The sequence below is a fragment of the Ziziphus jujuba genome, chromosome 7, assembly GCF_031755915.1.
Source record: "Ziziphus jujuba cultivar Dongzao chromosome 7, ASM3175591v1".
Taxonomy (NCBI): domain Eukaryota; kingdom Viridiplantae; phylum Streptophyta; class Magnoliopsida; order Rosales; family Rhamnaceae; genus Ziziphus; species Ziziphus jujuba.
In genome coordinates, this window is record NC_083385.1 from 4,589,535 (window position 1) to 4,659,563 (window position 70,029).

The 70,029-nt window shown below is 32.8% G+C and overlaps 8 protein-coding genes across 22 annotated transcripts; 3 read left to right on the forward strand and 5 right to left on the reverse strand.

Moving 5' to 3' along the window:
- Positions 1-283: 283 nt before the first annotated feature.
- On the reverse strand, positions 284-1,616 carry LOC107424211 (GATA transcription factor 4). The gene is made up of 2 exons (XM_016033947.4): positions 1,098-1,616; positions 284-1,019 (listed from the first exon to the last, which is right to left on the reverse strand). The coding sequence occupies exons 1-2, from the start codon at positions 1,323-1,325 to the stop codon at positions 444-446; spliced, it is 804 nt and encodes a 267-aa protein (XP_015889433.2). The 5' UTR covers positions 1,326-1,616; the 3' UTR covers positions 284-443.
- A 5,517-nt stretch (positions 1,617-7,133) lies between these two features.
- Positions 7,134-13,293, reverse strand: LOC107424224 (T-complex protein 1 subunit alpha). Its single transcript, XM_016033964.4, has 17 exons — positions 12,964-13,293; positions 12,812-12,876; positions 12,173-12,262; positions 11,996-12,082; positions 11,833-11,892; positions 11,687-11,737; positions 11,159-11,254; positions 10,938-11,003; positions 10,575-10,792; positions 9,920-10,016; positions 9,481-9,567; positions 9,096-9,230; positions 8,636-8,740; positions 8,184-8,312; positions 7,992-8,095; positions 7,592-7,682; positions 7,134-7,501 (listed from the first exon to the last, which is right to left on the reverse strand). The coding sequence occupies exons 1-17, from the start codon at positions 13,034-13,036 to the stop codon at positions 7,418-7,420; spliced, it is 1,638 nt and encodes a 545-aa protein (XP_015889450.2). The 5' UTR covers positions 13,037-13,293; the 3' UTR covers positions 7,134-7,417.
- A 995-nt stretch (positions 13,294-14,288) lies between these two features.
- Positions 14,289-17,141, forward strand: LOC107424198 (probable plastid-lipid-associated protein 11, chloroplastic). 11 transcript variants are annotated; one of them, XR_003057056.3, is made up of 6 exons: positions 14,290-14,878; positions 15,218-15,283; positions 15,620-15,762; positions 16,179-16,236; positions 16,333-16,403; positions 16,494-17,141. XR_003057056.3 is itself a non-coding variant. In XM_048479844.2 (4 exons), exons 1-3 carry the CDS (start codon positions 14,355-14,357, stop codon positions 16,591-16,593), a joined length of 690 nt encoding a protein of 229 aa, XP_048335801.1. In that variant the 5' UTR covers positions 14,289-14,354; the 3' UTR covers positions 16,594-16,606; positions 16,773-17,141. The 11 variants fall into 11 exon arrangements, 4 of the variants coding, with proteins under 4 accessions (XP_048335801.1, XP_015889422.3, XP_048335802.1 ...); XR_003057054.3 differs by having other exon boundaries at positions 16,179-16,403; XR_009639771.1 differs by lacking the exons at positions 16,179-16,236; positions 16,333-16,403 and having other exon boundaries at positions 14,291-14,878; positions 15,620-15,820; positions 16,494-16,589; positions 16,773-16,836.
- A 10,717-nt stretch (positions 17,142-27,858) lies between these two features.
- LOC107424199 (protein PARALOG OF AIPP2) lies at positions 27,859-32,951 on the forward strand. Of its 3 annotated transcripts, none has more exons than XM_048479460.2 (3): positions 27,859-28,213; positions 28,635-28,877; positions 30,352-32,409. In XM_048479460.2, exons 1-3 carry the CDS (start codon positions 28,116-28,118, stop codon positions 30,428-30,430), a joined length of 420 nt encoding a protein of 139 aa, XP_048335417.1. In that variant the 5' UTR covers positions 27,859-28,115; the 3' UTR covers positions 30,431-32,409. The 3 variants fall into 3 exon arrangements, with proteins under 3 accessions (XP_048335417.1, XP_048335418.1, XP_015889423.2); XM_048479461.2 differs by lacking the exon at positions 30,352-32,409 and adding an exon at positions 32,546-32,951 and having other exon boundaries at positions 27,860-28,213; XM_016033937.3 differs by lacking the exon at positions 30,352-32,409 and having other exon boundaries at positions 27,861-28,213; positions 28,635-29,157.
- Positions 32,952-34,637: 1,686 nt separating this feature from the next.
- Positions 34,638-36,134, reverse strand: LOC107424215 (metalloendoproteinase 4-MMP). Its single transcript, XM_016033954.4, has one exon. The coding sequence runs from the start codon at positions 35,895-35,897 to the stop codon at positions 34,815-34,817; it is 1,083 nt and encodes a 360-aa protein (XP_015889440.2). The 5' UTR covers positions 35,898-36,134; the 3' UTR covers positions 34,638-34,814.
- Positions 36,135-45,833: 9,699 nt separating this feature from the next.
- LOC125423676 (squamosa promoter-binding-like protein 7) lies at positions 45,834-50,631 on the forward strand. Its single transcript, XM_048478517.2, has 3 exons — positions 45,834-47,462; positions 47,855-47,973; positions 49,917-50,631. The coding sequence occupies exons 1-3, from the start codon at positions 46,768-46,770 to the stop codon at positions 50,390-50,392; spliced, it is 1,290 nt and encodes a 429-aa protein (XP_048334474.2). The 5' UTR covers positions 45,834-46,767; the 3' UTR covers positions 50,393-50,631.
- A 6,189-nt stretch (positions 50,632-56,820) lies between these two features.
- LOC107424208 (squamosa promoter-binding-like protein 8) lies at positions 56,821-59,724 on the reverse strand. Of its 3 annotated transcripts, none has more exons than XM_048479251.2 (4): positions 59,229-59,724; positions 58,354-59,083; positions 57,396-57,553; positions 56,821-57,134 (listed from the first exon to the last, which is right to left on the reverse strand). In XM_048479251.2, the coding sequence occupies exons 2-4, from the start codon at positions 59,043-59,045 to the stop codon at positions 56,980-56,982; spliced, it is 1,005 nt and encodes a 334-aa protein (XP_048335208.2). In that variant the 5' UTR covers positions 59,046-59,083; positions 59,229-59,724; the 3' UTR covers positions 56,821-56,979. The 3 variants fall into 3 exon arrangements, with proteins under 3 accessions (XP_048335208.2, XP_048335207.2, XP_060675050.1); XM_048479250.2 differs by having other exon boundaries at positions 58,354-59,088; XM_060819067.1 differs by having other exon boundaries at positions 58,354-59,724.
- Positions 59,725-63,472: 3,748 nt separating this feature from the next.
- LOC107424226 (uncharacterized) lies at positions 63,473-66,617 on the reverse strand. Its single transcript, XM_016033965.4, has 4 exons — positions 66,434-66,617; positions 66,142-66,254; positions 65,400-65,667; positions 63,473-63,883 (listed from the first exon to the last, which is right to left on the reverse strand). The coding sequence occupies exons 2-4, from the start codon at positions 66,223-66,225 to the stop codon at positions 63,735-63,737; spliced, it is 501 nt and encodes a 166-aa protein (XP_015889451.2). The 5' UTR covers positions 66,226-66,254; positions 66,434-66,617; the 3' UTR covers positions 63,473-63,734.
- Positions 66,618-70,029: the final 3,412 nt, after the last annotated feature.

Sequence of the window (70,029 nt, forward strand, 5' to 3'; positions counted from 1 at the left end):
GATTTTGATATGATGTGATCGGATCTAATCCTCACCCTTCAACCGTCACCAGAAGAGAGAATATTTTTAGTGAGAGAAAGAGGAAGAATATTCGTTGGGCCTCATCTCATATGCCAGTGTATCACGTGGAACCCACCCCCGAGGTTCTCTCTCTCTCTCTCTCTGACCCTCCCTCGTCTCATTCAAACCCAGTATTTTTTATTTTATTTTTTTCTAGATTAGCAAATTGGTAGTTGAAAACATTTAAAAGCGAAAATTAAAATATTCCAAAACGCTTTCTTACTAAAGATCAGAAAATCATTTTTCTATGTATGGCCAAGAAAGCAAAAGGGAAAATCACACTTCGATAAAATGAAGCAGAAGTGGAAATAGTGTAGCCAGTCCAGTCCTATCCCATTCATATTTATGACATCTCATCGGTGCGACACGTAATTGACACGTCATCAGTAAACTTGAAACCCATGGTGCTGGGGGTGTGCGTAGAACTGCTCTTGCTCTTCCGCTTCTCCTTGACGTCGCTGTTGGTGCTGTTGCCGCATCTCCTCCTTCTTCCGACGGAGCTCCATAACCTTCCGGTGCGAGTTCGAATGCTGAGTCAGCACGAATGTCGGGCTCGCTGCCGGTCGGTATTCGGGTACAAGCCGACCCGACTTGTACCTCACGCCACACGCGTTGCAAAGCGTTTTGGGTCCCAGTGGTCCCGTGCGCCACTGCGGCGTTTTCTCCGATGCGCAGTGCGAGCACCTCCGTAGCCCTCCCGTCTCCGACGCCGCCTTCGACGGCGATGAATCCCTCTTAGATTTGGGTTTTCCAGTAGTAGTACCGATCAAAGATTCGGGTTCCACCGGAGTAGATGCCCAGCTGGTGGTCGGTGCTCTCGAGCGCTTGCTACGGGCTCTCCCGGAAAACGATGCCTCATTCATATAGTTAGGAGCTCCGGCGAGCCCAGTCATCGGAAAATCGGAAAATGAGTCGTCTACGAACTGTGACAGCCACTCGAGCTCCGCTACATCATCACCCTACCCCAAAAAAAAAAAAAATTTAAGAAAAAATTTTCAAAACAAAATTAAGATGGGTTTTGGCTCAGAGGGACATACTGGGACGCATAGATCGTTGGTGAAGTCGGTAGAGGATAAATGGGCCGTGTTGTTGATGAGAATGGAGGGATCCTGAGGCTGCGGAGGGTGGTGGTGGTAGTGGTTGGTTTCGGAGTCGGTGGAGGAAGAAGTGGTGGTAGTGGAAGAGGAAAAGATGTCGTCGTTGGAGAAATCAAGAAGGTCGTCGATGCGAAAGCAGTCAGTAGCTGACAGTCCGTACACGTCCATTTCGAGGTGGGAAAAGAGAGAGAGAGAGAGAGAAACAGTGATCAGAAAGGGGAAGAAAGAGGGATTGAGTTGGTCTGGTCTCTCTATCTCTCAGCTCTCAACCTAAGCCGGTAATGGGGAGAGAGAGAGAGAGAGGGAGAGAGAGAGAGAGAGTAAAGAGAGGGGGCAAAGGAGGGATTGATATAATTGCTGGGAACGGGGGGCAGAAGAACGTGCAGGAAGTGACCATGCTGTAAGACAGAGACTAAAGAGAGTCTCAGTCTGAGCTAAGCTTTTTCCTTTTTCTTTTTTTTCTTTTTTTTTTCCCAACCAAAACACATATAACACATCCACAACCCTCCAAAGTCCAATTCCCAAATGGTGATGCATGAATTTTAATATTTTTTTTATTCACATTAAAATGGAAAAAGAAAAAAAATCAATGGAATTGATGCTTTAATGGACAGATGGCAACACATGCATGCTACAATACAATCTCACTTTGCATTTACAATTTGCTTCTTTTTTAAATTAAAAACTATTTTTCCTCCATATTATCTGTAATTACTTTATCTTTTTTCATTTCAATTATTATAGCATATTATTTCACTCTTTTACTTTAGTTTTTTCTTCCATTTTTGTTTTTATTTTCGATTATCTGGATTTTATTAAACATCAATTTGTTCATACTGCATAATAATTTGCAAGAATTACTATTTTTCTTTTAAGTTTTTTTATTTTAATGTTTTCACTATTGCATTATTTGAGGTTCAAATAATCACAAGTGAAAATTAGTCTTGGAAGAGTAGGGAATTAATACCATAACAATATATAACTGAACGTTTTTAATACATTCACTTTATGTGACTTCACTTCATGATAACTTGTCATTAATACAACATTATGATATGAGTAATTTAAAGCCGCTTTCCTTGTTACTTTCTTTTTGTTACATATTTAATTAATTTAGATTTATGAACCTACGAGTGCCTAGGAACTATAAATTGATGGAACAGTCAAAAGGACGAAAATCCAGTATTTGCTTATTTAATGTAATGTGTATTATATATAAATCTTATAATGGATGCATAGACTTTACATACACTTTTCCCATAACACATTATATATGCAATAAAAACTTGAAAGGTCATTTCCCAGAGTACAATCACCAATTGCTTGTAGTTATAAATGTGTAGTAAGCAACTTCGGTGGCAATGGATCTTCCAGTAATGAAAGAAATCCATAACTTTGAAAAATATAAAGTAAATACCAAAAGTACCCAAAAAAACAAAAAACATAAAAAGAAAAAAAAAAGAAAAAAGAAAAAAAGAAGAAGAAGAAGAAGAAGAGGAAGCAAATGAGAGCACAGCTAGTAGATTCTTTAGTTACTTACCATAAATTCAAAAGGCCAAAACCATGCAAAGTCCACATTAAATATGCAATGAATAGAATCTTTAACTTGATATGGTAACATGCTAAGGTCAACTTTTTCTTTTTTACTTTTTTTTCCCAAGTTCATTTTACAACTATTGTTTACTTAACGGGATTTTTTTTTTTTTTGTAATATTACTTTTTTTTTCTTTTTGAAAATAGTAATATTACTTACTGAGGGGACGTGTGTATACGCTTGTTTTTTACTTTATATTTCCTTTTTTCTTCTTTTCTTATTTATTATATTTGGATAAATGTTACAAAATCTCATAATATTCCTAATTTACTTAACTCTCAAAAATAACAAAAGCGATCCACATTAATCTTTTTGTAAAATGGGAATTTTTTTTATTTTTTATTTTTTGCAATTTTGCTGCAAATACATTTCAGATAAGAGACTTAAATTTTCTAGGACTTAAAAATTTTGATGAGACTAGTTATTCATAGAATATCGCCATATAATATATATTATTCTGAACAGATAATACCATAAATATTAATTGAGAATTATATATAATTTTGAACAAAAATGTTTAGCGGATTATACGCTCGAAATAATAAAATTAATCACTCGAAATAATAAAACTAATCACAGGTCCTACCCCAATTAACGTACAAGATACTCACAAGTCCCCACTTTTATATATTTGTTCAGAGAAATACTTTTGTTTTTAACTTTTGGGAAATGAAAAACAAATAGCTGGATTTTCCAAAAAAAGAAAAAGAAAAACAAGTAGCTGAAGAGTGGGGGCCACAACCCCAAACTAGGGTGCAGAGTTAGAGACCGTAACGGAAGAGGAAATAAAAAAGGAAAAGATGTGTCGAAAGAAAACGGTACTGTCGTTTCCGTTACGTTTGTTCAGTTTTTATGATCCCTATCCATGACGCCACCCCACCATCACCGACAACTTTTTCCAAGTAGTAAATTGTATATTTAAGATATTATCTGAGTAATATTTTCCATTCTAATTTATTTTTTTGTCTCTATCAAAAATATTATATTTTTCCCCTTCTGTCATTTATTTTTGCATAATAGCAAATCTAATTTCTTTCCCACATATCAAAATTACCATTCCTATAAACTATCCTTTAAAAATTGAAAGTGATGAATAATAAATATAATATGACATTGTTAATCACAATATAAATAAAATTTCAGGAAATTATCCCTTAAATAAATTGAAGCCATAAAAAATATATATACGGCCAACATTTTAATTTTTTATTTTCTTAAAGATCAGCAGTATTATTCTGCTTTAAATCACGATTACTATCTAACTTTTTCCTAATATCGCAATCTGGACTGATTTTAAATAAATATCAATTTTGAAATACAAAAACCATGGTATAATTTTCTAGACAAAAATTTGTAATTTTTTTTTTTTGTTGGAAAGATGATAATTATATACGAATGAGAGAAAAAGAAAAACGACTCAGAAAGGCACGTGTTGGAGGCAGAGGTTGGGGTGGGTGGTGGAGACGATAGTGGGACATGTGTAGAGAGTGTAAAGCCAACATTTTGCGGAAGAGGAAGTGTACCAGACCGTACGGTGCGCCACTTCTCTTTTATAATTTTAAAGTACGTTCCCCCTTCGTTTGCATGCCTTTGCTTTTTTTTGATTTTTTGATTGATTGATTGATGGATGGATGGATATCAGACGTCCTATCTTTTTTATGGGTCCCTCTTTGAGGCTTGCATGAGATCACTAAATATTAACTAAAAGGCTTTTCCTGCCACCCTGGAAATTTCCTCCACGTCAGCAAACAAATATTATAATTTCTACAAATGAAACTACAAATTCATCTGGTTAAAAAAATGCTCAAATGAATTGTACTTGATCTGTGGATAAAGTATTTTGAAAGCCAGTTAATATTTGCCTACCATGGAGAATAAAATTTAAATAAGAATTATCTTTTTTTTTTTTTTTTTATCTTTTATTTATTTTAATTTCAGTGCCATGAGGGATTGGAAATTTTTTACTCTAGAGTATGCTGTGAGAGATTGCTAGGTTTTGGCATAGGTGGGAGAGACCTCGAATCACGTGACATTACAGCGAAATTGTTGATCCCAAAGTATCAGCGAAGCACGTGCACAGTCATGTGCACATTAATCTTTTTGGTGGATTAAAAATGTGGATGATTGCTGGATTGGATTACTCCCTTATTTTTTTATTTGGGTTCGGAAATAGAGAGGCAATTTGATTCCCCTTTAAATCTAATACATCTAATATCTGCTGATATGCTTAAGCACCACCAACATAAGTAGATTATATCTATATATGCGTGTCAGCATAGGAGAATACGTGACTGAAATTTCTGGACCATTTCCTTTAACATAATTTTGACATATAAATTCTTAATTTGATTGTAATAACTTGGATAACAATAATCCTTGATGATAATTTTTATATCCCATTGGAAACAAATTTGATATTAAAATTTGTTTTCTAATTTATCAATTGTAACGGTATTTTTCAAAAACAATTCAAAGACAAAACTACATTTTTTTTTCTCTAAAAACAATAATTATGAATCAAATCTATATACCTTCATATATATTTAAAAAAAAAATATATCCTCAGCTATAACAAATCACTTCCATAATGAATACCTCCAATTAATGTAAACTTCCAAATATCATGATACAACCAAATATGTATATAATTTTACGCTGCAACCTCTCCTACCTTCCTATAAAGTCCGAAATAGCATTATCTTGGAAAAAGATCAACCCTCAAAACAACATTTTGTTTTTTAAAAAAAAAAGTCAAGGTCCAAATTGTTTAATTACCAATGTTTCCCTGGAAAAAATAAAAATGGTCAAAGCAATGAATCAGTTGCATTCCACCGACTCTGAATTAGGAGAATCGTTGCATGAAAACCACGGGAGTATATTAAATGGGCTGTGTCGGTGGATATGGGCCGTGGGCCCAACTGGCACGAGAAGATGAGTACTTGTCGTACCGTTGGCACATGCACTTCGTTGGAGATGGGAGACACCTTTAAAACCAGACTAAACCATGCATCCGAATGGACTTACATCTTTATACGTGTTGCCATTCTATTGGTTGCACTGCTTCCTTTTGAATTAATATTTGTTATTACTGTCTCCAAATTCACCAAAATTTCGAGCTCAAATTCCCAGTGGAATCCTTAATGAAAACATGCTCATCGGGAATCAATTTTAGTTTAAGCTGATTGAGACAAATTTTTTTTTTTTTTTTTTTTTAAATTATAAGCTATTAGCTTTATGGGCATCTATTACACTTCTTAACCATCGAATTGTTTTTTGGTCAATAACCATTGATATTGTTGATTAAAACATGATAAATTCTTTCAAGAGGGGGAAAATTATATAAACATAACAATGGCAAGACGCAAGGTGAAATTCTCTAAATAGAAAAAAGTCACCATCTTATTAAGCCTTTTTCTTGGTAATAATCTTATTAAGCGTTTTAATGGAAAGAGATAATATACCATGTTCCAGATATATGAAATTTTATTTATTTATTTATTTTTGTTTGGCATATGAATTGCAATTCCCTAGCAGAAGATATTATCACCATGAGTGAATGTTTATAGAGTGCAATTAACAAAATCTATACCCAAAACTTAAATCATATTAAAATGGGTAAAAACAATAATTAGCACATTGTTTTTTGTTCAGAGGGAGGGAAAAATATAATTGTTGGTTTAAAAAATCCGAACCCTTAATGCATATTTTATATATGGTACTCCTATGGATAGGATTTAAATTAGTTTTGACTCATGATTCCATGGATGTATTACAGTATTATTCTCATTATTATTATTTGTAACATATGATTCCATGGATGTATTACAGTATTATTCTCACCTATTATTATTATACATGTAACAGACGCCACCCCATAACCTTACCGGGAATCAAGCAGTATATAGCATTTCTTATTATTTTTATTATTTCAAGCAGGAATATACTGTTATATTTTAATCCAGCTATATAACAAATTCTAATTATCGGATTAATTAAAAAGCTGTGTAATTATTATTTACATTATCATCAAATCGGGGTGAGAGACCACGTGAGCCCGTACAATTATATGAGAGGCAAGGCACGTGTACTAATGCGAAACTCACATGCCTTTAAGAGTTTATAAAAGATCACAATCATGATCCCTTCATCGTGAAGCCATAAACGTCTCTTATTTTATTTCACAAGCGCTGGTCCAGCCCTGCATTTTATTGAGTATAAATTTCACTCATTTGGCAGAGCCGGATAAAACAAATTAGGTCAATATTATTCCACAATTTGTTTCCATTTTTAATAGATAAACCCATTTATACTTCAAGAATACATATTAATATGCCGCAATACAAAAAACTATAAAATTGAAGAAAAAAGATCGCTATCCCGAGTTACAGAAAACAAACATGTCTATTTGAGTGTTACAGGGGAAGTCCCATAAGCAAATAATTCAAGTTCTTTTCAATTCCACAACCATTCCCACTCTCCTAATTGCAAAACCATACAGTTCTAAAGAAGTGAACAATAACTTCAGTTTGCTAACATTGAGTAAGCCGTTTTTTATGTTTCCAAAATCATACAGCAAAACTCAACCATAAGACCTCCCTCTCGTGCACCCACAATTCCCACCCTATACTAGGAAAGAAAAACAAAGGGTTAAAATTCAGTTACAACCCTACTCCTCTCCCTGGCTTTCATCTTTGACAAGCTTGATCATGTCATCAATTCGAAGAATTGTTATAGCGGCTTCAGTTGCAAACTGTTTCACAGAAAAAGAAAACTATTCAGAAACAACGTTACAAATAGAATACCATATAAGGATAAATGCAGCTGCATAAACAATTTCTACCTGAATTATCTTCACTTTGCTCATTGCAGGCTCAATGACTCCTGCTTCTAAGTTGTTACGGACGGTTCCCTTCACAAGGTCCAATCCCATGCTGAAAAAAGATTTTAGAGGAAGCCAGATAATTCAGTTACAGAATAAATAATGACTTCAGTGCAAGAAAATCCGTGTCCAAACAAACATCCCTGTCCCTAAGGGGTAAAAGCCAATGTTTCGGACGATGACCCAAGTTCAAATCCTTCCACCCCCAATATACACACACACACACACACACACACACACACACACACACATATATAAATCCCTGATATCATATAAAATCACCTAGCAGTTCCCCCAAGATTGCCACTCAAGATTTTTTATTTAATAAATAAAAAAATCAACAATTAATAAAAGAGAATACCTAGATAAATGCTTCTTATCAGCCTTCATTTGTGCTGTGTGGTGGTATGCCCTCAATTTTGCAACCAGCTCAGTTGCATCCTTAGCTGCATTGACAGCTAGCACCTGCACCATAAAGAGTTCCAGTGATGTGCATATGATATTTCTTAAATCAGAATTAAGGGATGCATTTCGACTTCTACGAAAATTGAACCTTTGGTATTATTAACAATGATTCAGCGAACTCAGCAATTGCCAACTGCTCACGGGATCCTAAAGTTGTAGCAAGGTATTCCAAATACACAGATAATGCTGACTCAACTGCACCTCCACCTGCAACCACCTGTGCATCAAAGTAACATATAACATATATAGGTCAAGATACAATCAAATGGTCTCTACTCTGAACAAAGATGAAGTTAGGCAGCATTCAGCTAAAGAAGCAAATAAAGTTATCTTCTGTCTCCAATACAGAGATTTGATTTTCATCTGTAGTACATCAAAGACAACATTAAATGTGGAGGGGGAGAATTGGCAGAGAAATCACCAAAAAGCTTAACATATATTTATGTAAATGAAAAACTAAATTATTCCTTAATGTAAAGGCTGGTTCAGAAACTTATTATCATGCATCAGAACAAAGTAATTAGCAAGTACAAGATTTACCGTGTTTGATTCTAGGGTCCTCTTCACAATAGATAAAGCATCATGTAAAGCTCTGTCCATCTCATCAAGCATAAAATCATTTGCACCTCTCAGGATCAAGGAAACCTAGAAAATAATGTGTCAAGCAAAATCGTCCATCCTTACAATTTAACTTAGTAAAAAGTAATTACAAAACCATTAAAACTGACACACACACACACACATATATATATATATATATATATTTAGGATGTATAATCATCTTGTGTCAGTCAATACAGTAATACTTATCAAGATAAATTAATAATGCTGAAACATAGAAAACAGAGGTTCATTGTGCTTGAAAAGAAAAGCAAAAAGAAAAAGCTTTTCGATTTTAATGTCATGCTTATCGATATAGATAATTCAAACGGATCTGATGCAAACTGAACTCAAAAGTTGACTAGTGAGCGCATGCATCAAATTCAACTATATCACTTACAGCGCTTGTATTTTTGGTCCCTTTAATCATAACAACATCATCATCTGCAATGCGTTCTTCCACAACTTCATCTGCAACTCCAAGAAATGATGATTCAAATGTCTCCTCCCCTTCCATATCAGCAAAAGTTGAAACCTGCAACATCAGTAGAATAAAAATGTTACAGAATACAATAACATAAGACAGGTTATTGTAACATCAATGAAGATTGATGAAAAAACTACGATAATAGAAAATAATGGACATATTTTATAAATGATCTACAACCAGTGAGGCAACCATGCACTTAAATTGCTTAAATGGACAAGCAGACCATTCACAATTTTCATAAGCAAATTAAGATTGCAGAACAATATAAATTATGAAGAAACAGACAAGAAATTACCATAGTTGCACCAGTAGCCTTGGCAACATGTCGCATATCCTCTTTCCGGACTCGCCTTACAGCGATAGCCCCAGCCCCAACAAAGTACTGAAATAACAGTAAAGAAAAAGAAATGACAAATAAATCATACTTGTAAGTAAGAACTAAAAAAGAAATGACAAATAAAACATACTTGTAAGTAAGAACTAAAAAAGAGATGACAAATAAATCATAGTTGTAAGTAAGAACTAAATCATATCAAACAAATCTAACTAAGCAACAATGATAAATAAGCATACACGACCAAGAGTCAAAGTAACTATCTGAGGAAAAAAATGCAACTATACGGTCAAATTGTTGAATCCATTCAAGTTTGAGGATAATAATTAGTCGACCACTGGAAAATAAATACTAGGTATTGCTAAAGCAGATGATTAAATGAATCGCCCAAAAAGCTTGCCTTTAATGCCATGTCATCAATCCCTTTTGTAGTCAGAATAACATTGGCTCCAGCTTTTAGAATTTTCTCTATGCGTTCTTTTGTCATATCAGCTTCCCTGTTATGTTAGGACAAACAATTAGAGAATTCAAATAGTGACTAATTGTCCATAACAAGAATCACAAAGCATGGCAGATAACTTAGTTGCTCTTTACATGATATTAAAATCCTCACCTCAACCTTAAAAACTATAGCACAATCACTAAACTATAATAAAATCATTTTGTAAAGGCAGTTACAATTTATTTTATCATCATATTATTTTGCAGTTTTATTTGAGTCTCTGATCCACACACAAGCATCTGGTTTAGAAAAATTCTTTGGCAGCAAATGCAACAGTACATGATATAGACAACAATATCACTCATTCTACCTATGCTCTCAATATAAACAAACTCAAGAAACCTTAGCTACTTTCAAGTCCCTGGCCAGGCTTCTACTAATACTAGGAAAACAGACTAGACAACAGAATGCAGAAAAATAAACAGGTCATATTATAATGGGTTGACAGCAGGAAAAGTACTGTACAAACATTTAGGAGATCGAAAAGTCTGTTGACAACCACAGTATCAAAAATCTCAATCAAGAAAGAACTTAAGTACAACTAATTAATCACCTTTGACGAATTTTTTCAAGCTCCCTAGGATCAGAGACTAAGACTTGCACGCCCATTTGCATTTTTGTCTTCTGAAGATTAAAGTCAAGACAAGCAATCCTTGCAGGAGCAACTCTCACAGGCATTCCTTGTGCGGCACGGCCTGTATTTAGAGCATAACCATTCAACAGATAGCTTTCTCTTGCACTCTTTCCATGAGCTTTTAAAATATTAATACCCTGGAACAGGTAAAAGATTTGAGTTTTCCATAGAAACCATAAAAAGTTGATCAGGAGAAAAAAATCAAGCCATAACATCCTCCATACACATAGGCACACCATATAACCATCATGCACAACATATTGTGAATGTAAAATTACCAACCTTGATTGGATACCTAATTTCTCCCCTTGCATTGGTCATTTTTACAGCTTGAACTGCATCGACCACCTAGGAAAATAAGTCAAATCAGAAAAACATACAAGGCTAAAAAAAGGCTACTCAACAACAATAAAAAGAAAAAGAAAAGAGGGACCCAATCATGAACTAAAAGTTCATCCTAGGAAATATTACTCAAATTTCCTAGTCAACGAATAAGAGTATACCAAATTTGCAAAGAAGTCACTGTCCCCAGCTATCAATTTTGATGACATGCTTGTCTTGGCACAGTTTACTAGAGAATCTTTCCCAAGCTTCTCAACCTACAAGAAAATCAAGAAATAAGTACAATCAGACATCATATTCAAATTAATCATGTCATGACTGTACATGCACTAGTAGGAATGCACCTTGACCTACATCTTCAGGTTATAAGGCAATTCATCCAAAGTTTGAAAACTTCTATCAAGAACAACTACCTTAATTCCAAGAATTCAAGAAATCCACAATACTACAGAGCCACAATACTTTTAAAAATTGAAGTTCATTGTTGACAACAGTGATTGTGGACTTAGGCTCCCTAAAAACCCACAGTCGCAAGTATTTAGGCTTATCGTTTGTAAGCACAAAAGTTCACAGAATCCTTTTACTATAACCATATTTATACACTTGAGCATAATACATTTTAATTCCACATCTAACAATACAAGAGACACATGCACTTTTCAAAAACAGATTTACTGAAGGAGGCTTACCTTCACAGCTAACTTTTCCTCAACATATTTACATGCTTCCCTCATAGCAAGCTGTCCACGTTAAGATGTATGCAAGTATAAGTATTTAATGAATAATCCAAAAACTACATAACTACCATTTACCAACAAACAAAAGAGCTACCCACTCTGTAACCGCTGATTATAGATGTTGGATGAATCTTATTCCTCACTAAATCATTCGCTCTCTGCAGGAATTATAATCATATCGTAGATAAGTAAGAGATCATCCTTCAGAACACCAGACAGTTTCTACAAGACAACATGAGATCAAGAGTACATCGAGCTCACCTTAAGTAACTCTGCAGCTACAATGACCACTGAAGTAGTCCCATCCCCAACTTCTCGGTCTTGGAGCTCAGCCAATTCCACAAGCACCTGTACACCTCAAAAAGGTGTTGTTAAAATACAGCTCAGAAGTAGAAGGGTTTTTTTAGACATGAAGGGAATTTGCAACATCTTTTCCACCTTGGCAGCAGGGTGCTCAACTTCTAACATCTTGAGTATGGTTGCTCCATCGTTAGTAATAGTCACATCACCAATATCATCTACTAGCATCTAAAGTAGCAGCAGCAGCAGCAGCAGCAGCAGCAACAACAACAACAACAAATGTAGACAAGAAATGAGAACCTTGGTCGCAGTAAGAAAGCTGTGTACGTCATAAGTGCTTGTAGATCATGGTAACATAAAGAAATTAAAGTAAAAATATACCAAAGACCTCCATCATTCTGCATCCCAAATTATGACATAAAAATACGTTAAAAAACCAAACTCTATAAAATTTAGCATTTACACCCTTTGCAAAACTTCCATTACTTTTCCCTGCTCTACAAAAATTGCTCCCACACGTACACTCGCATGTATTATCAATGTCACAGAACTTGATTGTGTCTAAGCAGATGGCTCATTTTACCATTTTACAATAACTTGCATGTGCAAAACTTTACAAAATAATGACAAAATTAAAAATACATACTAGATAATTTTATAAATTACTACTAGAAATTTCATACTAAAGCAGAAGAAAAAATACCCAACATTAAAAGCAACGAAAGCAGAAGTAAAGGTGGAAAGGTGGTAACTACTTCAAAGAGTGAGCGAGGTTACCTTGTCGAGGCCAACGGGACCAAGTGAGGTTTTGACTATGTTAGCAACAGATTGACAGGCCACAACTATATTCAAACACATAAACAAGGAATCAACATTAACATCCAAACAACAACATAGAAAACCAGTGGTGAGAGAGTGAGAGAAAGTACCATTTTGAGTGCGAACGTCCTGACCGTATTGTCGCTCACCCAAAATATCAGGAGTTGATACTGAGAATGCCATTTTATTGTTCGCTTAAAAGCGAGCAAGAAGAAAAATAAAAATAAAAAGTAAAAAACCTAGATCGGATCTGTTGAAGAAGACGTAGGAGGAGAAAATGAAGAAGAAGAAGCAGATGCCGATTTACTGGAAACTGCCTCTGGAATCTTCACCTAGGAATGAAACAGCTTCGGCCGCTGAATATCTGGGGTTCCGCCATTTTGAGCGTGCTCGAAGGGTTTTAATGCCGCGACGTCGTTCAAATTTTTCTTCTTTTTTTTTTTTTTTTTTTTGGGTGGCTTTTTTAAGGTAATTTTATTTTGATAACCTTCAAGGACCTGCAAGCTTTTCAGGTAAACCACAAAAAGGCCCAGAAGTCTGTTGTGGGCTTACGTGCACAAGCCCAGAATTTATGCATTCTAATTTCAGTTTTAAAAACTTGTAAATTATAGATACAAAATAAAGGGTTGTGAAATACAAAATAATTTTTGTGTTTATTTTTAGAAAACATAAATCTTTTTTTTTTTTCTTGATGGAATGGTAACATAAAACTTGTTTGGTAAATGTTCTTTGACTTTCATTTTATCTTCATATATAAGAATAACATATAAATGCCATATGTTGGATTTTGTTGACTTGCAAAGGAATATAAATTCATTTTCCTATAAATTATGCAAAACTAGGGTATTTTATATATATATATATATATATATATAATATTTTTGAAATTTTTTTACTATTACATAAATAATATGGCAACAGGTTTTTTATAAAAACATACTTTTAGTTTGATGTTATACAAGATTATAAATCATTCAATTTATATTTCATATTATAATTAAAAATTATAAAAATGATATACGATAGCCATTGCAAAAATGATAAACATAAATTCTGTCTGGAAATGAAAAAGGGAAAACCTTTTTTCATGTCACATGTATATGGTCAGCTGTCATCTCTTTTCCGATTTAGTTCTTGATAGGTAAGTGAGTTTTAAAAATCAATTTTTATTTTTATTTTTATTTTTTTATAAATAAGGTCATCGAATGTATTTTTATTTTTTGATTTCAAGAAAAATAAAGTCTAAATTGAAAATTATGAAATTAAAACTAATTTAAAAGTTGTAAACATAACATGATTTTTTTTCTTCTATAAATGATATTATTTATCGGCCTAACGGCTTTATTTTGTTGAAAGACAACAAGAAGTAGCATGTAATATTACGTGAGAATTTATGAATTTATTTTAAATTTGTATTAAAAATTTATAGCCTTTGCTTTTTATCATTTTTGGATGGATTTTCAGCCGCTAAAATTTCAGTTCACAAAAAACCAGCAACAACATGAAACTCAAAAGCTTCCATAACTCCATGTCCTCAAACCTCCTACTTTCCAGTATTCAATTCCATTTCCACCCACAACACCACCACCATCTCAATTCTTGTTCTCCGAAAGCCCACCAGTATAACTCCTCTAAGGGCTCGTCCCTCACAGCTCAATCGAAACTTGCCAAGCACGAACTCCTCAACCTCATATCCGATCAAGATCGAGGCCTCAAAACCCAAAAGAACCCGGCCAAACGAGACTCCATTATCAATGCCATAGATGCTCTTGCTGATCTGGGCAGCGATACTGTTACTACCGGGACTTCGCTCTCGGCTACGTGGAGACTACTCTGGACCACCGAAAAAGAGCAGCTCTTCATCATAGAAAATGCCCACTTGTTTGGTACCCAAGTCGGTGAAGTTTTGCAGGTCATCGATGTCGAGCAGAAGCTCCTTAACAATGTCATCACTTTTCCTCCAGATGGCGTTTTCTTCGTTCGGTCCAATATCGAAATCGCTTCGCCACAGAGAGTGAATTTCAGGTGCATTTGATGTGTTTATTGAATTTAATTGAAATATTCCTTGGAAAGTTGGAGTTGCTAATTTTATCGTAAGGAACAGGTATTGTGCAATTGGAATTGGGATATCAATTAGAAAAATAACCTCTGAATTTAATGGAAACAAACAGTTCGATTAGTTGCATTTTGTTTCAATTTTTAAATATTGGAAAATATTTTTAGATGTAATGTGGAACACACAAATAGAGCCTTAAATTGTAATTTGTCTCTGCTTTCGCTATTAACCAGTTGTTTCTTTGCCCCTTGTTGTATATACTGTGAATGTGCGCTCATAGTGTGTGTTACAATGTTTGAATGTAATAGATTTACAAGCGCGGTTTTACGAGGGAAGAACTGGGAGATTCCGTTGCCCCCATTTGGTCAGGGTTGGTGAGTAATTTTTGTTTTTGTGATTAATGATGATTAATTGCTAGCTGCGAAATTGTGCATTACATATTTTACTTTCCTTGTTTTCGTTCGATACTTGGTTGAATGAATCAACATTCTTTCATAATTCACAGTTCTTTTGAACATGCATAATTCCTAGCATTTAGTCACTCATTATTCCTTCTTAATTCAAGCTTAAATCGTATAAAGTTACCATGAAGCCATGTTGTAACTGTTTTTTCTATCATTACATAGAGAGATATGGCAGGAACTGCTATAGTTTTTCTGCTATTGAATTTTGCGGAATCAGAAACAATGGCATCTTGTTGCTGTATATAGGTTTGAGTCGGTGTTCCTTGATGATGAAATTCGCGTTGTGAAGGACATCAGGGGAGACTACTTGGTTGTAGATCGTGCTCCCTATGCTTGGAAAGAATGAAGGGCAAAACCTATGGCTTGTAGGATAATTGGAACATAAAAAAGTGAGTTCGCTTGTTCAAAACCAGCTACTTTAATCGACTCACCTGAATATGTTTCTAGGTGATGTAATATCCCAGATCCCATATAAATGTCTCATTATGATAACGATTTCTTTTTCACATTCATTGGCAATTTGAGGATATTGCTCCTTGGATTCGATCATTTTTTCTTGAAACAGGATTCGATCATAATGTCTCATCTTTGGACACATATATTGATGTTTACTAGGTGCAGTAATTGCTTGTTTCTTCTCTGTTTAGGAGGAAGAGCAATAATGTTTATTCTTTCTTTGTAATTGAAATACACTAAGTTTGTGTTGGCATATGTAAAGTATGCAGAGGAAATATTTGACTGATGTGCTGATATTTCTTGTTTCCATCAACCCAAGTTCTTGGTTAGTGACTGCTCCTTGTATTAGGTCCCAACCATAAGTCCATTCTCTGTAAGATTTTCTGTGGTCTTCCTATTCCAGAGAAGTAAGCTTGAAGAATTAGACTCTCAATTACTTCAATTGCTGTACGCATTAATATTCTCGCATACCTTCTAACCTTCCCTCCTAACCAACAAAACAGTTATCCTCCTCAGCACCACTAATAGATAGAGTGGCTGTGCTGCTAATGTTGCCTCTGAAACTCTCTTTGAGGTAGTTCATTGATAGATATTCACAAGTTTACATGAACTTTTTGCAATGTCCAAACTCTATAAATGATTGACATATTTACAAAATCTGCAGGTTTGAATCTGTTTACCTGGATGATGATATTAGAGTTGCAAAGGATATTCGTGGAGACTACTTAGTTGTTGATCACGCTCCTTATAATTGGAAAGAGTAAGATGTATAACTCGGTAATCTGTCATTCTCTTGCATTGTCCTTTGCATAATATGTACTTACATTGTTTTTCTTAGTTACCTGACCATTTTAGTACACTCGGCCAAATTTGTTTTGTGCACGTAGTTTTTGAACTCGTTAACTTGTTCTCTGATCTTTGCTTCTTTCCCATATATTTTTAGCATTTTGAGGCTGCATGTAGGGAAATGAGATCCTTTCTTTACAGCCCCTAGATTTCATATATAATTTTGTCAAGCTCTTGCTTTGGGAAGATTTCAAGTCATGCTCCGACTTTCATTGAATGTTTCGTTTCCATAGCAGCTGGCCTATACTTCCTCACTCTCTTTCCTTGCAGAGTAAATGTATTCATATGTTACAGTGTATAGAAAAGTATATAGGCACTGTAAAAAAAACCCTCTACGATTAGGATTTAGCCATATTATAATTTAGACCGTGATGCTTAAAGCAGGCATATTGAAGATGGGCTGATGGGTTTGTATAATATATTTGTTACACCTTTATTAAACGACATAACTTACTTTTTGTTGATATGTGTCGTTGGCATCACACTTGCACCTTATTGGAGTTATGAAAATGATAAAATAAACAACATTATTTAACGTCACATCCATTCACCGACAACATCAGAAAGGGTATTCGGATTGGGAAAGCAGTTGGAAGTGCAAAGCGTGATATGATTAGGCACTAAGCAGGCGTGCAATTATGGATTAACAATGGGATTTAGAGCATCACGTGTGGGTGGGTAGTTGTGATTTATTCTCATCTTTAAGAATAAAATATTCAATCAGTTTACTCTACTTTATTACACTAAAAGTAAAACTAATGTAAATGACAATTAAATTTTATTAATAAACAAATTTCATCTTTTAAATGATAATATAATGATCAACAAATTGAAATTTTAATGTAATAAAATAAAGTGCAACTAATCGATAACATATTATTCTTTAAAAAGAAAAAAAGAAAAAAAAATTATTTTATTCTTATTACTTATTTCATGCTTAACTTTCCAATCTTACCAACTTTATGGCTTCTTTCCCTGTGCTTATTGCTTGCTGTCTTCATCTTTTTGCACTTGCACCCTTTTGTCAATATTTATGTTTTTTATACCTTTTCTTTTTCTCTTGTTTTTTTCCTTTCTGGTATGTCTATCCGATCCCCCATCCCTTCTCGTTTATATTCTTGATGTGGGGAGAAATACAATAGAATTAAGAATGAAAGAGTTGGAAAAAAAAAAAAAAAAAAAAAAAGGAGAGGCTCTCAAATGAATTGTTAACATATGAATGTACGCGGAGAGCAAGCTTTGGAATTTATTTATTTATTTTTTGGTGTTTGCATGTCTGGGCATAGAAACTTAACTTAGGCATGGAACGGGAGTACCATCTTCAGATTGAATTATTCCTACTTCATCTTTGGCAAGTTCATCCTCTATATGAACAAAGGATGGATGATAGGCTGTCCTTTGGTCAAATCTATTTTTCCTGTTTCTTTTGTTAAGTTTTGGTAATTGGTTGAGACTTACGGGTGAAATTTGACATCCAAATTAAGTGAGAGATTCACATTCGGTCAATGATTTAAGCGGAATGTAAATTTTTATGCTTCATTTAAATTTTTTTTGGGAACAAATTACTTAATTACAATTATTTAATTACAAATTATTTAAAATTATCCATACATTCCGTGTGATTTGAATTCATATTTTCGTAAATACAAATAGAGATGCGTAATTACTAAAATTAAATATGTTTTATTTAATATTTTGGTATTTAAAATATAAAGGACTTCAATCAATTCTTAGTTTGTATTGTCTAACTTGGATGAATTAAGGAGACCACAGGAAAAGTTTGGGCCAGGAGGATGGGTTTTTAATTTTTCAAAAACAAGAAAAGTACAAAAAGAAATCCAATTATTGGTTAGATTTTATTATACAAAATTAGGAAACGAAAATTACTTTTGCTTTTTCTGAAATGAAAAATCTTAGAAGAGAAATTTGTGTGGCAAATGGTATTGATTTTTGGCTTTTTAACCTTTTAAATAAGAGATGAAATAGAAATCATATAGAGCAGTTAAAGTGATGATAGATTTAACTAAAAAGAGAGATGTTAGAATGAGGATGAAATTATTTTAAAAAATAAAAGCTATAGACAAGTCTGTTCACAAAAATTGAAAATAAAAACGATTCTTAAACATATATATATTTTTAATTTTATGAAAATCGAAAACAAACAATTAAAAGTCAAATATTAAAACCGTAACGAGGATTTTATTATATATATGTGTATATATATATATATATAAATAAAATAAAATAAAATAAAATAAACCGTACTTAGGCAGGATCGCTGATTTTTATTTTTATTTTTAAAATATCCCTAGTGGAGCCCAAGCAATTAGCTAGCCCAATGAAAACTAGTGGACCCACATAGGGTGCGAATCACATGTAATGCGGGTTGTGGGCCCAACTGATGATGACATTGCATGGAAACGTTAGTAAGGTCAATTCTGATGGTGGGTAGGGCTGAGCCCACTATCAAGAGACTTTTATCACATTTTGTACTCCCCCCGGTCCCACTTAATTTGCCAGAAAACTGGTGCTGTCTGTACGGAATTAATTCCACGAAAATGCGTAAGCAAAAAGAATGGCTGTTGGGCTTGTGGGTACATCAATAAGAGTGAAGAAGAAAGAAAAAGTTGCCAGAATTTGGATGAGGCCGTAAGTATTAGTGGGTGGATGTGGGCCCTTCAGAAGGCCTAATGGGTCGCCAAGAATTTTCTGTGGGCCCATCTTGTCTCCAAGCCTTACATTATTGGGCCCGCCATCTGTGATAAGCAATATTTTTCAACCTGTTATGATGCTCAATGCTCATCCACATAAAAGAGTTTTTATTATTTTGCTGTAAGCCTACGTTTTCTACAAAAAAAAAAAAAAAAAATTTTTTAAGATGACATATAAAAAAGTGTTTTTATGTTACGCTATTATTAAGGTAATTTACCATATAATTGAAACTTTAACATATAGTTTCCTTCAAAATGTCTTTTTAATTGCATAATTTTACCACTTTTCTTAGTTCTAATTATTTCATCGCGACTTGTCAAAATTGATTAGCTATGCAGAAAATGACATAAAGCAAACTAATTTAATCTAATTGTCGTATTCCGGCGGCCGCAACTTTTTCTTCTTTATTATTTAAAGCAAACATCTATTAATCAAGGCACGAGATTTTAATAATTTTACATGTGTCTTTGTTTCATGTATGAATTCCAGCTTTTCAAACCTAAACTGAAAGAGAAAGTATATAGTTTTATAGTATGTAAAAAATTAAATAAATTTCTTGTGAGTGGCTATGGGTTAGTTTTCTTAGACCATGGTAGAGTAGTATATTATATATTAATTTTTTTTTTATCATTAGTTTATATTAATATTTGTAGGTATAAATTTTATATATGAAACATAATATATACATATTCTATATAGAATATATATAAAACGATAGGATTGCCTTTCCAGCCAAAAAAAAAAAAAAAAAAGGATTGCATTAGGTAGAAGAAAAGAAGCAGTGACTATAAAACTTTGGGTATGAAATTCCATGTTTAATAGTAACGTTTAAGTTAATGTAATCTCCATATCCTTTGTAAAACGACTCTACGACATTAATTAATTTGTATATATTAGTAACAATTGACAGATAATTTTAGTTTAGTACTTTTAAACCTTCAAAAGTTATATGATGGCACATTGACACGACTAGAGACGACTTTTGTTCATGTCTTTCTCTTTAGTGGAAGTGTTGGACGTCTATACTTTTTCTTTTAGATGGGGATCCGACTTTTCTTTTTTTAAATCAATAGGTTGCATGAATATATATATATATATATATATATATATGTTAGTCATGTACTGTTCTATCAGGAAAAATATTCATATATGATAAATAATTTGAAGTATTTTCATTGCAATATTTGAGAATTGGAGAATTTAAGCATTTTCTCCTTTATTTGGACATGTACTATAAAATAATGTTTTCTCTAAACAATAATAATTTGATGAAGAACGTAATACACGCATTATGTGTGATTAATGAACAATTTCATTTAAATTGTGCGGTTGCAGTTAAGAGATTAGATTGATTGGTTTAAATTCTAGTTAAAACCATAAATCTGATTTTGAATTAAAGCCTCTTTCTATTAAACATTAACATGCAAATGATCAAACCTAATATCTACGCTATCATAACAAAGAAACTAGCTAGTCAGGGTTTCCATGTGCATGTATTTTTATCAAATAGATGGACAAAAAGAGAAGTCTTGTTCTTCCGTCATTTTCTTGATGTAACATTTAGCAAGTTTATAAGAATTCAGGAAGCAAATAAAATAGGAAAATAACATGCAGATAAATGTATATAGCTGCAGTATGCAGATGAGACAGATTCCATGTTTGCATGTATGCATACTCATTTTTCGATTTATCGGAAACTATTAAAAATTTTATTAGTAAACTTTTTTTAAAAGATAAGATTTAAAAGAAGTATTTGAAATTTTTATAACTTTTATAAAAAAATTATATAAATTTAATATGTATTTTTAAATTTTAATATTTAAAATAATTTGTTAATTTATTAACTAATAAAGAAATATAAATATATATGATTTGATATGGATGATATTTCCTATGAATCTTTATATTACATATGATTACATATAGTTGTATTGATGATTACAAATAATTGCACGGATATCTGTTGCCCATCCCTTGATGGGGATCGTGGCCCATGCTAGAATAGCATTTATCAGGATCTTTTGCGGTCTTTTATATTTCTCACCCCTCCCTGTCCAATAGGATAAACTTCCACTTTTAATTCATCTTAAAAGGCAGTATTTCTTTCTCGTTTAGATTTATTTTATATTTATTAATGTTTTAAAATACAGTGACATCGTAGCATTGATAGGGATACAGATAGAATTGCAAGTCAGAAGCGTAGAACTGCCACCTAAGCTGTGGGTGCATGGCAACGTCAGTACATGTCAACAGAATGGCAGGGCCACGTGGACGGTGGAGACAATACAAGGCATTGGGAAAATTGTCTGAGCAATCAGAGAGAAGAAGAGCCCAAATATGGAATTTCTGGTGGCAGATCCATGGTGGTCCCGATGATCCACGGTCCTAGGGCTCTGTAAAAGGATTAAAAGTGGTGGTGGCAAAGTGCTGTTCTTTTGGGAAACACTTGCTTGTGGTTGACGTACAAACACATCAAAAACCAAAAATTGATACTTTTTATATCATAAAATATATATATATATAAATATATGTATATATAATTATCATAATATTTTCTTGATTTTTCTATACCTACAGTGTTCTTCATCAATTCGTACCACCACGATGCGTTTTGTTTGAGTTCATCTCTTTATCACTTCAACACGTCAATTTTTAAATATCTAGCTACCTAGCTAGCTATTCATGGCTACCTTGTTTTGGCTATATCCTAAGGCCTAAGCCTAGCTATTCCAAAACCAAACATTGAATTCTTTCTACTTGTTTCCGATCAATTCAACAGTTATTCCCAACACTTTTAATCGTTTATTATTATTATTATTATTATTATTTCTTTTTGGGCAAAGTTGGTGTTTTGGTTGTGGATTTAGTTTATCGCCAAATTCGATATTTGTATTATTGGATTGTTAGTATATACTTGAGTTAGCGGTCCTACAGGCACATATTCAGGTAATTGCGGGACTGTCTTTTCAGAGGCATGTTCCCGGATTTCTGATCATATCAACTAAAAAATAATTGAATTTAACCTAAGATTTGGATAATAATTTTGTATCTTTTTTATTTTTTTTATTTTTTTTATATAATAGTATGTATCCACGATAGTGCATGAAAAAGTTATATCAACTTAATTATTTGGCATCCAAAATTGACTGCTTAATAAATTGACTGGACTAGAAAACTAAACGATTTTAGGAATAAAACAAGGGCAAAAAGGCTGTTATATATTTGTTTTCTCTTCTTGTTTTAGTTTTTAAGTTAGTTGATCTAATTTGGTATTGGATCCCAAATGGCCAAATCAACATTTTTCTCATATGATCAATATGCATGATTCCCAATCATAACAAAAAAACTCTGGTAACTTAATTATGATCATCAATTAATTCCAGAACTTAAGAGGTTACATTACAATAACACAGACTAGCTAACTAATGAATAACTTGAAAGCAAAAAGGCGTTGATTTCAAAGCATAACATGTTACATATATCTTATTGATTTAAATACTAATTATAAGATCGAACTATGGGAAGTAACCGTTTTCACCAACATGATCCGGAGATATTTTTATAATTAATGTAGAAAAATCGGGATCTGATTTACTAGAAAAGGAATTGGAAGGAGTGCTTGTGGAGTGCAGTACGTCTATTTCATTTTTGTATATATCTTACAATTATCGATTATATAAGGGAAAAAAGTAAAACATGACAACTGTCTTTACAAATTAATGCGCGCCATTTATATATACTCTTTATAAGGCTTTAAAAGCTACCCTTTTGAGCAGCTCTATAAAAATTTTAATAAATCTCTAACAATTTATTTATTTTCTGAAAGAAAATATATACAATTTTTTTAAAGTCAGAATAAAACCATATTAAGAAACAAAACAAAATTTAATCAACATTCAATCCCAATAAGGTTGAAACCAAATTGGTTCATACATCCATCGAATTTCAATATAATCAACTGAAACAACATATCTAACTATGAGTTATTTGGTTTGTCTCCTAACAGAAAAAACACCGACAAATCACCAGATGTACTAAGTTTTCTTTCAACTTTATTGCTGTGATGTTACAATTAGCAAGCTATATTTAAAATAAAAATTGAACCTATCAACGTTGGCCAATATGATATGTTAGCTAGCTATCTTGAGAAAATTTCATGGAAAGCAATTAGTTTGATTTATAACATATAATATATAGATGCAAATATAGTTAATTTAGTGGGAATTAAAATATTATAATTATTGATTACATATTGTGGCTCTTAATTGATGTGATGATCATCGTCAATCATCATGACGTCCGTTGAAGTATTCAGAAAACTTGGAACACTTGTAGATGTCATGAACGTGTCAATCGGCCCTATATCTGGACGCAAACCGTTTTACATTCAATTTATTGTTGTTATTGTAGATTGTCAATCTTCAACCAAAAACTATAGAGTTAGAGTGAACTAATGAATCAAAATTGAATTGTCTGATTTGCCCACTGGGAAATAATCTATGAATCTCTTTTTGCCTTTGTGGGTTTAAGGAAAAAAAATAAATAAATAAAGATGTCTGATCACTTGAAAGGCCTCCATGTCGTACTAGGTACTCTTAGTCATGCATGTTATATTTTACATATAAATTTATTTTTCAGTGTATTTCAAAAAATACAAGGTGTAATGTTTCTTGTGGGATCCACCTATATTTATTTTCTCTCAATATTGTTTTCAGATATATCTACCTTATTCTGTTGTCGTATCATTATAACCATTGTTTTTTAATTGTTGTAGTTTGTTGTTAGAAGATTGATCACCCAATATTTGCTCTGGTATTATGTCTAATTTTAATTTCAAATCTAGCTTCTTCTATTTTTCTTTTTTCTTTTTTTTGTTGTTTAAATATCTTTATTAATTGATGGTTTACCTAAATTCGAGTAGATTTCATTAGTCCCTCTCTCTCTTTTTTTCTTTTGACTGATATAGGAGGTGAAAAAAATTTAAATTCGCATATAATGGCATTTACAACTGAAGGATTCGAGTTATCGTTACCTTGTGTGCAGGCTAATTTTGAAAATTTAAAAAGTCAACTGTGTGATACTATTTTATATTGGGTTTGTTCATGATTACCTTTTGATATCAAAGTTACTTAAATCATGAACAAAGTAACACCTTGAAGGGATGGGAAGTAATTATAGTTGAGTTTGTTAACAATGATGGCCGGCTTAGATGTATATATATATATATATATATATTTTTTTTTGGGTGGCTAATGGCCAGCTTAGATTTGAGGGATATGTAGAAACAACATTAATTATTTAAAAATTTATAATATATACAGAGTCTCTATTGATAATCAAGCTTTTGCACAGCCCCACAAAATGGAATTGGAGTGGTAGCTTTGCCAACCTACCTACACCACTCTATCAATTCTCCATCACATTCACCACCATCACCATCACCAATCACCCCCACATCTCTTTGTCATTGATTGAAATTAAATTGATATAATATTCGTTTCGGCTTCTTATTTGATTTTTAAGATTTTTGGAGTTTAACCCCAATATTGCAATTTTTTTTATAGCTAATTTATTACCAAATAAATATATAAAATTAATAATCATATGTATAACATTGGATTTAGCTTAAATTAGTTTCTTGATTCGGATTATGCTATCTAATTAATAAACAAGATGCACATTCAGTAAAATCAATCTGCTTCTTTTTATTTTTTTTATTTTTTGGTTTCTCCGAAATCAATTTGATTGGTAATCTTATATATAATAATCCTAAGAACTATGTTGGTCAACCACAAGATCTGAAACACCAGACCCATTTTGCTTTAGTTTTAAGTGCTTTTGAGTAAAAGGTTATATATAGAGGAAAAATCCATGATCGATCCCATATATTTTTCAAATTCTTAAATTAATCCCTGGTTGCATAGAAGAAAAACACTACCATCTTTGTGCAGATCCTAGGTTGAATATGATGATAAAATATGAATATTGAAGTTAGCAAATTCATTCACCTTCCCCTCAACAAGTCTTTTTTACGTAAAAGTAGAATTTTCCCTTTTAGAAAGTAAATCAAACAATAGCATCTTTTTGCATTGATCTTTGAAATGAAATTAACTGAGCCGCCTTCAGTATAACGGGTTTCCAGTGGCTGCCTAGCATCATTTATATTTTACCATAATTATCAAATCTCTTCTCTTTTTTATTGTCACATTATTTATTTATTATTTTTTTTTGTGAAAAGGTAAAGCATAAGGCTTTAATATTATTAATGCGCAATTGATAGTTGAGTTTTGTAGGATTCTATGTTAAATTAATCAGATCTCCCAAATGCATGTCAAATACAAAATCATGATATATTGACTTAACCTATTCATTTGTAGGTTATGGAAACTTTAGTAAAAAACTTCTATTTATCACCATTGCCGATTCATCATGAATGAGTACTACATGCTTTCAGGACAATTTAAACTGTGCAATTTTTTGAGAACTGTTTGTTTATTTATTTGTTTTTTTTTTTTTATCATTATAAATGTTTTGTAAATTGTTACATATTAATTCCCACACATATACTTTCCCCACATCTTTTTATTATTTTTAACATTTATAAGAAATTATATTTATATATCATATGCCGTGGAGTGATTTAAATCCACAAATCAATATATATATATATATATATATATGTATCTCTTAAAACCACAATCTTACTCGCTCCTTTATCTTTGCATGATAACCCTGCATTAATGCCGGTCCAAATTTCCAATACATCAACATCAATTTGATTGGAACCGTTTTTTCTTCTTTATAGTTAATTCTAATGACCGCCCTTTCAAAAAAAATAAATAAATAAATAAAATAGTTATATGTAATTAAGCATTTTATCTGCAGTTCATTACTAGAGGTTCTGCTAACCACTTTCTTTTGCATGATTAAAGCATGATTTTTTATAAACAAACTAGAGAGACATAGATAAGAAAAATTAAATAAACGAAATTCAACATATGAAATTAAATCATCAAATCGATCATATATAGGTAAATTGATCTTTGCCTCATTCTGCATATAGATCAATTACTGGTCATAAATTAATTTCAAGAATATGAAAATTAAAATCAAAATTTACAAATATAGCGAGTAGAGCCAAAGCAGAATATTTTACGAAAGTATAAAATCAAATTAACATTTAATATAGCCATCAAACTTCAGGACCGTGGGTCCAAGTTTCCAACTAATTAAATCTGATCCAAGCAATTTCCCATACTCGAAAAGAAAAATGTTTTTGTTTTCTCGTTCAAGTAGTATAATTAATTTAATTATACGAATAATTAAACTGATAATCCTCCTTGTTTCGTACATGAGTAGGTCCAAAACGAAAACCAGACCAAAAAGGGAGATCTGGGTCCCATATCATACTTATCAGCCACATCATATGCAAAAAAAATGATTACTGTTACATTAAAGATACACGTCCTCATTGATCCTGACCGCTCATCAGATTAAGTTGATCAGGTTAAGCAAGTATTTGCTGATCATGGAACAATCAATGGACGGTCCAGATTATAGGATGTTGCGAATTATATACAGGTGAGTGGCACCATGGTTTACTTTCGACTGTCAGTCGTATTTGTGGCGAACTTTGTTTAAAGGCAACAAAGCAGTAGTAACTGTACTTTTTGTTTCCTAACATTCCTCAATTATCCACCAGAAGCTAGTGAATGACAATTATATCCCACCCTCATAACGACAAAGCACAGGTACGAAGTTGACCTTATTTAACATTTTAAGTGCTTTCCTTCTCTTTTCTAACCTTCCACCACTTCAGTACACAGTAGCCTGGCAGCCAAGTCTCTCCAAATGGCCACTCTCCCCCACCCCTTTTTATTCTTACTTGTTATTTTATTTCATTTTATTTTTAAATAAAGGACAACTTACTTTAATAATTATGGGGAAGCAAATAGATTTTTTAATTCCAAATTTATGAAAGGAGATCAGGCTCGATTAGAACCAACCATGAAAAAAATATATATTTATAAAAAGATGAAAGATAATATATAATAATTTAATATTTTTGATGGAATAGTAAGTTATGAATTACTATTTCTAGATAATTCGGAGCGTGGTCCGGTACAGGTGGAAAACAAAGACAGAGCAAAACAAGAGGAATTAGAGAGGGAAAGGGGGGCAAAAACAAGAAAACGATAAGGGAAAGGTAAGAAAAAGAAACAAAGGTAAAGCAAGCAAGCAATGAAAAATTGAAAAGAAGCAAAGCAAGACCCGGGACACAAGAGTCATTTTCTGACCAATAATTTTAAGGTTCACTTCTCTTTCTCTTTTTCTCTGCCCTAACTGAAAACGACTGCAAGCAACCTGTGGTCTACCTGTTTATATATCCAATATAAATATATCAATCTTATTTGTTTTTATTTTTATTTTATTTATTTATTTATTTTTATATATAATAATTATGGAATTTCTACACCGACTCAAAAAAACCATAACTCTTTCTTCTTTATATTCTGAGTCTCTCCCTCTCTCCATCTCTCCCCCCCTCTCTTTCTCTTCCCTTCCTTCCTCATCTTCTCGTAGTTATCTCTTTTTCTCAGGCTCGCAAGCTATTTGGGCTTTGGGGTTTTGTCTAATTCGGTAATCAGCGTGTGTTTAAGACTTTAAACCCACTTGAAGATTCATCCTTTTCTTTTTTTTTTGTTTTTGTTTTGCTCAGCCATTAGCAATGGTGGATCTTCAAACTGTGTGCTGCATGTGTGGCGACGTGGGTTTCCCTGACAAGCTCTTTCGCTGCAACAAATGCCGAAATCGATTCCAGCACTCGTATGTATTTATGTATATACATATATATATAATTATGATTATCATTATGCAAACAAATTAACAGATCTATGTGTATGCCGCATATACATGTACATGTATGCAAACTCATCCTCATCATCATCATCATCATCATCATATATAGTATATATCATCACTATCATATATATCTTTGATAGGTACCGCTAACTGAATAAGTTGAAACCAATCTCTCCTTAAAACAGCCACCCACCCAACCTATCTATAATGGAGACATATAAGTTATATCATCATCATCATGGGGATATGTTCATCATGTTGTATATTTTCATTTATAAATACCAACCACAATATCCATGTGAATTTTGGGCTATATTTTTATATTTTTATTTTTTTCTGCTAAAGTGCTTAATTTTAATTAATCGTTATAATTTATAATGATCAGGTACTGCAGCAATTATTACAGCGAATATGCGGAGCCAATTGAATTGTGTGATTGGTGCCAAAGCGAAGGGAAAAGCACAAGACATGGAAGCTCATCGAAAAGATCCAGCGGCGCCGGAAGCGATTCGGTGTCGAACCGGTCAGAGTACGCCGGCGACAAAATCAAGCAACCCGATCGAGAAGATGGCGGAGACAAAGGAAAGAATCCAGGCGGTGCTCCATCACCACGCCCCACCACGCGCAGGTACAAGCTTCTCAAAGATGTAATGTGTTAGGAGTACTTTAAAATAAAAAATAAATAAAATAAATAAAAAAAGTCGACCTCGTGTTGTGGGCTTGTGTTTATAGTTGCAAATGTTAGTTATATGAGTTGTTTTTTTCTGAGTGTTTTCCCTTTCAGAGTTATGAATGCTTTTTTTTTTTTTTTTTTTGGGGGTCTTTGCTTTCGATAAGTTGTTAAAAAATAATGTAACTTTGTTGATCGTATATATAATATAAGCATGAATTTCAAGCTTTTCACTTCATTTCCTTGTGTGCATAGTAGCTAGTAGTACTACTAGTGGGTTTCCATATACTTTTGCTATACAATTAACATATATAATTGGTGAGGTTTATTTAAAAATTAATTAGTAGATGGGCAAAGCTCGAGAGTTCGAATTGATCAGAAGATTGAAAAAGAAAAATTAAAGAAAAAAATAAGAAAGTAATCAACATAAAATTGCCAAGAGAAACGATGGAATTAATATTGAAAATTATAAATAACAATTCAATATCATTGCTGTTCCTTTTTGGGTGCTTTATTATGTAGTTTATGCTTCTGTTCAGAAGCAGTGTACTTTTGGGTTTATATGTTTTGTGGTGAGGGAGGCGTGGGTGGGTAGGGTTTGTCTGTGTAACAACAGGGATTTATGGAGAAGTTGCACCTTCATTGCTTGTTGAGTCTCTTAAGGAGAATTCAATGCGTTTGGATGCCTTTTCGCCAAAGAATTCATAGTACCTAAAGCCTGCTAACTTTTATAGATTCATTGAAAGCCTTTAATATGTAGCTAGGCCCCCTATTCCATCAAAACAAAAATAAAATAAAATAAAGTAGTAAAAAATATACATATTTTTATATTAAAGTTTGACCATAAAATTATTTTACATTTAGTTCTCTTTGTTATCAATAAAAGTAGAAGTGCAAGTGCTTTAAATATAAGACTAGGAGAAGAGTTTTTAAGTGGTTGATATTGGTTCCAGGCCGTTCACTTGTTCTTGGAATAATTGATATTTTTTCTTACATATGCTTGTACTAGTGTGATGACCCATATCGCTTTGTGAAATATCTTCAAAGTACACAAGCGGATAAGCTCTCCTCCACTGTTTATGTTTTGGACATTTATGAGAAACCAACAAAACCCCTTCTCATTGTGGTTCTTGAAATGACATTATTGAATCTATCAATTCCATCTATCCGTCTAATTATCCCAACAAAAAAAAAAAAATGTTTGTTTTTTTTTTTTTTTTTTTTGGGGTAACATTCAATAATATCATTTTTATTTGAGAAGGAAATCGATATATATATATATATATATCTTTATTTTACTACCAACTCTCTCTTTTTCTCTCGTTTTCTCTGTTAATGTCTGTTGCTTCATATGGTTTTCTGACCTTCATGTGAAACCTAATTTCAAGTTGAAGAAAACTCTCCATAAATGACACATGGTGTTCTGAAACAGGTATTTTCCCCGTCCACGTACTTTCCTTTCTTTCAAAACTATCATCAAGGCGTGTCACATGGTTTACTTGGGCTTTTAAATTCATACCCTAATACTATATATATTCAAATTAAGTTCCAAACGTACAAGCAACTTGTACATGTAGGAAAGCCAAAAACACATGCAATAATGCAACTTTCACGTGTCGTATTCCATGTCTTCTTTAATATTTGTCACTAATTGTTATTTATGTATTAAATTAATTCATAATTTTCTGAATGTGCTTGCTGATCTTTTTTACGGGACACATCTTGTTGATAGATTAATTTCTGCTTAGTCTTACCCAATTTAGCATATATAACCCTACAAACAACAGTATCTATGGGATACTACATATATATTAAGTTTTTTTTTATAAAAAAATTAGGAATTAAGATATCTATTTATATATATATATAGGTGTGTGACATAGCTAGGCAGATTAATATTATTGGATTCGGTTCCCTTATGTGAGTATTCCTTCGTTATTTCCTTCTTGGTTTTATAGTTACAAAATCAAGTCCTTCGTTGGAGCTTTTCTATTATAATAGGCATCAAAAGACTTTATAGAATCATAGTTTTAGAAAATTATTAACTAGATAGCAGAAACAAAATCATTAATGATAAAAAATTTTGAGGGTTTCTTATTTTTTTTATACTGTTTCTTCCGACCGTCTGAGAGTAAAAAAGTAATTTTCTCCTCGAAGTTGTTACGTCTAGATAAGAAAGCCTAAATTCGAGAAATCCAATGTAGACAAACAATTCATAATTACCAATTAAATTTATATTAATTACATATATATATATATCTATATATATATATTTATGCTTTATTTGATTTTTTTTTTTTTTTTTTTTTTTTGGTGTCGTGAAACATATGCTCTACTCTTGAAATCGTTAACTTTAGCATATAATAATATTTCGTGGTCATGAAATATGGGTCTAGCGACACTTGGGAATCCTTTCTTTGTTGACACGTGGAACCCATTATTATCGATGTCAACTCTTGCCACTCGAATTGAAATCGAAAGTGTTTAGAGTACTTTTGTGATGTAAGTGATGATGGGGAAGAAAATGTACACAACCATTATCTTATTGAACATGTGGTTAGGACGATTACAGCCATAACATTATATTAAAAACATGTTGGTCAATTTTACCTCGATGTGTGAGAATATATAATGTATGACCTTGGTGAGGACCGTGATGATTATATCGATGTTAAATATATGTATATTAGTTAGTCAAGGTTATAGCATTATGTAATAATCTAGAGACCAGAGAGATCAACGTGAAATTATGCAGTGTTCTATTTGATCTTGGAAATCAAGTAATTAAAACTCATAATACTGAACCACTAGAATTTTGAATATCCATTGAAGATTTTTTATTTTTATAAAACAAAATATATATATATATATATATATATATTAGCAGTGTTTTGCATATAAATAGAGTATATACTTTAAGGATTCCAATGCTAACGCTATATTAAAAATTTGATAGATCTATATTTTAAATGTCCAGGTAACTTTATATTAACCAGTAGGAGAACTAGAACGCACACAAAATACCTTCTTCTTCTTCTTCTTCTTTTTTTTTTTTTTTTGATGGTGACGATAATGCGCTCCTACATATTAGAATTTTAATATACTTACTGATCTTGTCAGAGCAAACCTCTAATTCTACTGGTTAATAGAGAGAAGAAGATATAAGACTTTTTTATGCTCGTTTTTCATATAGAAACTGTCAAAGCCAAGCTAGCGCAACTTTTAGACATTTTTATTGTGGATTTTCTTCAATTGATATAAATACTGTTTCGTATGTTCTTTATAGGAAAGCTATTTCGTTAGAAAATTTTGAAATATGGGTAGAGGAATAGGAAAAGAATCAATGAAATTAATAATAATCAAATAACAGCTCTAAACTTTATTGTAAAATTTTTGTATATTTGTTTTATGAATAGCCGACCTAATTAGGCCATAAAGTAATATTTATACCCATATCTTCTTATTTACCAAAAAAAAAAAAAAAGAAAAATCATATCATCTTTAATAACATTTTCACACAATTATGTTAAAAAAAGACTATTCTTCTTCTCTGATTTATCAGTTATTTTTGCTGCCCAGACAATCGTGATTTTTGTTTTATCATATATGTATATAATAATATATAGTTTTCTATGTTGATTACTTTTGGGTTTTGCTGCTCATCCGCCGTCCAATAATCGGAGAAATTAAAATCATGGCCGCCCAAGTTGATGATGTGGGTCAGAAAATGACCTGTGGAAAGACTCTATATTCCAAGAATATGGATTCTCTACACCCAAGTCCATCATAAAATAATACACCCTTTTCGCCCACCTGATGCACAACAGATCTCTGGTTGGTGACCCGATTATATTATTACCGCCTTCCATGTAGTAGGCCACCCAATTTATGGAATTTTCAAAATTTTTATGGCTTGTTATTTTATTTTATATTTTTATATACGGTTTATCGTCACTTTCAGTTACTTTTATCACCTTGATATGACACCCTTAATCTTTTTTGCTGATTAAGTTTTTTCTTTTTAGTATCAAATATGGTTGAATTTAAACTTTTTTTTTTTTTTCCTTATAAAGGTTGCATTTTAAAATCAATCTTCCGAATTAATGGAGTTTGGTATTATAGTAGCCTTTATAAATAGTATATAAAACATAATTTTCTTTATCTCCAGCCGAAAGTAAATCAGAAAATGTTTTAAAATGCATCTATATAAGGATAATGTGGGCACGTATATTGATGACTTATTTCTTTTTCGGAAGTCGGAAGTCCGTTGATGACCATGTAATTGAGTGAGATCGTGGTTCATCCATGTTGGGCCGTTTATATACTATGCTGTCTCGATGATTAACGAATAATTTGTATATTTAATTGGGTTATAATAATAATAATTATTAGTCAGAAATTATATGCATAAATTAATAATCATTAGGGATTTTTTTTTTTCCTTTTTCTGAAATTAAATGGAGTAGGGAGTTGATTAATCTTTTCGGTAGCCTTATAATAAACACACATGATAATATGCCATAAATGTTCGCTCAAATGGATCCTGTCTGCCTATATCAATACCAACATTTTACCGATGTGATGATATATTAGTGGTTGTTTCGTCAAATTGTACTAAATCAGTGCCATAAATATATAATTACAATAATTTAAAACAGTTCTTTTAATTATTTGATATTTAAAAAAAAATATATTGCAATCTAGTTTCCTTTAAAAAAAATAAAATAAAATAAATGAAAATAAGGAATTCAAACTTTTATCTTTTATCCGGAAAAAAAAAAAAAGCGATGACTTTATTATTAAATTGTGCTTATAAAGATATTATTCAATTCACAAGTAATTGACATTTATAAAAGATGAGAATTAAAATAGTGCGAAGAAAAATCAAGATACCTCCATGATTAAAGTAGTAATGTTTGTGAGTGAATTTAAATCACCATTGAACACTCGATAAGAAGCAACTATCTAGATGGATGTTGATCCCTTACCTTCGATGAATGCCTAAATGGAGAGACGTTATTATCATTGGTGCGATTAAATAGAAATTTAGTTACTTCAATGACTTTCCTTTTAATTAGGACAAGACACAATACCTACTTGACCAGCTTGGGTTGGAAGGATCAACCTAATAATTCAAAATAATATAAATTGAATATAACGATTATGATATCATTATTAATAATATTCGGATTAATATAATACAAGTACTAAGCTAGTATTTAAGAGATTAAGGAATGAAACATATTTACATATATATATATATATATATACAATATCAAATTCAAATCAAATCATCAATATCAAAATTAATATTAAAATTTTTAACCTCTAAATCACAATTACATTTATTAACCATCAAATTTTAACATGATCTATATTGTTTTAAACAAATTTTAATATATTATTAAATTTTTAATTTACAATTTTTGAATTATTTGATGTGATTCAAAATTTAATTAAAAAAAATATAGTAATAAAATCATTAGAGTTTTCCTTATATATGCTTGAATACATATATATATATATATGTATGTATTATATATATGTATATGTATATGTATATATGCATGTATAATATAAATGGTTTTGTTTTTTATAATTAGTCAACCAGACATTCACAACGGAAAGGAATTTGATGAAAGTCAAACCCATATAAGAGAACCAACAATAAATCCAAAGCAAAGTCAACCCATGATAATTCACTTATGCAAAGCCAAAGCATATATATGTAATTAATTACATGCAGTCAATATCTATTTCATTGGCCTCAAAATTAAAATTATGAATGATAATTAAAAAAAAAAAAAAAAAAAGACAGTCGATCATTAGTATCAGGAGTGCTGCAGATCATATATCCTAGCTGAAAATAAAGCTCCACGAAAGTGCTAAAAGATTTTACAAGTACAAAACAAACAACAAAACGAAACCGACCCACATTGGCGATGATCTACTTGCCAAATCAATGCCTTCATTTGTACAAATGTCGGACTCTGACAATGAACCAACTGTAAAATTAGGGTTTGATCCGTAAAGAGCTTGAACACCTTGAATGTCATCCATCTGCAAATCCATCTTCTTCTCCCTAGGCTTCAAACTCGGATACATTACTGCCTCTTTGACCGGACTATGTGCCAGTCCTAGAATATGTCCAATCTCATGCGTCGCCACCGATTCCAAGTCGAACGCCGTCGCCGATTTCTCAATTCCAAAGTCCACCGCCCACGTCTCAGCCGCGTCGAGGTGGAAATTTCCACTCTCCGGCGAAAATGAGTGGGCCAGCACACCCAGCACCCCATCAAACGGCTCCGAGTCTCCGTGTTGACCGTTGTAAAACCCTATCTTGATATCGGCGAAGCCATAGTCATCGGTCTCTTTGAAACTCACAGGAATCGCCGAAGCCCAACGAGCGAAAGCACGCCTGAAAACCTCTTTTACATCGGAGAATCTCAAGTATTTAATCATGTAATCTGGCGAGAACGCATATGTGAGTGTCATCGGCATTGGTCGAGCCCAGCGAGGCTTTCCGGGAAAATAAACGAAACGGTTCGTTCCATGCAACGCAGTGGTTTCATCAGGAACACCGCATCTCGGTGCCGCGATTCGAGAAAGAGTATCCAAATCGAGCTTACCGGTTTTGGAGAGTCCGAGATTTGATTGAAACTGAGCGATGGCCGATTCGAGCGGTTCGTCGAATATATTTGTGAAATTCGTAGTATTTTCGGATAGGAGATATCCGAAATGGTGGAGGTAACTTTTGAGTTCCGATACTCCACTGACGTGGCTGCCTCTCGTGGCTTCCACGAAGCTCCCTATGTTTTTCCATTTGTAACTGCTATAGTTTTCCTCCATTGTCGTTTCGCTTTCTTGGTTTGATTTGTATTCCCGCGGCACCGCCCTTGGGGCGGTGATACATGGCGGCGAGATGAGGAAGATGATTAAGATGGAGAGGGAGAGAGAATGGTTGGATAAGAGAAACATGGCCGTTTGGAGGTTCTGTGCGGTGTTTGGAGGGAAGCTTCATTATAAATGGAAGGTGAAATTTGAAAACGAGTAGTGGTAGTAAATAATAAAGTATTGGAAATTTGAAAATACAACATGGTCTGTGATTGGATTAGAGTTACGACTTATATGGTAATCAGAATAATCGGGGTTACTCGGAAGGATTCGACTCTATTAATATGTGGTGGCCGGCTCTTTTCTCTATGGGATGTATTGACTTCAGGAGCATATATATATACTAATGGTAGATTAGTGAAACAAAGCACATCATTACGGTAGGCTAAATCAAATCTTTTTTTGTCAATTAAACTTTGAGAAATACTGTTTCCAAGTTTTAAGGATAATTGACTTGGGTTTATGAAAGGTTTTATTATTATCTAGTGGCATTATGGATTAATTTTGATTTAAAGTCTGGTGAACATTAATATTGGAACAGGAAAAAATATATATAAAAAGGTAGACTTTTCCACTATTCTCAGATTTCATGGATGGTTAATTACCAGCTGGAAAAGGCTGGTAAAGAGGATTTAATTGCTTATGGAATTTTAATGTAACTTTTTCAGCTGATTTTTTGACCAATTGATAACAATTGGTGCAGGTTTAAATTGTTGGTGCACCTCAACCAAAAAAACTCCCAATTCCAAATGGGAAAAGAAAAACCAAAAGAGAAATCACATTACAAAAAAAAAAAAAAAAAAAAAAAACCGTCAACTGAATAATAGTTGAGTTAGGTGAATGAGGCCAACAATTTTGGTTATAACAAACAGATTTTGTGTCGTTTTTCTTATTGAGGAAAAGTGGGGAGGCAGACTGTGTGAAGCAAGTCCAAGGCCTTAAGATTTTATGATTGTTTCTCGCTGGTGTAATGATTAGCCCTCTCTCTCTCTCTCTCAGTCTCTCTCTTCTCGTTGTGGTTATTCTGGTACAATTAAGACGTGTAGATGACTCAACAGGTCAAACTCCAAGAGGAAAAGTTTTCGATCGTTGAATTCCTTTCTTATGACTCAATATTCAAGTTCGACTCTCATCAGAAAGTCACAAACTAACTGACATGTTAGGCCACCACCGTCAGCAGCCCTGTTAACGTTGCTTGAGGAGTTTCTTTAGGAATTGTTCTTCTGTTTCTTGTTAAAGAAGCTCTCTATCATGTACACTGTCCTTAAGTTTTCCTATATATTACGCTTGTTTTGCTAATAAATATATATTATATTATAATTAATAATTTAAAATTCCAAGTAAAGCAAATAATTGTCCTCGCCAAAAAAATAGTTGGGCCAAATTGGAAACAAAACTTGGCTGGGGCCCAGTTTTAAGCTGTTCGACCACATGTTTGACGATGGAGATTAATATCTAAAATCAAGCTTTTATTTATTTATTTATTTTTTGGAATAGCCAAAATCAAATTTAGTGTTAATAATATGTATCAAAATGTTACTTTTACTTATTTATTTATTTATTATTATTTGTTTTTACTGGTTTAGCTTGTTCCCTTTTCGGTTTATGCTGATCAAATGCTCATTCAACATGCCTAGGTGCATAAACAATTGATGCACAAAAAACAGCTCGGTTATTAAAATTATACTTTAAGAAATTTATTTAGTTACTCAAAATTCAAATAAAATACATTGATATTAGACTTGATTGTAGAAAAAATGAGACCTGGACTTGACAGGTTTATCATGGGATATATCATATATATTTGTAAAACTATTATCCCACACAATGTGGACAATCCTTCCTATCACAGACATATATTCCTTTGCCTTGGCAATATATATTTATGCACCTAACATTGCTAAAACTTCGTTAAAATAATTGTTCAACCATTTCATGGATATAACTTCTTGCTTTTCCATTGGCCGCCTCTCGTTTTTCCATCACAGCCCCTTCATGGTGTAATTGCTACGGCTCATTTTTTTATCGCTTGCTCTCGATTATCAATTGCTACCTCTACTTTCGCCATTTATGCCTCTCGGAGATGCCTCTCGTTTTACCATCGATTCCAGTTGTTTCCCATTTTGAAATTATATATATATATATATATATATATATATATATATATATTACACACGAATATGTACTAAAACATTTCGCTCAGAACAATTATGGTAAAAAACAAAAACATACACATACCAACTTAGTAGCCTTTCAATACTACGTTTCAACAAGAACGTTACTACTCCTTCATAATCCATCTTTTCATCTGGATAAGCCTTTTGTGGCTGGTCTGCTTCCTGTTTGCATTCATTCTTTGTAAGAAATTACTTGAGAAAATCTATTATTATTTGTTTTCAACATGGGTGTGCACACACACACATCTATAGTACATAACACATTTTAAAGACGTTTCTAATTATTTTATTAAATAAGAAAGAAACTTCTTCGATTAGATGAATCAAGAGTTTGATTCCAAATTAGACATCGAAATAAAGCATTTCAGAATAGGAAATCATAAGAATTCAGATTGGTTGCAGTCTTTAATTTATTTGTGCATGCAGTGATATGATAGGATTTTTTAAATGTATAATTAATTTTTTTAATTACCTTTTAATAAGATAAAGTTAAATAGAGACTAGAAGTACTTTTAATATTAGTTGTTTTTGGGGAAGCACTTATTTGGTGTTTTATAGGTTGTGTTTTAGAAGAAAAGCATCTATAAGAGAGCACTTCCAAAGTAAAGAGTCATATAATATATTAATTATTATATTTTATAAAATTAATAATAATATTAAAATTATCAAAATATTCATCAAATTTATTTTTTAAATAGTATAATCAATAATATAATAATATTTAATTAATTTAATTATTTAAAATAAATATATTAACGAATAATATATTAACGCGTACCGTTTGATAAAATGTTTTATACTTATAACATTCCTAAAAAAAAAAAATTATATAATATTACAAAAAAAAGAAAGAAAATCATATAAAAAACCTTGTAACGTTTTCTCTTTTTTCTTTTCTGTTTTTTCAATCAACACTTTCAAGTACATGATATAGATTACACCCAAAAAAAAAAAAAAAAAAAAAGAAGTACATGTTAAAGAAAAAAACCTTGAAACGTTTTCTCTTTTTTTCTTTTCTGTCTTTTCAATCAACAATTTCAAGTACATGATATAGATTACTTCCCCCAAAAAAAAACAGAAAAAGAAAAAAAAGTACATGTTAAAGTTTTATGTCCTGGGAAAACTGAAAACAAAAGTTGGCCCCGGTTTTCGTTTGTAGAAGGGGAAAATCCAAAATAACCTATTTAATTTATGCATGTCCTGGCCGGGTTAAAATGTTTGAGCTGGAAATTATTACCCAAAAAAAAAAAAAAAAAAAAGAGGAAAAATGTTTGAGCTAGAAATTGCCAAAATCAATCTTAAATCTTAATATCAGAAGATTTCTTTGATTTTGCCCAGATTGGAAGTTTTAAATAAGTTTAGGATGGAAAGTCAAATTGAATTAAAAGTTATTGCTTTTAGGAATAAAATTGGCGTAATTTGTGTACAAAACTGATGTTGCAGATTTCAGTTGTGGGCCGTTTATTTTTTATGGGCTTTTTGGTCCCAGATTGGATTCTCTAGAGGCAATTTTCTAAAATAGGAAATAGCTTTTATTCTTGGTCGGCTTTGTTGCAAACACAAAAGAGAAGGCCCAGAGCAAGCCCATATCTGTATAGGATTGAAGTTGAAATCAAATACCAAAGAAGAGGACGCTGGCTGGTTACGGTCATTTGGATTCCCGAGTGTGCGATTCTGTAGAATTGTTCGCTTACCGAATATTCTTTTGCCTTTCGTGGCCTAAAACTTTCTTCTTCTCTTTTTTATTTATTTATTTTTGGTATAAACAATGGCTATAAATATGCCCTTTCTTTTTCCTTTTAACAATATTCACTTTGTGCATGTGGAGGGTGAACAAAATATGCAAATATTTAAAAAAGTGTTGTGTCTCTAGTTGTAAAAATCTTAACTTTAGGCATCATAAACGGAAAAAGGAAGAGCGGCAAAATTAGTGTATATATACATATAGATTCTATTTTACTGGTGAGAAAGAAGAATTTTGGAAAGGCAAAAAGGAAAGCATCCAAAACCAACATGGTTTTCCAAGCTCTTTAATAGAAACACATTCTCAAAACAAAACGTTTTATTTGATAATATATATTGGAATTTTGCAATAGTGGGATTCTAAAATTCAAGAATCAACATAATAATGTGACGAATTAATTTTATTATTCTCTCGATCAATTATATTATGTACAATATGATCAATTATTACATATTTCCTTTGTTACACATTCTCTACATCTATAATTACAATTGCTTATTCATGTATTATGAGCAGATAAGCTATTATTAATGAAACAGGTAGCCTTCTACCATGTTAAATTCTTTGCGATATTTTTGTCATTTCAACTCTTTTTCAATATTGATCATTATATAATAATATATATATATATATATGTACATCTGTCGATTGGCATCACAAAGTCTCAGAAGCCACAATTTCCACATGCTTATCCTTCGGTTGCATTTGATCATGACCATTCGATAGAAAAGATGATCTCACTTTTCTTGCATCATATGGCCATGGATCCACTATAATGGAAGATGTGTGGTAATAAATTAGAGTCCATATATTGTCGGTACAAATGGAAAGGAATAGTGAAATAACTAGGGCGATTTCCCTTGCCCTTGAAGGTGATGGGAGGTTAGCTGGTGGGGCCTATATAATGGACAGATCCAGCAGTTCAGAGAATCAGGACCCCAGGTTCCTTTATGAGTTCAGATTTGCAGTATTAAGGGACCCATATTGACTCAGCTTGATGGAACATTTGTATCTTTGGGTATCATATTTTTTCCCTGAAAATTTCCTTCCTCCCCTTACCCCCTTTTTTTTTTTTTTTTTTTTTGGTCCTTTTAATAAAAAAAAAGTTATTTACTTTTATTATTATAATTGTTTTTGGGTAGATTATTTACTTTTTTTTTTTATTTTGGTGCTAAAATATTTACTTTCGTTTTATGTACTTATTTTTGGATGATTCCCAACTCAAATATTCGGCCTGTCCTTTTGCCAGTCCTTATGCATAACTCCTCTCAACTAGAGAAGAATCCCCCATGGAAAGGATACTTGTTATTAATTGAACTTTATAACTAAAATGAACATTTAAATGCTATATTTGTTAGAAATACAATAATAATTATAAGCATGAACATCTAAATTTTCTGATTATTTGAAAGAAAAAAATGTTATGTTCGGTGACAATCAAAGACTTCTCACATCAAGATTATCGTAGTATTGTTGAAAAATCAAACTTAAGTTTAAAGGGCACTCTTATTCTTTTGGAGACTAATATTCCATTCTATGAATTTTCCGTGTATAAAGATTTGGGTTTTGTGATCTTTCTATCTTGTGGTATCTTATATTGGATAACCCCTTGTCAATATTGTATACGTATAAGATGTGCTTTCCTTTATTTTTCATAAAAGTAGGACTTCGCTTGCTTTCACAGTGAAAGGTCTTGATCAACTTCTCCTTTACCTTGAGACACAACTTCCTCTTTCCCTCCTTTTAACTAAGTTTGAGGAAGATTGTTTGGCTTAGATATGGGAAGGTTTTGCCCTTTTTCTCTTTTTTGCCTTTGCTTCCTTAGGCTTTGCATATATTCCTCCAAGGACTTGGATAAGATTCAAATGCACGCTTGCCACTTAAAGCAACATATGTGCATATCTGTAAATATAATTTGCATAAGCAATGGAAAAATACCTGAAATTTGACTCCATATTGCTACTTCTAGATTGAGTATTACAAGGAATGCATGCAAATTGAAGAATATGCTGAGGAATTTGAAAACTTCCGTTAATCATACACGACTTTAAACAAAATCCTCTCTCTAAAAGCTGAACTTCACCTGTTAATCATTAATTAATTAATTTCTGAAATTAGTTAAAAGAAAGAGAATTTAAAGGAAAATCAATCTAGTTACACTAAACAATAATTATGATACTCACAAATTTATTGAGATTAGGGATATATACTGTCTATTAATTATATGGTAGATTCGTAAGCAGGGGACTTTTTAATGTGAAAAAAGCAAAAGTGAAAAAGATAAGGGCTCAATAAAACCCATATTTTATATAATTATATATGTCTGTCTCTTTGTTAATGGCTATAGTTGGGATCTAAAAATGTCGAAGGCAGATGAGAATGATTATCGTCCCATGATTTGGCTAAAATTTAGTAAAATCTTTCTACATGGTCCCCCCGAATACTACCAAAATAAAAATTGAAAATTGAAAATTGAAAATAAAAGTAAAATTAAAAATTAAAAATTAAAAAAAAGAATGGTCCCCTCATATGAAATTGCTCGTTCTTCATCTCTAGCTTTTGTAATCTTTTTATGTGTTTCATTAAAAGAAACAATGAAGTCTCATGCCTCCCATTCCCACGTCTCTCAGTTGCCCATCTCTGTTAGTAGAGTACGAAGATAGAGAATTTTAGAACGCGTAGTTTGTTGATGTGCACGTGTCAACCACCCAGATAGCCAAGTACAAAGTATGAGTTTTCCACCTTATGCATATCTCTTCTCTCTCTATCTCTCCCTGCTTTTTAGGAACTTGTTTGTTGGGAAAAATTCTAAAATTTTCCTGCAAACTTAATAATTAAAAAGTTTTTTCTCTGCCACGTACGTGAAGATACCCTGCTTCTGCACTAAGGTGGACTACAATGACCGTACACGTGGCAGAGCAGTGTCAAAGAGCGGCAGACATGGGTCCCATTCATTACTTTGGATACCCAATTTTCATCAGTCTCTTTAACCTCACGTATTTATGACAATCTGATAATGGGTCAGTATTATAGGATGTTTTAGGGGCTCTACCCACAGAAATTACAGCCAATAACCTTCCTACGCGTTACTAGATTTGATATGCGTTACAATTTGCAAATTCCATTAAGAATTTAAGTTTTTACTAAAATATCTTCTTTCCTTTTTTTTTTTTTTTTTTTAAGTTTAAAAAAGAAATAAAAAGACGAAAATGGGTCTTATCGCTGGCAAGTGCCATCAATATCAGGCAAGTGGCTAACATGTGCTTTTTCATCAAGAGCACAGAATGCTGGTTAAAAGTTGTTCTCTTCAATTCCTGGAATAGGAGTGCAGAGAGTACTTTTCTTTTCTTTTCTTTTTTTTCTTTTTATTATTTTATTATTTTTTTAATACTTCCGAGGATGTTGATTTCTTTTTACCATTTTACTACAAGCAAAATGGGTGGTAAATGGTCAACCATTCACTTTTTTACCAATAGCAGTCAGTTTTTTTTTGTTTTTTTTTTTTGCTTAAAGCCAATGGCAGTCAGTTTTCTGTCAGTAATTAGTGATTGCCACATCTTTCTCCCTCAGAAAATCATAGTCGGTGCAAATATCAAAATAATATCTTACAAAATCATCTAGCGTCTATGCGGAGGGTGCCCTTGCTTCGTTTTGATAGAAGAAGATGCACTTTGCTTAGGAGGTCCCTATTAAGCTAATTAATATCTCTCTCTTTTTCGACCTTTCTTTTTTAATCTTTTTATTTTTTAAAATAAATATGAATATATATATTTTCGGTGAATACACACACACACACATTAATTTCTTGGATGAGAGGTGTTTCAATTTTCTGACCATTCAAAAAGAATGCCAAGGAGTGGTCACAATCATCCTATCTGGTCAATCTTCGGTTTATGAACGAAGATCTTCGTGTGGATCCCACTGATTACACGTGTATGGACTCCCCTAATTTAAGACTGCATCGAAGACTTTACAGTCTGTGCTTCACACTTGCTTTCAATGAGGTTGGAATTTAATGGATATTTAGGTCATCAGCACAACGTAAACCAACTATTAAACTTACCTCTCTCAATTCTCGTATCTTACGGTTACCGACTTTGTTTATTTAAGTTTTTAATTTGCATGAACAAAATTTGTTTTTAGATTTTACATATTAACTGAAAAGGCTTGGCATTATTGATTTCGAAATAATAAAATATTGAATATATAAAGGATTTCACAACTTCATTATTACTATTCACGAATTGATACCACTAATGAAATAAAGAAATACAATTTTCGTTTTGTGAAAAAATAAAATAAAATGTTCTATTGCTCCAACTATACTTGAATATAGATGTGGACAGAATGAATGTGTAAATATGGTAAGGTTTCTATTGGTAGGATGCTTATATACCAAATACTTAACTATTCTATTTAATATTTCAAAAAAAAAAAATAGTCTATTTAAGATGGATAATTTTTAACATTTATGATACAATTATTTATTATTTACTAAAGTCAAAGGAGTATCCAACTTGAGAATCATTGTCTATATATATATTTTTACTATATGGCTCACATAAATTGATGGATTGGATTGTTTCAATTGTTGTTATTTAAAAATATATACATTTATGGATGATCGAATTTCAACGATGTTTAGTTTTTATAAATGAAATTTTATTATAGCATAAAATGTATACAGATTGGTAATTTATTTTTAAATTTTAATTTTCAAAGTAATTTAAAATTTTAAAAAAATATTTAATACTAAAATCATTATCTCTTATTATTAACATTGTATTGGGGGACAATAAAAGCTATAAAAATTTAAACTACCAACAAAATTTTTTAATCTGTTCTTAAAGCGGTACAAAGGTTGAAAAAAGAAATGTATTACATATATCAATATTCACATTCTTTGTTTATAATTTTTTTCTTGATAAAACAATAATAATTAACAATTAAATTCCCACTGTAACCTTTGTGTGTATATGAAACCGACTATCTGAAAATTTGTAATCAAAATTATCAGTAAAAAAAAATTTATCCACGAGAACCATCTTAAGACTGTCCTAGGGATTGAAACATAAGTTGGTTTCAGCGTTTTAGTACGTAAAATTTTTACATTTTAAGGAAGAGGTATCGACAAAGGTACGTACAAGAAGATTCTCCTTGTACCCCCGAAATCTTTATCTAAAGGAAGATACACCTTTAATTATAGGTCCGTCCGTCCGTCCTGCCAATATAGCTACGATGTACAGCCGCCTCTTAAAATCTCACATTATCGACGCACCCAAATTAATTCAATTTACAATGTCAAATTTTAACAGTAACCGTGTTCTTCTTTTTCTAACCATTGGCTTAATGACACGTGTCATTAATTTTTTGGTCTGCATAAAACATTGGTATTAAATTAATTAATCAGAGCAACACGTGTTTGTGTTGAATTAAGTATTTCTCTACACTTTTCTCAACAAAAATTATATTTATAAAGAAAATATTTATGTCTAAATAATTCATGGATTAGAGGAAAATAACAGTTATTGAAAGAAAAACCTAACATTTTATATATGAATTATTGGTGAGATATTATTTAAATTATCCCAATCTTTCCATTCATGGAAATGCTTGTGTGATTGAAATGAAATTTGAAGACAAATTAAAACTTTTTATGAAGATCTTAGAGAGCCCATTTTGATCTTATTAATTTGATTAGATTTGGAAGCTAATGAACGTTTATTTTTATTCATTCATTTATTATTATTTTTAAATATGGGCCCTAATTACGGGGACCCATTCCGCAATCTAAGACACATATGTTTGACATTCCTGTCTTGACACGGAACTCAAGTTTAGCTTTAACAAATGTACCCCAAATTCGATAAAATTTTATCTATTTTTTATTGTTATATTTTACATCTCATTATTCGTAAAACCTTGATACTTGTTATTTGTTGAAAGTGTGCGCAAAAGTATTAAACAATTAAGAAAAAAAATTCACGTGCAAAATTTTGATAATATAGAATATTGGAACTAGATATCCTCCAATTGGACCAGTTATTCCAGATTGGGGTTACTATATATAACATAGATGAGAGAATAATATGAGATTCACGAGCCATCAAAGGCGCGTTTCCAACACAGACCTGAGTTTGAATGTTAAACCGTACATAGGATTATTAAAACGGAAGGTTTACGGGGAACGATTTACGTAGGAAATGCATGCAGATTAGCAGCGATAGGACAGTGTTGTACACGACTTTTTGAGCTGCGTGGGCGCAAGTTGTACGGCATTCTAATCTAGTTATGCAACCAAACAATTCCTTTCGCACAATGGCCAACAAAAAATATTTATTAAAATTAATAATTAATAATTAATAAAATAAGATAGAGAAAGAAATTAAAGCTGGCTAGCTAGCCATCTCGTTCACTTGCTCTCTTTCTCTCACTCACACCCGCACTGTCTTTCTTTCCCTATCCGATCTTTCTCTCTGATCCTCTCGCGTCTTATCGCAACGAACCTCCTTTTTTCTTTTTTTTTTTGTTTTTTTTTTGGGCACCAAGCAGCTGTGACTCTCTTTAATCAAATCATTTCAAAGGACTTTGTTGGCTTTGGCTCCACCTTGACTATTCCCACGTGCGTTCTCTCACCCACCCAGTCCTCACGTGTCACTCTCTCTCTCTCTCTCTCTCTCTCTCTCTCTCTCTCTCTGCCGCAACTTTGCAGCTTTTTTCTTCAAAACACTTTAAACTCTATTGGAGTAGAACAAGGTAAAAACCAGAGACCCCTCACTGCTCTGACTCCCTCTCTTTGTCCCTAACGAGAGAGCCTTATAACTAATAAGCCACCCCATTTTTATTTTATTATATATATATATATATATATTTAACCTTAATTTATATTTATATGTTGTAGACCAACCCAATAGTCCTGCAAATGTGCAATTTCGAAGTCCTTTCTTTGTACAGCCCCAAAACCGCTATTACTCAAAACCCATCGCTCTCCTTCTCATAAGGGTGGACAGAGACTGGAAGAGAAAAAAGAGGCATGGAAATTGGTGGGAACACATTGGGTGGCGGTCACAGTGTAGGGAACCGAGGACAAAATGGTAACAGTACTGCGACTAATAGTACCAATCTTGCTTGGGACATATGGGAGCTCAGTAATTCTTCCCGGATGGATTGGACCAACACCACTAATAATACTACTTTCTACGCCACACCAGCTCCTGCTGCGGCGGAGACGTCAGCATCAGCCGCCACGCTCCTCGATCAGTGTCCTGCCCACTCGCTCGTCCTGACTCCTCGCGGTTACGGTGGTGGCGGGGCTGGTGGTGACGGTGATGGTGGTGTGATGTTACACCATGAGGGGTGTGGGGGTCACTTGCAGCACCAGCAGTCGCTGTACGCCGGAGATGGGTCCCACTTGCATCCGGACCCACACCTCATGTGCTTGAAGCTCGGCAAGAGGCACTACTTCGAGGACGCTACGTCTCCTCTGAGCGAAAGACACGTGTCTGGCTTTTCTATAGGAAAGAGGGGGAAACCTTTGTATGGTGGTGGAGGTGGGACGCCGTCGTCGTCGTCGGCGACGGTGCCTAGGTGCCAGGTGGAGGGGTGCCACGTGGCGCTGGTGAATGCTAAGGATTACCACAGGAGGCACAAGGTGTGTGAGATGCACTCCAAGGCTCCCAAGGTGGTTGTTTTAGGGCTGGAGCAGCGCTTCTGTCAACAGTGTAGCAGGTGAGTTTATAATTTCCCCTTCCCCGCCCTTATATGCATAAATGTAAGGCAATGGAGTGAAAAGGCACGAAACCGTTGGCCATATTCGCTACTAGAAATACCATGGTTTTATTTTTTTAAAGAATGAATTATTCCGAGTACAAAATATTATTGTCTCCATAATTTAAGTATCAATTGACTTTTTGATTCGTTATTTTGTCTTCAATACCACAACAAGAGGCAAGGACCTAACTTAAGTTCAAAAATGTCCTATTAGTTTGTTTTTGATGGTTTATTGCTAGTAAAAAGATGGGCTAAATATATTATCCCCAAAAAAAAAAAAAAAATGATGGGCTATATAATAATTAAAAATAAAAATAAAAAGAAGCGGCTAAATTTTGTTTTGCGTATAGGTTTCATGTGGTGTCAGAGTTTGACGAATCAAAAAGGAGTTGTAGGAGGAGATTAGCAGGGCACAATGAACGAAGGAGAAAGAGTTCTCATGATTCTATCACCAGAAACTCTTCTCAGGGTACGTCTAATTATATTTATCCCCCTTTTTTTTATAATTATTTTTATTAAATCAAGTTTTATTTACATTTTAATTACGATGTGACTTTACATTAATGTCGTGCTTAATTCAGATTTTGGACTCTGTCTAGCACGTAATTTTGTGCTCCATTGAAGTCCAAACTCAGAACAAGCGAGGAGATCGAATACCTCGTTATTTTGCATACTGCATGCAAATTGTCCTAAAATCGTTCTCCACATTATATGTGTTTTGTTGCCATCAACAAATTGTGTCAATTAAAATTCAAACCTAACAACGCCTTTTGTTTAATTAATCATCTATGTAGGTAACAAACTAAGATTATTAATTAGATAATAAATTACTTAAATAGGCTTTTCTACTCAACTGTTTGGCAACCCTAAGATTGGATTCCAGCTTAACGATGTAACTTGGTACCTGGCGGCTTTCAAGGAAATATCTTAAAAGGCTTTTGTGTTTGATGACAGCTAGTTGTCAATTTGCTGTCCTTCATGCCTATTGGTACCAGTGTCTACATAGTGTTGGGTAGAGAAGGATCAGTTGGCAAAGCTTTTAAGACAAAAAAGAAAATATATGTTTGTAAGTTGAGGAAAGACCACTTAAGCTGGTTTTTGATGCAAGGGTAGCTAAGAAATTTGATTCGATTTTCTTGGGCAAAAAATTCTGATTTTAGCTATAGTATCTATCCAATGAAAGACTTTATAGTAGTTGTGGGTAGTTGAGGCTCGTTTAGTTTGGAGCTGAAAATTTCTTAAACCAGACATTGGTTGTACGACTTGTCCTTGATGTTTCATTTTTCACAACACCCCAAGGCTGCCTTACAACTTTTTTGTCTTCATGTGTTTCTTTGTTTGAAGCAAATTTCTATTTATTTATTAACTTTTAAAAAGCATAGGAAGGTATGGAGATAAGTTTCTTTGGTTATTTTAGTGTTCTATTGGTATGGTCATTCTTCTCTTGTTTAATTTTGTTGTTTTTATTTATTTATTTTTGCTAATTTTATTTTCTTTCCTTCTTATTTCTTTATAATTTTACCTTTGATTAGTAATGTTGACCAATCAAGCTGTTGGTTTTCTATCGCTTAAAATTAAATATGTTAATTGACTGTTCTGTCATGAGAGATCTATTGTTCACTACAGATTGTAAACAGACTTGAGTTTTACAAAGACTACTAAAGCGTAAAGCCTCTGCAGAACAGAGCATATAAACCTGAAATGGAAGGGATATTTTCTTGTGGTGTATGCATTACTGTGTCATTTAAAGCTTTGCTGTTTTCTGTCTTTTTTTCCTTTAATTTTCTGTACAATGTTCACGATGAATTAAAGCCTGCTATGTTTCTTCCTTTTCGTTTTCAGATAATTATATATAGATTTTGAGCTACCCAGAGGCAATCTTTTTCCTATTATTTGATTTCATATGCTATTTCTTTCGTTTGTTTGTGCGTGCTATATTATTGTATTTGCCTGCTGCAAATTTGTAGAGTTGTGGAGAATTGGTCCTTTTACTTACTGTAGATTGCAGTAATGTGTGGCCAAATTTAACCTCCCTGTTTGTCTGTAATCGCCAAACAATAAAACAAGCTTCCCCATAGCATCCTGTGAGATTGTACATATATTAAAAAAAAAAAAAAGAAGAAAAAGTATATATTATGTTTATGATTTGATTTTATAAGCTTGAAATTCCTTGATGTATTCACGTGAAGACATACTACAATATAGCGTGCACCATGAATGAAAACTTATTCGATTTAATTTGTGAGAATACTAGCATAGCATGCATGGCCATCAATTTAAAATGCATACACACGTATTTATTTTATTTTTTGTGTTTAGTGAAGAATTATATATGTATTACTCCAAAATTTTGGAAATACCAATGGAAAATCGTCAAGTGAGAATTGAAAATTTGTTTGTTTGGTTTGGCAGAGAATAAATTGATGGGAAGATTTCCATGCTTATCATCATCGACAGGACGTGCTCTCTCTCTTCTGTCATCTAAGGCTGATTCTTGGGTACCTCCATCGGATCTCTCATCAAGATCTAGTGCTGCACTACGCGAGCTCATCGCGGAGAACCGAGCTGCCATTTTGGCTCGACAAATCATTTTGGACAGAGACTGGCATTCGAACCAACATGGAGCCGATCAGGACTTAGGTGACCCACAACAACGTTCAGGCTTCAATTCCATTGAACCCAACCACCACCATCACCAACACCACCACATGTTTCCCGAGCAACAAGGTTGGGATAGGTTCCAAGAAAGTGGTACTCATGTCACCTTAGACCTCATGCAGGCTCCTAGCCCTGCATTCGGATTCTTATCTGCCAGAGGGAAAACTAAGAGTGAGGAAGAAGAGTGTTCTGATTTGTGGAACTCCTTCAATGGACCCAACTTGGTCTAAATTTTTCCGGAGTTCAGTTAATTTGATTTCATTATTTAGTGTGTAAATCGACTACTTTTAGAATGCTAGCTTCTCTCGCATCGGTCTATGATCTAGGTCGGTTTTTTTTTTTTTTTTTTTTCTATGCAGTGGATTCATAATGATCCATTCAATCATAGACTACCATGTATTGAATTCTTTGATTTGTAAAATCGATTAATTAAATAAAATTTCCCCTCTCTAAAATGCAAATGATGAGTACGAATGTTTACTATGTTAAATTAATAGTCTTGCCGCTATAATTTGGAAGCATGATTTTTGGTCTTTTAGTGTTTTTTTAAAAAATCGCTGTCGATATTATAAAAAACCATCACTAATACTGCGGTTACTGCGGTTCTCATGCAGACCGTCCTCACCATAGAATTTCCGTATATATATATATATATATATCCATTATTTCGTTTTGCCAAAAAAATTGGCAAAGATTATTCTTTTTTTTAATTATTATTATTTTTTATGGTTGGAAGAGATTAATATTTTTTATTACTTTGGAAGAAAGACAAGTATTAATTGAACCATACTATAAATCTAACCTGTACGACTTTATTAAAGTCTCAATTTCGTTGGGGGTGCATGAACATTTATAGGGTACTGACTTGTCAAATTTATCTACCCGGGGCCTTGTTTTGCTTCGGAGTACACGTACTGCAAAGTCATTAATTTGATGCTTTGCTTTCTCGAAAACCATATACATGTTTTTGTACGACAATACATCCATTATTAGTTCGCCATTTTATTATATCTAAATTCTAAGACCTTGTTCTCAAAAAAACAAAAATAAATAAATAAAAATAAATACCTTAAGACCTTCAAAACTATGAACTGTAAACCACGTCAGTGAATTTTCCAACCCCCATGTCAGTTTCTCAATTGAATGCTGTACGAAATTTGCTAATTTTACAAATAAATTTTGGCCATACTTTCTGTAGCCGAAAACGCTTTACTAGAAAGCATCTCCAAAAATCATAAAAGTTGTACAAACTGGTCAACTGGTCTTAATAGAATGATAGTTCTTTTATGATATATATTTCTCAAGTTTCCTTTAGATATTAGTAAATCCAATAACTGTAAAAGTAAAATCATAATTTTTTAACTCATATTGTTGTCTAATTAAATTTATTTTTATATGATAAGGAATAACAAGACAAAATGAAAGCCATATTGTAGAAAGCGAGTCAAAAGTCGATGAGTATGAGGCATGTGAAAGATTCCAAGTTTACATAGAAATGGCAAGGACAGGAGCAAAGTTCTGATTATCATAAAAAGTTGCTACAAGTGAAGTTTGTTTCTCAAAGTGCGTGGCTACAATTCCAAAGACTCATTTTAGCTAAACACAGTGTATGGGGTTTCTTCTTCTTACCTCTATCATATTCATTTACCGACTTGTTGTTTTCATGTTCTGAAAGTTCCCTGGGGGCTACCAATTATATATGCCCTCTTTTGGAGGAAAGTGAGAAAGTGGAAAGAAAATTAATAATTTATCTCACGCTCCTCATAATAATGCAGATCTTTCTTGCTAAATGTCACTCGGTGAACGTATTAAACTTGCTCGTCTCCATTTATGGCTTTTATCCTCACGAAATTTAAGAGGAGTTGAACAATTAAGTGTGGTGGAATTTAATTCTTTGGTATTTTTTGAAAAAAAAAAAAATGAAGGAGAAGACTTAATTATCATTTTGAATTTTTTTTAAAAAAAATTAAAAATCATTCCTGTATTATATATATATATATATATATATTTTCATCTTTGACCAAAATGGCAGTCTTACTCATTAAGCTAACTTGTAAAATATCAAAATATTCACACTTTTTTTTTCCAAGATTTTGAACAAAATTATTTGTTCCAATTATCTTTGTTAATTCCTCATAAACACAGATCAACTATATATACGTATGGAAGAAAGCAGATAGTTCGCTTAGCCCAATAAAAAGAAAGAAACAAATTGACAGTCTTTGTGCTAAAATTAAGAAGAATAACAACTAATAATTAAGGAAAATAATGCTAAAAGCAGTTCGAAGAACATAGTACGAAGAAGAAAGAAATGTGAGAAAACATATATATACACGAAATGTGTCCTGTATACAACCATCAGATTGATGAGCTTGAGTTATGACTACCTAAAAAGAGACACATTAATTCTCTACTATTAAATGTTTGCTCATTGCTTTTTCCTAAAACAAAAATTAAATATTTGATGTATCATTTTTATCACAAAAATATTGAAGTTGTATTTCATTATGTCACCTTTGCAAAGACACCTTTTAATATTTTTTTTTATTGTCTATACTATCCTTTTATAAATTAATCTGGCTCAATTTAATTTGGGTAAGAACGCCTTTTTGCCTCTCGTTCCAGGACATATAAGTAGGTAGGTATGTATAAAGTTTTACCAATTCGGATTAAGAAAGCTATTTAATTTGAAAAAAATCGAACGTTTTACAATTTATCTACTAATGCAAACTATTATCCAACCATCTCAATCATAATATATATATATATATATATATATTTAATTCAATAAATGAATTTTTTTTTTTAATTCTTAAACCAAGGATGTTTTCAAAGACTGATATGATAATTTTACAAAGAAAATGATGTTTTCAAATTCAAAGTGGTTTTGAGAGTAATTAATTAATGTATCATTTCAATATATATGTATATATTTTTAAAGAAAACTGTATGGAAAATTCTCGAGAAATATTGACACTAAAGAAATGAAAATGCAGCGAAGAGACAGTATTGGTACGGGGGTTCATAAGCTTTGTGGTGATGCAAATAAACCTTTCTCTCTGGCATGCACAGAAGATGGCTTTTGTCCGACATCCAGCTGTGGAGTCCCGCCAAAAGACACAGATCAACCACACCGATCAGGTGCAGTTCACGTGACAATGTGATCCTCCATATCAAACCCAAATCCGATGCAGCCCCAGTAGAGGGCCCACTTAAACAGCCCTAGTGGCCCAAAACAAAAAAGCGATATCCACGTGCGCGGTTTGATAAAATGCAAAGGATGCCCTGTGAACAGTGACAGTGTATAGCCGTGTGGAAAGGGTCCCACATTTCACTATTCATATAAACATATTATGTTGTTGTGAGTTTATATGTGATGATGATGGTGATGATCAAAATGCAATGAGCGAAAAGGATGTAATTTGTTGGGACCCACCAAACTGGGGATTGGGGAGCCGAAGGAAACGTTGCACTTGTTTAACGAAACAAAATGTGTCCCTTTTTTATTCCTTTTTTCTAACAAAGAGAAAGAGCCTTCCATTTTCATTGTTTTGTTTCTGTGTTTGGACCACTGTCAGCTTCTCTTCTTGTACACACAGACCCTAATTCATGAGTGAGAAAAGAACTTTAGTATTGGACCGCTCTCTTCTCCTAATTTGATTATCACAGTATTTTCCATCATTAAATGAAAATTTCAAACTTTTAGAATGATCAAATTTTGGTAGGTAACAAAATTCGTAGTTGTATGCACAATTCAGTGGAAACTATTATAACATTATTTCTTAGAAAAAAGCAAACTTTTTACAGTTTGACCTATATCTATAGATGTGGTTAAAAATAATAACTGAAAATACAATTTTCAAGTTTGGATACTCCCCTTAATTTAAATATATTATAATCTCTGCCCAAAAAAAAAAAAAAAAAATTGAAACCGTTCATTTTAGAATATTTGTAAACGGATTTGGATTTTCATATTTTTGCACAAAAATCTCTCTTATCATACTGTTAATTAAGGTTAATTAAGGTAACAGTCCAGCCGTAAAAACTATTTCTTTTCTTAGACAATGATACTAGAAACTATAACCGTTAGACTTTAAACTGGCACTTTTCCTGCACCCAATTTTTATGAAAAAATACTTTGTAACTAAGAGGATGGCGAGAGGTAAGAGTTTGAATAAAATTACCAAGGAAATGTAGAGTGACCTAATTGAGGGGGTCCCTTCCCTTGCCATAGGAGAAGGTGACAGAAAACTTGAAGCGAAAGGTGTAAGAAAAAGACCCTTCTCCAAACATTTAGTAATTACTTTTGAGATAGGGGATTCTTTCTCTTGTGTTGGGTCACACATCATTATTCATATGCTATCTTGATTTACATTCTAGATAAGATTACACAGATCCAATTCTGATTGACAATTGGTAATAAATTCATTCATTTTTTTTGACTTATCTAAAGTTTGGTAATTTTTGTTCTCTGCCCGAAGCGGAAGGTAGGCTTCTGGTGGCTGCACCCACAAGTGAGTGGATCAAGTTCATGCCACGACTAACCTCCCACCCCATAGCTTACCTGGGTTATATAATTTACCACTTTATCATATAGTAATCCACTGTAATTTTTAACTCTATTTCAATAAATTACCATCTAGATCTAATTTACTATTTGTTGAACTATTAATGGACTTTTTGTAAATTCTCTTTAATTTATTTGTATTGCTTTTTTCATAGGACTCAAAACGGATTAAAGTCATACGGTGAAGCAGAAAAAAACAAAAAGGTAAGAAATAAAAATAAAAAATGAAAGTGGCCCACATAAATTTCCTGGAAAGTGCAAGGAGGCTTCCATGTTGGAGACGTAAAAGGAAACTCCATTAGTCACCAACATATATATGTATAAAAGTTTTTCATTCCACGTGAATATGATTGACAACGATCAAAAAAACACAGGCTACATAATTTTATTTTATTTTTTTTGGGGAAAAAAAAGGGGAAATTTTGTAAGGATTTCATTGTCACATTTGTAATCATTAATTGGCACAAAAAGTATATCTTAAGAGTATCATAAACCAGATTGTTTGATTCAGAATCATCCCACTCATAAACATCTTTTCTCAAAGGACCAAAGATGCATAATCTATTTAGATTTCTTTTTCATATATATTTTTTAGCCAAATGCTATGTGCCCATGTGACCAAAACCGAGAAGCTAAAAGTGATACATGGTGCATTATTAACGATTTGATGTCTTTTGCGGCTGCTTTTTATGTTCTAACAACTTAATAATATATATCGACAGACTGTCACTGTATCATGATAGTGAAGTGACATCCAGTGGAAACTAAGAAAATATATACTGGAATTCTAAATATCTATTCGTGGCCATAAACTTTGTCAGAAATAAAATGCTATCGACCTTTCCTTTTTTTTTTTTTTTTGGTGAATTAAAATGCTGTGGACTTTGGGGCTGAGAGAGTAGCAAGTTCAGACACTAGCTTAAAATAGGAAGAAATACTTTTTCCGTGGTTAATTTAGCCCATTCTATTAGCACCAGGCAACCTGCTTGAGGGTTTATCATAGGCATTCTCTGCCGCAAATTAAAGGAACTTAATTTACTTTCTTAATGAGCATCAACCAACCAACCAAAATGATAATTAATTTCTTCTTTTTCGTTCCAATGTAATTGAAATTTGCTCAGAGCTCGAAATTAATTTTTAGCATCTTTTATCAAGAGTCTTTTACTATGCCAAATAATTTAAAATTGACATGATTTGAGAATTCTAAGCACCTTTTCTTTGTGTTGGAAAGTTCAAAAAGTTGGTTGGATTTGGACACAGGGTTTAATAATTAGTCACTTCGACAGTCCAAAATTTCAGATTTAAATACTACATAGAAACAGAGTTAATGAAGAGATATTTTGATTGACCATACCACCCCCCACCCAGCCCAAAAAAAAAAAAAAGGTGAAAATTAAAAAAGAAAAAAGAAAAAAAAGGGAGCTTAGCTAATAACTAGCTTATGCCGATTCAGCATGCTGACAGGACAGCGTATCATTCCATGTCTTGAAGTAGGTCCCACATGGTGGGGCCCTTTCAGAACTATTACCGATCGAGTTGAAACAAGAGCCACACAAACTCGAATACGATGAGAGTGAGAGTGAGAGTGAGAGAGAGAGAGAGAGAGTGGCCAATCTGATTGATTTTGGTCAATAATTACTATGGCTTAGTACAGCCTCCGATTAGGAGACAGCTTGACGGCTTGACATCTCCTTTGCTTTAATATATTCCAAAAAAAAATTTCAAAAAAAATAAATTAAAAATTTTAAAAATTATAGGTACTACGTGGTCAGTTTTTTTTTTTTTTTTTTTTTTTTTTTTTAATATATATTTTTTAACACGTTCACTGCATTTTCCGGGAAAATTCCGGCAATAGACAAAAGCGAATAATGCCAATGCTCAAAATTAGTGTAAAACTACAACACCCGTGCCTTTCCACGACTTTCTCTGATACCAAACAGACCCCTTCATTGGAAAATAAATATATCAACTTTCCTCCCAAAGTTTTTTTTTTTTTTTTTTTTGGTTTCCTTCCTTTCACTTTTTTTTAACCCGAAATTACATTGATTCCTTGCAGTAAAATTAAGAAAAAAAAAATTAAAATCAAGGAAAGAAAAACAGAGAAAAGCTCTTCCAGTTCCATTTCATGTAACTAAAAATTAAGACCATAACTAAAAACTAGACATAGCTTCGACAAATGTTATTTGCTAAATTGTCCTCCATTTCCTACTAGAGCCCTTTTTCGTTGGCCGTGCATTTCAGAGTGGAACTTTACCCATTTGAGAAAAAAAGTGAGCTTGATGATACTGACGAACTAGTACTGCTCTGATATGATCTTTGTCTGAAACAAACCAACGACATTCTTGGCGGCGATACTGCCACCGTCACTGACGACGATGACTGAGCTCCAGAGTCCGGTGGAGACCCTACAAAAATATCCCACAAATTTCAATTTCCCACATTTCACTTCCGCTTTCTTCCTCTTACCACCATTTTTTTTTTTTTCACCTTGACAACATCGTACCGACCAACACTTGAACTTCAGAATTATTAAGGTTCTTAATAATTTTCTTTTGTTGACTCCATATTTTCTTAGTGACCGAACACTACTACAAAAGAGGAAGGTATATATATTGCTGACTGGCCAGTTCAGAAAAAGTATTAAGGCTATGTAAAATAGAGCTTACTTTCAACACTATCCGAAGGTAAAATACGGGAATTTTCAGCCAGTAACTTGGGATTTTCTTGATTTGGTTGCTGAGTTTTTCTCCTGCGACGGTTGTGATCCGCCAACCTCTTCCGGCAACTGCGTTTTCCATTGTCGAACTCCGAAAGGAGGTGGAATCTGCAAGAGATTGTAAAAACTACATAAACAAATTGCCTTTTTTTTTTTTTTTGTTTAGTATTATTAATAATTAATATATAATAATCGATATTATCTTGGGTGGGTGTGGTGTAGTTATTATGAAGTGGTTAATAAGAGCATAAAGAAGCAAGACAAACAGTACGTAAAATGAAAGCGTACTAAAAAGATGTATAATTTACGGACGCAAATGCCCTCGGGATTTTCACATATACGGTTGAACCAATGATTGGCTTCATAACGGACTCCAGGGGCACACTCGTCATTGGGTAGTTCAAGTCCAACCATATCCGAGCATCGAGCAGCGAGAGCGGTTGTGACTTTTTTTGATTTTTGGGCAAACAAGGGTGAAATATTAAAAGCATTTTGGAGGGTAAGTTTGTCATTTCAAAGTTGTTAATCAAACAGAGAATTCGTAAAACTAATCTTTTTTTTTTTTTTTTAAAAAAACAAATAAACCTACTATAAAAAGTAAGGCACGTAAACGGAAAAACAGTATCGATTTTCGATCTTTAAGGACTCAAATGCCCCTCGGGATTAATCCCCGAGTACGGTGAAACCAATCATTGGCAGGGAAACACAACGGCGAGGGGTATTTCCGTCATTTGAGGAATCATCACACCCTCAGTGATTTGGATTTCACAGGGACAGAGGGAGGTGTCCATTATTGATGACTGTGATAGTGCAAAACTGGCACGATAGTACGCTGGATTTAGGAGAAAATGTGGGAAATGTGGATGTGTGCATGGCGAGGGGAGGTTCGGTAAATTTTCGGAAACTACCTGCTGCACTGTTGGCAGAATCGCTGAGTCAAACCGGCTGCGATCACGGTCGACGCTTTGGAGTGGAACTCGCAGACCTTGTGGCGTCGGTGGTAGTGCTTGGCGTGCGAGAGATCGGCATTGCATCCCTCCGCCTGGCATCTCGGCGAGTTGGTCGACCCCGGCTCCACGGGCCTCTGCCGCCTGTACAGCCTGTTCATGAAATCATCCTCCGACGAGAAGTACGTTCTGCCTCCCAAATTCAGCCCGATTCTCGAAGCGAAATCCACCGGCCGACATACCTCCTCGCTCTTCGGCACCAGCATGAACCCCTGACCTCCGTGTCCGCCGCCTCCAGTGACGGAATCAAGCGACAACATCGAGAGAGGTTGCGGAGGCGCGTACGACGACGTGGCAGCGTAGGCGCGTGGGTCATAGAGAGAGAGGGCGTGGTGGTTGTGATTGTGGTTGTGGTGGTGACCTTGGCCTTGGGAGACCTGGACCTGGTGCGGGTTAAAGTGATGAGCGAAGGAGGCGGTCGGGTTGTTGGAGTGTTGAGGAGGAGGCAGGAAGCTATCGCTGAAAGCATTCTGGGCGTTAGCATAGTGCTCGAGAATGTTATGGTGGCGGATCGGGTCGGATCCAGAAGCCGGTTCGTGCTCATCGGCAGAGAGCATGATCGAGGAAGGGTTACCCCATTCATATTCCAACATAATTTCCTTTTTTCCTAAACCACGCAGTTGGAGGAAATCTGCACTGAAGCAAAAGCCAAAGCCAAACCAAACGCCCAAAAAAAAAAACAAAGAATGTGTCAGTAAACGATTCTCTGTCGGTTTCTCTCTCTCTCTCTCTCTCTCTATTTCTCCGTTTCCAATACAAAACAGTCGAAACCTTACCTCACACCGAAAGAGAAAGAGATGACGAGGTTGGTAATTGGGAAAAACAGTACAAATTTTAGGCTCGCTGTCTTTCGTGAGAGGCTCAGCTACAATGGTTTAACAGGGTTTGTCTCCAGAGAAGAAATGAAGCAGAAGGAGTGGGTCTATTTGGGTATGTGTCCCTCCACCTAAAAAGCTCTTCCTTTTAAATTTTTTTTTTTTTTTTAATCTCTCTCTCTTTCTATGTTTCAGGGAAGACGGGAAAAGAAAACTGAGTTATGAGGCGGCTACTGCAGAGGGAAGTGATTGGTGGGATGTATTGTGAGCGAAATGCGTGAAGGAGAGGTGTGGACTTCTAATTTCTATATTGACCAAATGATGGTTACTTATTTACGAAGGAATGCCACTATCAATGGAATGGAATTTGTGTGGTAAGGTTCCTACTTCCCAGTCCAACTAGTTTGGACGAGTTGGAGTGTTTCCTTCTTTTTTTTTTTCCCCCTTGCCAAGTGACTTTTTGAAACCGTGTGGGTTTACTCAATTTCTCCTTCTTTTTTTTTTTTAATTATTATTATTATTTATTTTCCCTCTCTGCGTCTGTTCTATGCCCACGCGTTTGGGGGTATTTAAAACTTGGGGCCCACTTGCTGAATTGCCTTGTCTAGTTTCATCAGTCTTATGCAGCCGATCATCATGGCTTTCTGAGTTTTTTTTTATTTTCACAGTTTCATTTAATATTTGTCTCAGAGAATAAATATAAAAACATTTCTATTATATTTTAAATTTTTTTAATTTGAGGGTGACCTGATGAATGTTGAGTAGAAAGCACCAGTAAAATACATTTTTCAAATTTTTTGTCATCACTTGCTTTTCGATCGGTTTCATATATATTTTGCATTTATATAAAAAGAAAAAAAGATGTACCACCACTCATAAGCTCACCGTTAATTGGGACCCAATTTTCTTTCATTTATTTATTTCATTTTTGGTATATAGATATATATTTTTTATTTGTCACATTTAATAGCTGAAAAATAAAATAAAATCATTAGTTCAATTCCCTAGGATGAAGCAACCTTTTTCCATCCATAACTAAATTTTAATTATATGGTTTTATTAATTTTTTTTTTTTAAGCATAGAATATATGGCAGTGTATGGTTATTATAGAAATCTCTCAACTTCCTCACAATTAAAAAATCATCCTATTGTATTTCTGAATAAATTGGCTGCTTTGACTGGAGTTTCAATGTAATGCAAAAGGTTAGCAATTTTTTTTTTTTTTGAATTCTCAATCTAAATAAACAGGGTTTATCAATATAAAAAATTATTTATGATCGTTAGAAAATGACGGTTCACCCAATTGATAAAACTCCATTAATTGTCTGAAACCAAACGTACAATCGATGACCATAAAATGTTTAATTAACCCCATGCAGCTATCATGTTTGATCATTTTAGGAATTGAGAAAGTGATGCTTAAAACATGTTTGGATATAATTATGCTAACGAAAAATAGGAGTGGTGCAAGGTTGGCCACACTGAAAGCGAAACCATGTGTTTCATCCCAATCACAGACATCAATTACATAATTACTGGTGCTTCTATATTTATAATCTTTCTGTACTATTTATAAACTTAATTTCCTCTATTTTAGTTTGATTTTTATTACCAATTAAAACGCATCCATTTTTAAGTGATACAGACTTATTATATGTTTTGGTGAAAGCTAGTTGTTCAAACATCAGAGAGCAAAATCATCAACAATCAATCTCAATTCACAATCAGAAAAAGTTAAAAAGAAATAATGATAATAATAATAGAACGCTATAAAAAAGTTTGGTATATATTCTGTACAAGTTTCAGAATGCCTGTGTCACAGGGCTCTTATTGACAGGTAGGTTTTCAAATCCCACCTCCTAACCTAACCCTATGCTTTCACTTTCAGAATGAAAATTATGTACAAGATTAATCATCAGTGGATTTAAAACTGAGTCATTCATTCATATTAATTAATTAAAACAAAGTAAGCAACTAAACTTTACTTCGAAATTCCCCTAAAAAAACTATTTTAATTATATGAAAAATTATAATAAAAATAGTTAATTTGATTTATGATTAAAATTTCTGTAAAAGCATGAATTTATTGATTTATTTATTAGAAAAAACAGAAGGTTGGGAATAGGGGAGTGGGGCGTTGGGTGTAGTTAAAGGGAAGAGAGATCAGAGAAGAGATAAAAAGGGCAAAACAGGCAAAAGACAGGAGAGCAGATGATCGTATCTACATCGTACGTTGTATTATTCGGTGTTGCAAGTATTTTGTCCATATTCATTATCTCAACCCACCTCTACTCGCTCTCTGATGGAGATCACTGCTTAGGTTATCAGATCACTTAATCCCCCAGCAAAGAGGGTAGAATTACAGAAATGCCTTCGGTGTGGGACACGTGGAGTTGATCGAAGGGAAGGGGATTGGGTAACAGTGTTAGAGGAGAGGGCGGGGATTAAAAAGGAAGGGAATGGGAAAGAGGCGGAGACTGAGTCAGTGAGTCTGATAGTCCAAAGTGAGTGCAGAGAACAGAGACTGGTGGCATTTGGTGGGAAGAAAGGCTGACAAGGAAGTTGACTCTTTTGTACGGAATGTCTAATACTTGGTCAGAGGCACATTAATCATTTCTCTCTTTTTTTTATTTTTATGAAAAATTAGATATATGCTTTCAATAATTTAATAATTATTATTATTCACATGTGTTAATAATAAATGTTGTTGTTTTCTAAGTTTTGATAAGGATAATAAAAATTTTGATTTTTTATCAGTTTTTTTTTTTTTCCTTTTTCCTCTTTTTTTTTTTTGTTTTTTGTTTTTTTGTAGTTGTAATGAATGGTTAGCATCGACCTTGTTCATTTTCCACATGGTTTTGAATTGTATTATTATGTGAAAGTGATTGAGAAAATCTGTCAAAAATAATTGTGTTTGGTTTGCTTGTTAACGTGTCCAACATTTGGGCAACAAACGACTTAAAACAAAGTTGTTTAGATTTGAAGCAGAAATAAAAATTATTTATGAAAGAATGCCAAGTTCAATGATTTTTCACACTGTTTATTTTATATTTTTATATTTTTTAAATTTTGGTCAAAGGCTGCGACACATGGTAGGTGGTTTCTTATCTATTTTTCTCGTTTATCTACTTCTGGTGTGGTCAGAGTCGGTTCGTTCTTGTGCTTCCAACGTCTATAAACTCTTCAATCGTTTTTGAGTCTTTTGGTATAAAAAATTCAATAAATAGAGGGGAAAATACAGAAAGAACAAGCCCTTTTTCTCGTTTAACAGAATCGAACAGAAATCCAAAATTAGAAGCTGAGCAAATAATGCATGGAAATGCTAGTAAAGTTTAAAAAAGTTTATGAGGATTAAGATGCAAAATTGCTGACAAAGTTGTCCTGGTCAACACAGATTAACCATTTGGGAGAGGATCTTCGAACCCTATAAGCTAATGGCTAATCAACCATGTCCAAACGATTCCAGGTAATATTCTCAGTTTCACAAATTACTGACTCCAGAAACAAAGCCATAGAAGTGAAAGAAAAGAATATAATTTTTAGTATGCAATAATGGAATCTAATTAAAGACAGAGCAAACAGATCATCACCCAGGTTGAGAATCACAACTGAAATCGTGGGTTGTATTTTAGCATTTTTCCGATAATAATTCCTGTTTCGTCGATACTTTTTCAGTCATTTGTCTTTGGCTATCAAATGCAAAAATACTTCTCCTGCATGGTACAAACTAGTCAGAAATTCCCACCTTCCTTGCTCACTTCCTAGAGGTAAAGATGTTAACGTGAAAATTATTGCCAGCTGAAAGCCTCCTCAGTTTTCTGTAACAGAGGATGAGATTTTTATTTTTATTTGTATTTCTCTCAAATGTCATTGTTTTAATAAGTACGTCCAAACTTTTGGAAATCTTGGGTTAAACGGGACCACAAAGTAACAAGACAATGGCATTCCATGCTTCGAGTGTACTAAGAGTGCACACGAAATTTCCACATTGCAACATTGCCAGTGAATGCAACTAGAAATAAATGGTCCTTCAACTAGAAATCAATCTCTTTTCCTCAGTAGGAAGAGGACGTTTTGAAAGAAAGAAGAAAGAGAAAAGCCAAATTTTTTTTACCATAGTAACGTAGCAATGCAGCATATTCTCATTTGTGGGAACATCATAGAAATGTAACATTTCTCTACGAATCCCTTGGTAGAAAAAATATATTCCAAAAGGTTTTCCTTCTATATGCATTCTTGATTCAGCTTATGAATGCCTAAACTCAAAGTGACCATTTGTCGGGGTGGAGGCAAGGTTACAGAATTAGCACTTAATGAACACACTACTACCATAAATTCTATGTGCTAGTTATGTGACAAAGATAATTCAAAATGCTTGCTAGACCAAAGATTGAGGCTAATACCTTTCCCCAGAGTCTGGAATTGGAGGGCAGGTTACAAAAATTGAATGTTATCTATAAACACACTTAATTTTTCTTGTCTGTCAGGGTTACAAGAGAATTGAGAACTCCAGGACTGATCTTGTCGGCAAGTGCACCTTTTTCCGATATTAAAAGGGACTTATCCTTAACGTAGCTTTGTAGTTTCTTAGTCTCAAAATCAAGACGATCTTGATCTGTGTTACAGCAACAGGATCGAGACAATTAATAATTAAAAATTAACAATAGAGAAAAAGTATCTTATGATGGAAGAAAATGATAAATACCACATTAAGTTCCAAGTTCTAATAGTTAAGACTTGAATGGCAACAGAAACAAGTAAAAAACTTCGAGAGAAATTCCTTCAATAAGCTCTAAGAAGAAAGTTTTCCTACTATTTGGGTTGCAATCCTCCAGCAGGAATAAAACCAGTTTTTCTATTCTATTTTGTTAAATTGCAATTACTTCATTTTAAGGAAGAATAACAAGCAGGATTAGTTCTTATATGGAAGTGAATCATCCAGAGTACTCCTAGAGTTGTATGTCCACCACATAGTGAAATTTGGAAAGTTTATAATCTAGATAACCAATTTTCAATAAATGACAGAAGCCTCTTGTCTTTAGTAAATGTTTCATTATCCTAGTCTTCCCTACTTTTATGTTGATTCTTATGCTGTAAAATTGAAAAGTTTGTCACCAGACATGCCTTGTACAAGGGTGATCTGAACAAGTTAGGCTTATTTATTCATGGCTCTTTCAGGAGGATTTTAATTAGGAAAGATTGATCATCAACTAAAAAACTCTCTAACCATAAATGAGTTTAAGCTTGCATAGAAAATACTAGTTAAGCTGTTAAAATGAAGAAGTATGACAATCAATAAGCAGATGAACTAGCATATTAGAAGTACATCATAAAGGAGATTGTTGCATGCAATAAAGAATTTGCAAATATAGATCATATAACTACACACTAAAATGGAACTACCAACTCTTCCATGGGACCTTCTAAAAAATAAAAGAGACAATGTTGATTCCCTGATTGAAGAATCAAATGCTATACAAAGGAAGGACTATTTTTTCCCCCTTTCACTCATCTTTTCTCATCTAAGAAGCATCTTGGCTGAAGTTATGTGCACTGCATGGGTCCTCATCACAAAATCTAATCTCAAAGTTTAAGAGATTTTTGCAGTTTTGGTACAGGGTAAAGAAAAAGTTCAAAGTCAAGATGTTTCAACAATTACCTTATTTCATTATTTCTAGGACATGAACATAAAGCAACTTGGAAAGGTAGGAGGATTCCCACCGAGTGCTCTCCATTATAACATATATTATTTTGACAGTGAAATTTCCTGATCTAGATTCTCCTCCTTCGCACAAGTGTCCTTCAAACAGAAACATGTTCTTTCTAAGATATTTTTAGTTTTTTCCTCATATTTCAAAGTCTGATATTATGTTATCCAGTTGATACATTTTACTATCCTCTGCTGGCATAAGATACCTTGAATTTAATTTTTAAGCGTCTGACAAGAGTTAGATCTTCCTTTTTCCTAAGTACTTTGATCCTAAAACCAAAGCTTTAACGTATTGATCTATAAGCAGCATTTTGTCTCTTTTGAGAATTTTATAAGATTAAAAACATAAATATGTAACCCAAAGACAGCTACTAAATTCATACAATTTAAAAAAAAAATAAAAAAAGCTATAGAAAAATACCTGTCTCCAAGATGGTATGAGCAGCATGAAATGGAACCCTGGCAAAGACATCAGTTCCAGGGAACACCATCCATGTGCGCTCGTTGGAGTCATGGTTGCCACATGTGGCACATACCTCCTTAACCAAAGGTCTCGAATTAGAGCCCCCAATCTCCCTCATTATAGACTCAAATGGAGATGGAACACTTGTCTTCGTTGTTCTGGCCCTCTTCCTCAAAGCTGTAAGTGCTTCCCTATTCCCATTCCTCATCCTATCAGTTTCAACCAGCTGCATATTTCATCATAAGAATTAGTAATCATCCATTCTCTTACAAGCAAGACCAACTAAAATAAGAAATCGTAATCATCCATTCTCTTACAAGCAAGACCAACTAAAATAGATTGGTTTACTAAACAAAGAAATTCCACAAAACCAAGCAAAATACTGGGCGTTAGGATTGATTTATTATCGCTGTGGTACAATTAATGAAAATGGCCCATCACCATTTCCCTCTTTTCAAAGCTCCTTTTTTTTTTCCCCCCAATCTTCTAATCCAAAATTTCCATTCGCAGCTGATATGTGCTTTTCTAGCCTTTCCATCTCATCGTTCACTTCCAAACTAAAAACCCACCTCACAAAATTCAAGAACGATCACTCGAGGTAAAATTCTAACTTTTTTCGTCGATTCGCTCAGCAACGGATCAAAAACACAATCATTTGAAACAAACAGATTTGCGAGGGCAGTTTCCAAGAGTGACTTACCTGGTGTCGAGCTAAAAGGAGATGCTCTGCCTCAGTTTCAAGCTCAATCAAGCTTTGTTGAAATTGCTTCATAGTCTCATCCATACGGGATTATCAAAATAGGGTTAACCCGCCTTATTAAAACGACAACCAAAAAATACAACACCTTAGAACACGAAGACGAAAAGGAAACTTAATCCAACTCAAAAAATATTTCGAACGCAAAACTTTCGCTGCTTTCCCCAGAACAGATTCAGAGATAAACAGGGCCATGACAAACCATAAAAGAAAATAAATAATTAAAAATAAAAACCTGATTTTATGGGGGAAATCGGGGCTGTGGTCTTGGAACCTGTTGACCGAAGACGTAAGATTTGGGAGACCGAGAAGCTGGTGAGGGACTGGGAGTGAGATTTGCACGCAAGAGCTGGAGATGGCTAAGAGGGTATTTTCCTTTGATGAAATGTTCATTTATTTTTGCGTAAATTACTAATAATTAATTGCCTATCGTTAATCAATTAGACGCACCAAATTGTATTTTGCAGTTGCTTTACAAAAAAATAAATAAAATTATATTTTGAAATTAGAACTACGTTTTACCCTAACAAATTTTTTATTGGAGTATTTATAATTTAATACAGATTACATTTTTTTTATAATAAAAATATATATATATCTATATATATTTTTTTAAGGTTTCTAATTTCTAAAATAGAATTATTGAATAAAAAATAAATTCCGACACAGATAACTTTGGTTTGGTTTAATACACAATCTTTTCTTTGAAATTAAAAAAAGAAAGTGTATTATTATATTATTATCAATTACTTCATTCAAAATACGGTATGTGAAACTTGTATTTATCCAAAAAAAAAAAAAAAAAAAGGATGTGGAACTTGCTGGTGAGAATTAGTCTTGGCCCTATGTGTATGAATTTTGCAGCATTTTAATCACGTTGAAAGTCTTGAAGATATTTATATATATTATCACATCAAGTTTTTTTTTGGTTAGAATCGATTTGACAAAAATGGTGCGATCCAAAAACGTGAAAAAATGACCACCCATTAGATTTCAACTTATCCAATGAACAACTCAGATATTTTCCAGTTACACGTGAGAAAATTGCAACTTCAAAAAAATTTCCTTCAATCTTTCCGCTTCAAAATATCATTTTCTTTCCCGCTAGCACCAATGTTTCACACAAACTTTACGATTTCAAAATTTTCAAATAAAATCCACCATCTCTTACTATTTTAAAATTTCCAAATAAAATCCACTACCTCTCACCGTTTCAAAATTCCCAAATAAAATTCACCATCTCCACCATTCCAGCCTTAGATATTCTTCTATTGCTTCCAACGCCCGAGCTTTCTCCCTGACAATCCAAAATCCATTTAGAGCTTCTGTTAAAGGTTAGTGTTTGTGAGCCATTGTTTTTTTTTTTTTTAGCTTTTTTTGTTTTTTTTTTTTTTTAAGTATGAACAAAAAACCCAAAAAAAAAAAAAAAAAAACAATGACATCAATAACCTACAAAACAACATCTGCTTATGTACCAAACAAGTGGGCATTTTCCTCCAGATTAAGGGCTACTCTTTCTTAGTGGTCTAAAGTAATCTTGACGTGGCCAAGAGCGAAGTCCCGATGGTGACTGTATCGCTGCCTAGAGCAGAAAAGGGCTTCTATCTTTTGAGTCTTGAGGCCTCAATCCTGATCTGATATGAGGTTGAAGAGTTCTTACTTGAAGAGTTTCAATTAAGCTGTGAGGAACAAGCAGGCAATCATAAAGGAGTTAGAGTGGTGGGGTTTCAAAGAACAAGAATTAAAATGGTGGTATTGTGACTTGAATTGAATATTGGAAAGAAGGATTTTTTTTTTTTAATATTTTTACAAGTATCATTCAAAATAATAAAATTCAAACTTAACAAAAAAAATTAAGCACCAATTGAAAATTGTAAAATTGAAAAGATAACAAAAAAAATTAAAAAAATTAGGGGACTATAGTCAACGCTTTTACATCCTAATAGCATTGGCTTTGGTCCCCTAATTTTTTAAATTTTTTTATTATTTTCTTTTTTTTTAATTCCTTTGTAATTTTTTTTATATTTTTGCAATTATCATTCAAAATAATAAAATTCAAATATAACCTTAAAAAAAAAATTGAGGACCAATTGAAAATTACAAAATTGAAAAAAAAAAATAAAAATTGAGGGACCAAAGCCAATGCTATTACATCCTAGCAATGTTGGTTTTGGTCCCCTAATTTCTTAAAATTTTTATTATTTTTTTAATTCTTTTGTAATTTTTTTTATATTTTTGCAACTATCATTCAAAATAATAAAATTCAAACTTAACAAAAAAAATTGAGGACCAATTGAAAATTACAAAATTGAAAAGATAGAAAAAAAAAAAAAAACCAAATTGGAGAACCAAAACCAACGCTATTACATCCCAACGTTAGCTTTGGTCCCCCAATTTTTTAAAATTTTTTATTATTTTTTTTTTGTTTAATTCCTTTGTAATTTTTTTTATATTTTTTCAAGTATTATTCAAAATAATAAAATTCAAACGTAACAAAAAAAAATTGAAGACCAATTGAAAATTACAAAACTGAAAAGATAATAAAAAAAAAATTGGGGGACCAAAACCAACGTTATTATATTCCAGCTGCGTTAGCCTTGATCCTCCAATTTTTTTAAATTTTTTTATAATTTTCTTTTTTCTTTTTATTTTTAATTCCTGTGTAATTTTTTTATATTTTTCTGAGTATCATTCAAAATAATAAAATTCAAATTTAACAAAAAAAAATTAAAAACTAATTGAAAATAACAAAATTGAAAAGATAATAAAAAAAATTAGGGGATCAAAGTTAACGCTATTACATCTCAGCAGTTTTGGATTTAGTTCTCCATTTTTTTATTATTATTATTTTTAATTTCTTTGTAATTTTTTTTTATATTTTTACAAATATCATTTAAAATACTAAAATTCAAGCTAAGCAAAAAAAATTAACAACCAATTAAAAATTACAAAATTGAAAAAATAACAAAAGAAAAAATAGACCAAATCAGCATTGGCTTTGGTCCCCTAATTCAATTACAAAATTGAAAAGCTAATAAAAAAAAAATTGGGGAACCAAAACCAACGCTATTACATCCTAGTAGAGTTGGTTTTGGTTCCCCAATTTTTAAATTTTTTTATTACTATTATTTTTTATTTTTAGTTCCTTTGTAATTTTTTATATTTTTACAAGTATCATTTAAAATAATAAAATTTAAACTTAACAAAAAAAATTAAGAACTAATTGAAAATTACAAAATTAAAAAAATAATAAAAAAATTGGAGGACCAAAGCCAATACTATTACATTCTAGCAGTGTTGGCTTTGGTTCCTAATTTTTAAATTTTTTTATTATTATTTTTTTAATTTCTTTGTAATTGTTTTTATATTTTGCAAGTATCATTCAAAATAATAAAATTCAAACTTAACAAAAAAATTTGAGAACCATTTGAAAATTATAAAATTGAAAAGATAATAAAAAAAATTAGAGGACCAAAACCAACACTTTACATCTCAGCAGCTTTGGTTTTAGTTACCCAATTTTTTAAAATATTTTTTTATTATCATTTTTTTTAATTTCTTTGTATTTTTTTATATTTTTATAAATATCATTGAAAATAATAAAATTTAAACTTACCAAAAAAAATTGAGAACCAATTGAAAATTACAAAATTGAAAAAAAAAAAAATTTGAAGACCAAATTAGCGTTGGCTTTGTTCCTCCAATTTTTAATTTTTTATTATTATTTTCTTTTTATAATTACTTTGTAAATTTTTTTATATTTTTATATGTATCATTCAAAATAATAAAATTCAAACTTAACAAAAAAATTTGAGAACCAATTGAAAATTA

What these genes read in the sequence shown, in the direction of transcription:
- LOC107424211 (XM_016033947.4), bottom strand. Translation starts at nt 1,325, where the DNA reads ATGGACGTGTACGGACTGTCAGCTACTGACTGCTTTCGCATCGACGAC. An exon ending in CCAACGATCTATGCGTCCCA is followed by an intron (nt 1,020 to 1,097) that starts GTATGTCCCTCT and finishes TTTTTGGGGTAG; the next exon opens with GGTGATGATGTAGCGGAGCT.
- LOC107424224 (XM_016033964.4), bottom strand. Translation starts at nt 13,036, where the DNA reads ATGGCATTCTCAGTATCAACTCCTGATATTTTGGGTGAGCGACAATAC. An exon ending in TAGCTGCAGAGTTACTTAAG is followed by an intron (nt 11,893 to 11,995) that starts GTGAGCTCGATG and finishes TAATTCCTGCAG; the next exon opens with AGAGCGAATGATTTAGTGAG. An exon ending in TTGATGACATGGCATTAAAG is followed by an intron (nt 9,568 to 9,919) that starts GCAAGCTTTTTG and finishes CTGTTATTTCAG; the next exon opens with TACTTTGTTGGGGCTGGGGC.
- LOC107424198 (XM_016033936.4), top strand. Translation starts at nt 14,355, where the DNA reads ATGAAACTCAAAAGCTTCCATAACTCCATGTCCTCAAACCTCCTACTT. An exon ending in CCCCCATTTGGTCAGGGTTG is followed by an intron (nt 15,284 to 16,493) that starts GTGAGTAATTTT and finishes CAAAATCTGCAG; the next exon opens with GTTTGAATCTGTTTACCTGG. An exon ending in GCTCCTTATAATTGGAAAGA is followed by an intron (nt 16,590 to 16,772) that starts GTAAGATGTATA and finishes ATATATTTTTAG; the next exon opens with CATTTTGAGGCTGCATGTAG.
- LOC107424199 (XM_048479460.2), top strand. Translation starts at nt 28,116, where the DNA reads ATGGTGGATCTTCAAACTGTGTGCTGCATGTGTGGCGACGTGGGTTTC. An exon ending in CGAAATCGATTCCAGCACTC is followed by an intron (nt 28,214 to 28,634) that starts GTATGTATTTAT and finishes TATAATGATCAG; the next exon opens with GTACTGCAGCAATTATTACA. An exon ending in CCACGCCCCACCACGCGCAG is followed by an intron (nt 28,878 to 30,351) that starts GTACAAGCTTCT and finishes GTTCTGAAACAG; the next exon opens with GTATTTTCCCCGTCCACGTA.
- LOC107424215 (XM_016033954.4), bottom strand. Translation starts at nt 35,897, where the DNA reads ATGTTTCTCTTATCCAACCATTCTCTCTCCCTCTCCATCTTAATCATC.
- LOC125423676 (XM_048478517.2), top strand. Translation starts at nt 46,768, where the DNA reads ATGGAAATTGGTGGGAACACATTGGGTGGCGGTCACAGTGTAGGGAAC. An exon ending in TTCTGTCAACAGTGTAGCAG is followed by an intron (nt 47,463 to 47,854) that starts GTGAGTTTATAA and finishes TTTTGCGTATAG; the next exon opens with GTTTCATGTGGTGTCAGAGT. An exon ending in CACCAGAAACTCTTCTCAGG is followed by an intron (nt 47,974 to 49,916) that starts GTACGTCTAATT and finishes TTGGTTTGGCAG; the next exon opens with AGAATAAATTGATGGGAAGA.
- LOC107424208 (XM_048479251.2), bottom strand. Translation starts at nt 59,045, where the DNA reads ATGTTGGAATATGAATGGGGTAACCCTTCCTCGATCATGCTCTCTGCC. An exon ending in TTCTGCCAACAGTGCAGCAG is followed by an intron (nt 57,554 to 58,353) that starts GTAGTTTCCGAA and finishes AATCTCTTGCAG; the next exon opens with ATTCCACCTCCTTTCGGAGT. An exon ending in ACCTTCGGATAGTGTTGAAA is followed by an intron (nt 57,135 to 57,395) that starts GTAAGCTCTATT and finishes ATATTTTTGTAG; the next exon opens with GGTCTCCACCGGACTCTGGA.
- LOC107424226 (XM_016033965.4), bottom strand. Translation starts at nt 66,225, where the DNA reads ATGGATGAGACTATGAAGCAATTTCAACAAAGCTTGATTGAGCTTGAA. An exon ending in TCCTTTTAGCTCGACACCAG is followed by an intron (nt 65,668 to 66,141) that starts GTAAGTCACTCT and finishes TGAAATATGCAG; the next exon opens with CTGGTTGAAACTGATAGGAT. An exon ending in TCATACCATCTTGGAGACAG is followed by an intron (nt 63,884 to 65,399) that starts GTATTTTTCTAT and finishes GCTGTAACACAG; the next exon opens with ATCAAGATCGTCTTGATTTT.